The 72,089-nt window shown below is 53.9% G+C and overlaps 1 long non-coding RNA gene and 1 pseudogene across 1 annotated transcript; both read left to right on the forward strand.

The window, feature by feature from the left end:
- Positions 1–1,355: 1,355 nt before the first annotated feature.
- LOC119105509 (homeobox protein araucan-like) lies at positions 1,356–26,707 on the forward strand (annotated as a pseudogene).
- Positions 26,708–26,846: 139 nt separating this feature from the next.
- On the forward strand, positions 26,847–33,808 carry LOC119106023 (uncharacterized). The gene is made up of 3 exons (XR_005095088.1): positions 26,847–26,965; positions 31,529–31,646; positions 32,439–33,808. It is a non-coding gene; the product is annotated as an uncharacterized LOC119106023 (long non-coding RNA).
- Positions 33,809–72,089: the final 38,281 nt, after the last annotated feature.

Raw genomic sequence — 72,089 nt, forward strand, 5'->3', positions numbered from 1 at the left:
TAGAAGATCGCAGCAATGGTGCGTCGCTGTATAATAAGGTTTGCTGTCAGCGTTAGAAGATCGCAGCAATAATGCGTCGCTGTATAATAAGGTTTGCTGTTGCGTTAGAAGATGGCAGCAATGGTGCGTCGCTGAGCAACTAATACAGCTGTTGCGAACTCTTAGAAGCTACATCCTTTCGTCCAACTTCCAAGAATTATTATGCATCAACCCAATGTAGAATTCAACAGTACGTTGACTTAAAAAGGGAAGCACCTGAATGTTTTTTAAATGTGACTTCTGCCACATTTGATTTTACTTTGCGAAGTCGGATAGGCTACTTCACCGCGATGGTTGGTTGAACCTGTCTAGAAGGTTCAGTTTTCCACGGATTGGAACAGCAAGAAAGGAGATCAATTCCCCTCTCATCCTTCCCCATTGTCACACGGCAGTGACGCTCTATGCGCAGTCGTATTCTTATAAGCGCCGCTGGCACAACGATACGTAATTACCATGCGCGAAAATTTTGTTTCAGCTTTCCTTTTTGAACTAAGCTTGCATATGTCGTGTGTTCTTTTTATGTGACGTGGTAAGCAAGGTGAATAGTGATGCTCCTGATGAGCGATATTTAATGTTGAATTGACTTTTAGAAATGCAAACTGCTAGCACAATCTACGTCCATAAGATGTGCACAAGTGGGTGGATGCGCTATATGGCGCAATTATGGACAAGCTTTGCCATATATTCTCAGCCCCGGAGGCTTAGCTGAACTATGCTAAACATGAATCACGGTTTAATTAATGTGGCATAAGTGCAACTTCGGTTCTCGCCCTAGTCTGGTATCTACACGGGGTGATAACAATTACGTAGGCTGTAATGTGCACGTGTGTGCTCACTTCAAAGCTTCACCCCGATCCATCTACGCTAATTTTCCCAGTGGTTAACAGCATTCTCACAATTTGTGTCATTACGTCCTACATGATTCCTGGTTGGAAAACAGGATAAATCGCCCCCAAGCCCATATTTCTCTTGTTCACCACTAAACTAACGTCTGTAAAATTCCGCTTCAGATTCCTTGCTATTTTTCTTCGCCAAGTCGAGGTGTGGCCAGCAAGCCAGTCAGCAAATACCGTGGCTAATTCTCCCGTCGGCCACAATGGCTGTGGGCGGAGCCGGGGCCGGCGCGCCCGCTGATTGGTCGGCGGCTGGTGAGGCTCCGCCCACTGATGACGCTCGGCGCGCCGGCGGCCGGCGGCGGCCAGTTGCCGTGCTGCGCGGAGCGAGAGAGGGGCGCGTGCTGTGTGACCGAACGACCGGCGCCGCACCGCCGCGGCCGACCCGCGGCCTCGTCACGTGACCCGGCCACGGCGGCCTGACTTACTCTGACCTGAGGCGGCACGCCATCGGCGCCATGTCGGCCTACACCCAGTTCGGTTACCCCTACGTGACGGCTGCTTCGCAGGTGAGCCGGCTCGACACGCGTGCGGCGGGCTTCACGCGGCACTCGTGCCTGGCTAAGAGGCTCATCGTGTTCGCCGCTTATGCTGACAATATCGGCTTATAATCCGTATTAGCATCCCCTCCCTGCAAATAGAGTGCTTCATTACTTTTCGAGGATTGCCGCATCACACAAACATTGAAACTTAGACGAATCGAGCCGACGGAAGTGCCGGCCCACCCGGTCAACCGGCTGAAAAAGCATCGGCCAGACCGGACCAGATCGGCCAGCTAGCACGGTTTCCTTCGCTCGTACCGCAGTGTGACCACAGGCGCTTCCGTGATTGGCTGCAAATCATTCGAGTTTCAAGCGTGTGTACTCGCTAGCGGATCGGGCTTCTCGGCTGAGCCGCCGTCATAGGATTAATGAAGTGGCTCCTCATGTTCAACGCCTCCGGGAAATACCGTGCGGCGTCAATCCCTGCAAAGGATTAGCGCGTTTCCCTTTCAATATTTCTAGACAAAATGGAGGAAGGCACTCAAAATTCATTTCTGGGTATGGCGTGACGCGCAAAATTGGGTTGCTGCAAATGAACAACATTTCAGTTTGGGATACAGCGTTCCGCTCTTCGAACACAATAGCTGTAACAAACAAAACACTGATAATGTGAGAACACCGCAAAATCCAGGTTCAAGCCACTGTCTGTGCGATTGTTAAATGCGTTCGCCGTTCTCAGACCCAGCAATTATTTGTACAGTAGTACAGTTAATTAACCAGCATCGACGAGCTAAGGCGTTGCTATTTGTCAACGGCGCCTCACGTTCCGGATCTGACTATCACAGCAGCACCGGCACCAGCACCAGCACGTGAGGCAGCGCCTCACGGCTCGGCGCGAATACCGTCTGAGAGAACTTCCGGTGCCAACCACTGATCCCCAGAACACAGTGGTTGGCAACAGGCAGCGGAGATGTCTCCTCTAGCTCTAGAGAAATTCCCAGGCTCCACTGATTCACAAACCATAGGTCGTACACATGAATACAAATTGGTGTTAGTCGCACTGGTGTTAGTCGCACACGCGAATGCAGACTGGCGCTAGTCGCACACGTGAATGCAAACTGGCGCTAGTCGCACACGTGAATGCAAACTGGCGCTAGTCGCACACGTGAATGCAAACTGGCGCTAGCGATGTGCACAAACCAGCCAACATGTGCGAGTTCCACAGGCAGCCAGGCAAGCATAGTTGCCAAGTGTAGAACCCAGATCCGTACATACCAGCCCAAATAGACTACTTACTGGGAAATGCGAATAACACTACACTCCAGTTTCAGCTCTGAACCCAAAGAACGTAGGGGTGCCGGTAGTGTACGGTTAGCGCGTCTGCGTTAACCACTGCGCGTCTGGGAAACCAGAGGTACGGGGTTCGGCTCCCCGCGATGCCCGCCCTTCCTGCCAGGATGAGAGGCAGGCGACGCCTTATAGCCTCAGCAGCTGAGTGCGTCGTAGAAACCCAATGACACAAAACCCAACGAACGGACTATGCAAACATAAAAATATTGTCAGGTATGAAAACAAGCATTTATATTTTTCGTAATCACCTCAGCAAAGGGCAATGCAGGATGGCGAATGTCATGATCTGAGAATGGTATCAAAGCTCACCCAGATGAGGACAAACAACAGGACGGAGCACCACCCACACCCTCAGCCACCACTGGCAAAGCGAGTTGGGACTCTGAGCGCTATCCAATATGTACCTGCATTCATAAACAGAGTATGTCTCATGGGCATCACGGGCATCAGAATGTATCAACAAATTAGCTGATGGCATCGATGACCATGGATGAGTTGACCCTTATTGAGAGGTTATGATTTACGGTCACACACCAGGCCCATCGCAACGAGGGAAATTGTAGGGGAGGCGTGTGTTAGGAACCCGAAACTATCAGCATGCTGCAGATAACCGGTTCTACCCCCGGTTTTACCCACCAATGTGAAAGGAAAACGTGAGCTCTTGAACTGCCACAGGGAACAAAGATAATTGTGGAAACTGAAGCATCAAAACAAAGCTGCGAACGATCACTAAAGCGTGTATTTATTATCTTCCCATCAATTACGATGGCAATTGTGGCGCATTAGGTAATATGGAAGGCATTCACATCACGAATTATCTTTTCGATCATGTTTTGAGAAAATATGTTACTTTGGGACTGTTATTCAAGAGTCCTTTGGAATAAGAACGCATCAATTGAAGTCGAGAAGATACAATTACTTTAACGATGCATTCAAATAACATGATACAAGTTGTCCGATGCCGTTGGTGTCACTGGGAGACTTTGACCTCATGGATGCAAAGCAAAGGCCAGCACAACCCTGCCAGCTGATGCCGGTGTCGCTACTTTATTTATAGACATTCTAAGCATCGCGTGAGTAGGTGATCTAGTGTAGAAATGGCGCAAATTGTTACATGCCTTGATCAAGCGATTACTTCGAGCTCGAATGCCCCTGGAAATTGTCAACTTCGCATCGTTTCCCACCACGTGGGTGAAAAGTTTGGTACCAGACTGAGATCGTGAGTCAGAGCTTTTGCCGGGCCCAATGTTGAACTGAGGCTAAGTTACGAAGCTGAACGTGCCTCAGGGCTGTGGCCATATCGCCAAAGACGTCGGTGATACAGATGTTGTAATGGACAAGCTGTAAATGTCAGACTGTGTTATGCTTTTGATCGTGTCCAGGCATCGTTTCTGGCTCCAAAGCGCTGGAAGAACGATCAATATTGATGATGAAACTTTTACTTGCTTTGGGATGCATGCCATGCTTTTCACATTTCAGCGAGACCTCACATGGCTGACAGGATATCAAGTATACATGAATATTAGCATCCACGTTTTTACAATCGTTGTTCAAACATGTGGCTGGCTATTTTACAAACTAGAACATGTGGCACATTGTTGTGCGATCACAAACCGCTGACACGACACGTTACAACTGTGTCCGACTCACAACCTGGCTCGTATAGGCGCTGCTTAAAAATATGAGCTGTGGCCGCGATCAGAAAAAATTATAATAAACTTTCCAAAGCATTGCAATACCTGCCCAGCCGCTGTCGTCACACGTTGACTTCACGCATCACGTTAAGGTGACCGGACATCGCAAAGATAGGAACGGCTGGTCCTGACAGTTCGCCTACGGTGCCCCACACCCCATCCGCTCGCGTGCTTCCCATCCAGCAAGGCAACGGACCATTCACGACCGCAGTCATAGGCGTAGGCGGCGGATATCGGGTCAAGCTCCGACAAAACGTCATGTTGTGCTCGAAAACATGGCACCGATCGGCTGCAGCATAGCCGCGCCTTATCACGCGCCTACTTCAGCTTACAACTTCGTTTTTCATTAGGAATTGCATTCATTATTTACCTCGTCCTTGCAATCAAAACGACACAGGAAACCCGCCCGGCAGCGTTTGCATCGCCCTGCAATCCGCCAGCCGTGACCGCTGCAGTGGCGTTCCGGGGAACCGCACCGTATCTGCTTGCGGAAGCCGGGCTGCACGTTGTCACAACATTCCGCGTCAGATGCGATGCGAGCGCTTTGGCCTCATCCTGGGTGGACGGGCGAGCTGCGCACCGTGTCCGCGGGGACAACACCGGGCTGGCCGGACAACGGGCGAACAACGGCGGGGGGGGGGGGGCGGAGATGCGGTGCGTAGGCACGCTTGGAACAGAGGCCCGGACCGGAGCGCAGCAGGAAGCCCGCCTCCCAGCGGACCACCGCCAGGCGGGCGGCGCGAGGGGCGGGCGGGAGCCGCTGGTCACCGCTCGACCACCGGACCACCGCCAGGCGGGCGGCGCGAGGGGCGGGCGGGAGCCGCTGGCCACCGCTCGACCAGCGGACCACCGTCAGGCGGGCGGCGCGAGGGACGGGCGGGAGCCGCTTTGACCAGCGCTCTCCCACCCGACGTGCGCCCCTCGCTGGACGACGTCCGGCGCTGGCCCGTCGCCAGCTCAAGCGTAGCTTAGGTGGAGACGTTGTTCACAGCTGTAAAGAGCTTTCCACCCTCCGAGCCACGCACGCCTATCGCCGCATCCTTGCCTGGCTTCCGTTTGCATCCTCATCGCCATCTAAAGCTGGGTGGTCAGTATGATGACGTTGAGCTCATGGCAATGCAAGTTCATTTTGGTAAGTGCTTAACGCACCTGCTTCGTAGAAGTACAATACGGCAACCCTCCATTTGCGCAGTGTCCCTTTATCAACGTAGTGCGAGCCAATAAATGTCTGTACTGCATGCCAAATCAGTCTTCGGGTACAGTGACGAAGTGGGTGGCAGTTGCCAGTTGTAATGCAATCTGCGCATTGCATAATGTTCATTTGCAGCTGCTCGTCCGTCGTGCATCGATTAATACCGTGTGCAGCACAGGTAATAGGCATTTGTGTATTCAGTGGCCAGGGCAGTAACTCTGTGGTGCATTCCTTCGACTCGGATGGCTTACTCGTTTAGCTGCATGGGGCGAAGCTATCCCAGTGGTGTACCGGTGTGACATTTGGCGGGCTTGTTCGGGCATTTTGCGCGCGTCTTTGCCTTTTACCCTGCGTGGTTCCCCCAACCTTCCACGGCGCACTCCGGCGTCTGGTGACGACCAGATGTCTTTGGCGTGACCTCGATCTGACCCGACCAGATGACCCGTCTTGCCCTCGTTTAGCATGCTCAGTGCGCCGTTAGTTTACACGACCAGCGTGACATCAGCCGGACTGAAACGCATCAACACAGTAGACCAGTTGTCCCAGTGCATCACTATGACCTCAGTTGACCCACACGAGCCCTACCAACCTACATGCTCTAAGCTTACTCGTGTGACCTCCTCAGCTGATCTTTGTCACTTTATCTGGCACCGCGGCCTTGCGTGACCTCAGCCTTAGTTGACCTATTTAACATCAGATGACCTTTGTGACCTCTAGGGACCCAGTGTTGAAACATTCGGCCGCTTGGGAAGCAGACGTGCCAACATTTTTCATGCCATCGCCCCCCCCCCCCCCCCCCCCAGCTTGGGGCTCACTGCCTGCTGCCCCTAACCTTCCTCAAGATCGGCCAATCAGCATCGAACAGGGCGGCGGTCAACCCAGCATCTAGGCGCCTCGGGCTTGGCAAATAGACCGGGCAGGTCAAAGGTCGGCGTTTGGGATCAAACGGCGATAGATTGGCCGCCAACGAACTGCACGTGCCTCGGCGACCAGAGAGCAAGGATCTTGGTAGCATACAGTTATGTTTACCTCCTGAACACCTTCTTAGATCCATTTTGGAAAGCTACAGTGACTTCTGGACAACATCTGCTGACCTGAGCACTGCGACCTCTGGTGACCTGATTCCTGGGACCTCAACTGCCACCTGTGGCCCCAGCTGATTTCTGAGATCTCCTCTGACCTGCGTGGCATCACGTTACTCGTGCTCACGTGAGCCATGTGCCCCAAGCTAGCCTGAACCATGTGCCCCAGGTTAACCTGAATCATGTGCCCCAGTTTAACCTGAATCCGGTGCCACAAGCTAGCCTGAAACCTGTGCCCTAAGTTAACCTGAGCCATGTGCCCCAAGCTTACCTGAGCCATGTACCCCAAGCTAACATGAACCATGTGCCCCAAGTTAACCTGAATCATGTGCCCCAACCTAACATGAATCATGTGCTCAAAGCTAACCTAAATCATGTGCCCCACGTTAACTTGAACCCTGCGTCCCAAGCTAACACGAGCCATGCGCCCCAAACTTATATGAACCATGTGCCCCAAGTTAACCCGAATCATGTGTCACAAGGTAACCTAAACCATGTGCCCCAAGCTTACATGAACCATGTTCCCCAACCTAACCTAAACCATGTGCCCCAAGTTAGCCTGAACCCTGTGCTCCAAGCTGCCCTGTGCTCACCCGTGAGCCATACTGACCGGAGCGTGTCCTCCTCCGCCAGCTGCTGATGCCGGGCCAGCCGAGCACGCCGAGCACGGCCGGCACGTCGTGCTGCGAGACGGGCCGGGTGGTGGGCACCGACCCCGTGACCGGCCAGGCCGTCTGCTCGTGCCAGTACGACCCGAGCCGGCTGGCCGCGCTCAACTCCTACCCGCGCCTCAGCACCGGCTCGACGCTGCACTACAGCACCAGCTACCCCAGCGGCGAGCAGAACCCCTACCCCAGCATCGGCGTCGACTCCTCCTACTTCAGCACCTTCGTGAGTGCCGCTCTGTCCGGTGTGCCTGTCTCAGCACCTCGGGAGTACCGCTCTGTCCGGTTTGCCTACTTCAGCACCTCGTTAGTACTGTGTCCAGCTCCGTCCAGCGTTGCTTCTCAGCACCTTAATGGGTACCGCTCTGTCCGGTTTGCCTACTTCAGCGTCTCGTTAGTGCTGTGTCTGGGGTCCATCCATAATTCCTGTATGCATTACCACCTTTGTGACATGTTGTCCGCTGAGTGATGTCTTTTCGGCGTCTTCTTGAGCAACTGCTCCATCAAGGGCTCCTCACCTTACGAGTTGGGATTTTCCCCTCCCTTTGATGTCCAGAATGGACTTACCACAGTCTTCGCCTCTTCTACACCAGAAGTAGTGAAGTGAAGTGAAGTGAAACTGCCTGCCTTCAGTTCAGAAGTCTGAAGGCAGGGAATGCATGCCAAAAAGGAGGTTTGCTCTCCTGCGTTGTGATTATCGAAAAGTAGAACGGCCGTACACTGTTGACAAAGTAGCAACCCGCCATCACTGGCCAGGACCCCACCCATTACGTGAACTGAGATGCCACCCCACTAATGGGCCTGCTCACCCTGAAGGCGTCGCAGTTCGGTGCATGTTTTGCCAGAGACGTTTTTACAGATAAATTGTTTCGGCACCCACCGTCAGCAAAACCTTGGAAGACCAGCCCATTAGGCGTTTTCTCCAGAAAATGACTGATAAAGTATGGGCGTAATGCTCTCTCGACAAATGCTCTCTCGACACCATGTTGTTCCGTACTATTTGCCCCTTTCGATTTCAAATCTCTGCCTTGCTGCACTTCACCATTCTCCGGTGAAGCCTAGCCCATTCTGCAGTCCATTTGGCTTTGTACCACGTCTATCTATCCATTCCTATCAGTCTTCCGACCTCCTTATCTTCTCTCCCTTCGTATCCGCCTTCCTCTGTCCGTGTGCTCCGGGTCCGTCCCTCAGTCTTCATCCTTTTCTTCCTTTTCTTTCCTTGCCTTCCTCATTCACTCTGTATCCTCTCCACGCTCTCTCTCTTCGGCCTCCTCCTCGACCACTCCCCCTTCCGGGTGGGTCCCCCGCTTACCCCCCCCCCCCCAGAAGAGCCCCGCCAGCCCCCCTCCGGGAGTGCCCCCGGCTGTTCGGGCGGGACCAGTCGCGGCTACTGCCCGGACAGCGGCGGCGGCGGCGGCGGCGGCGGCGGCAGACGCCCGTCTGCCCGCCGCCGCTCGTCCGTCAGGGGTGCTGCCGCCGCCGCCGCCGCCGCCGCCGCCGCCGTCGCCGCCGCCGCCTGAGCGCGGGGCTGGCGCCTCCCGTCAGTCGCGGCGGCGGCGGCGGCGGCGGCGGCGGCGTGGGCGGGAGTCGCGGGGAGCAGGATTAAGTTCCTGTCAGTCAGAATGGTCCCGGGCCCGGTTCTGGGGGGGGGGGGGGACAGGGTGGAGTAGACCTTTAGCTGGACACGCCCAGCCGGGGTGGAACCCTGCAATGATGGGATCGCGCAACGGATAGGTCCGGGGGTGTTTATTATCAGATGCTTGTTGTTTATTGGTCCCTGGCTGCCAGCCGGTGGTATTCATCAATAAGCATTATTAGGCATTAACAGGCATTATAGTCATGGGTTCAAGAAACCGCACACTGAACAAATAAACGAGCTATTAAGATATACACCAAGAACAACTCATTGCAAGATTAGAGCATTCGACGTCAGTGTCAAAATTTACGACCATGTAGACGTGACACACGTTTCAACTTGATCTTGAAATGAGGAAATACTGAGGCCGAGGACATTCTTCCTGGGTGAAAGTGTAAATAAACATTCACTTCCGCTGGAACCCTGATAACTTCCAGTTCGAACTCGATTAATTAGACTTCGCAGCACGGTAGATCGGTCGAGGCGCAGGACTAGGTAGGAAGGCCATGACATGGTCGTTTCTATACTGATGCAGTCCCTGCTGTGTGTTCTGGTGTCCAGGGGTCCCGAGGGGCTCACTGGAAGGATCCGTCGGTACCGGATCTGATAATAATTGCCGGGCCGAATGGATGAGCTGTCAGTGCGCTTCCTTGGCGCCGCGCACAACAGGGCTTTTCCATTAGCGGTGGCACCCGTCGGACAGTGCACACCTCCTTACCGTCCCGAGGGGCGCGCCCCACCTGTCCGGAGACGTGGCCTGTCACGTCCGCGTGGTCCAGTTATGTCGCCGCGTGTCCGTCACGTGGCGAGTTCGTTTGATCGGGAACACTGGATGTGGTGGCGGCGCGCTCTGCCGATCCGGGACTGGGGAATCCTGGGATCGTGTCTCAGTGGTCCGAGAGCATTGGCTCCCCGCATCGTCTCCCACTGTGTGGGAGCTTGCCTGCCTTAGGGCAAACCCGCGTGAACGGGAATATGAACTATCCTGGAGCATGCTCCGTCCTTCCATATCGCGGATTATTCTGGAGTGTGTCCCATTTGTACGGCAGCATGGTCGCTCGGCAGCCCCGTGCCAGCTGTCTGGGAAAAATGAGCTGGGCTGCGATGAGCGAGGGCTGTCCTAGTGGGGAGAGTTGTATGCTTCGGTCATTGGTCACCCCACGTCACTCTCCCAGGACACGCATCTTCAAAGGCACACGACGCACGTCGTCTATCACCATTTTATGAAACAGCAGCGACTGTAGAGGCCGTATCAGCGCTCAAGTGTCATGGCACAGCCAGGGTTCAGACCCGGCACACAGCAGGGCATATCTGCTCTGTTGTGTGTCCTTCTACCCCCCCCCCCCCCCCGCCGCCGCATGTAAGCCTAAGGCGCTCACCGTTTGGCCACCACGTGCCCATCGGTCGCCCCTTGGGTAAGTCCTATTTCCGAAAAAATGCTTGTCCTGTGAAATGTGCCAGTTTTTAGCTGGCATCGCCAGTCCCCAAAATGCTTAAAAATCGAACCCAATTCTCGGCTGCCTTTGCCGTGCTAGACACGGCCAGTCCCTAGAAGGTCCAAGAATTCGACTTCTCAGCCCTCACTGATCCCCAACAAGTACGACGAAGACGGCCCGCGCACTGAGCGTCGTCGCCGATCCGGTCAACACGCCGCAGCCGCCCACACGGTGGCGTCACCGGGACGCGCGCACCGCCGTCGACCCCGACTCCACACCCCCAGCCGCCAGCGGCAGCCGGCGGCTGGCGAGTCCGCCGAAGCTGGCGGAAGCAAATCTCCCCGGCTCGTGGCCGGGTGCCCCCTCCCCTCCCCCTCCGCTGTCCGCCCCTCGCTCGGAGGCGGAATGAATTATGGCCCTTCCCCGGCCGTAACTTGAAACACAAACAATTCTCTCCAACAGAGCCGCTTTTATTGCAGATAAGTGATTCCGTTTAGCCAGCTGGGACACAGTGCATAAAACTCCCTGTCAATCTGTCCGACTAAAATAAGGGCCGTTTAACTGAAGCAGTGAGAGTGGTTAAAGACAACGAAGATTACTTATTAATATTTACGATCGGATTCCGGCTTGGGCCCCAAATGGCGCTGTAACGACAGCATTAAGTCACTGCGCCATTGTGACGGAGAACGGGGAGCTATCCATCTGCCTGCGCACCCCGCCGACTCCAGTCACAAAATGTCACGAGCCGACCGCCATTCCATGAATCATTTGTCAAAACGCGGCGTGCCTAACCACGCTCGACGGTGAAGAATCGCGCAACGTCGGCCATTTGTCTCTGTTGCGCCAGGACTGCCGCCGGCGCCGCGCTGCGTCAACACGGCCCCCTCCGAACGTGCCCACCGTGACCCGGCCCCGTCGACGTGACCTGTAGGGCAGACGGGCGCGAAAAGCCAGGTGAATGCTATTTACGGTTGAAGCCAGGCTGTAAATTACTTGCAGCGGGCCCTGTCCGCGGTGGCGCAGGGAGATGGTTTAACGGCCCACCGCCTTGGCTGCCGCGCCGCGACTTGACGCCTGCTGACGCTCCCCGACTCCCCGCTGATCGCAGGGGAAGATGATTCATAACACATGATATTGGATGCGCGTGTTACTTCGTTCTCCTTTTGACAAGAGTGGACTGCGTTGACGCATCTGACGCTTTCCCATGTACGAACCTGATAGGCAATGAATGGCCGTTTCTTCCGTGAGATAGCAGTGGGTATGTGCATCTGTCCACTCTGTTTAACGATGACAGCTGTCCATTGCACAAAACGCGCACCGCTAAAACCGATGCTTTTAAGCCCGGGCTTATCGTATATCGGAGGTTTCTTATGGAAATGTCCTGCATAATGGCTTGTGTCTATAAGCATTATTTAGCCGTTAGTGTTTCGAGTGAGGCGGAATAAAAAATTCGTGATAAATGAATGCTGTCTGAACAACGTGCTTTATGGTTGGAATGTGGCTATGCCCACCCTTAGCCAATAATTTGCGTTATGCCCTCCTACACTGAGCGTTATGTGCAGGCTGTACAAAATTTGTCTACTAAAACGATTGAATTTTATCCCAACGTGGGTTTATCGTTATAACTACCTCAGGCAAATGGAACGCGTTCACGAGTAGTCCGCGCCGATTCGGGTGTGGTCCTGTAGAACCTGATCATCCTGGTCGACTATCGCACATGCTTCAATTCAAGATCTAAGCTATTTGCTTGTCGGCCACTTCAGCGCCGATCCCAGTAGATAAAGTGCCATTGTTGGCGCCATTCACGTGTTGGCGACAGGTACGCCCCTAAATGTTATTGCTTCCAGCGGTCGACCGGTAGCAGTTATACTAATGATAAGGTAGCATACGTCAATCCTGGATAACATCTGCACGGATAAGATGGCGGTCGATATGACATTTAAGGGAGGTGTCGCAACTGAACAGCGCCCCCCGGTAGCCGTCTGGTGAGCAGGGGCTGTTGCTGGCACTGTCACGGTAGCGGGTGCTTGCAGTCACGTGGTCGACACTTGTGCAGGTGATCAGCTCACCTCACCAGGCTGGCGACTGACCTCGGTCGCCCACTGGACCACAGCCCAGCCCACTCACTCAGCCCACATCAGCCTATATCAGCCACAGTCTGGACCGCACTCGGGTGCCGATCTCTGCTTCAACTAAGGCTGCACTGGGACGACTGACAATGAGCGCATTACCTACTGGTGGGATGGCGTTCTCGGCCTCAACTTAGACTGCACTGGGGCGACTGACAATGAGCGCATTATCTACTGGTCGGGTGGCGTTCTCGGCTTCAACTAAGACTGCACTGGGGCGACTGACAATGAACGCATTATCTACTGGTCGGATGACGTTCTCGGCTTCAACGAAGACTGCACTAGGGCGACTGACAATGAACGCATTATCTACTGGTCGGATGACGTTCTCGGCTTCAACTAAGACTGCACTGGGGCGACTGACAAGCGCATTATCTACTGGTCGGATGCGGATCTCGACTTCAACTAAAACTGCACTAGGGCGGCTGACAATGAGCGCATTATCTACTGATCGGATGACGTTCTCGACTTTAACTAAAGCTGCACAAGGACGACTGACAATGAACGCATTACCTACTGGTCGGATGGCGTTCTCGACTTCAACTTAAGATGTCACCAAGACCTATGCCAATGGAAACGGCCGTTTTCGGACACATCGCAATGGTTCTAAGCCATGAATAAGAATGTTCCTATTTCGTGAATTAGGCAAGCGATGTAATGGCTGCACGATGGCCACGCGCAAATTCATAGCCCACATTGTTGTACTGGAGTATGGATGGCGGCACAGTAGTGATTGCAAAGGTCAATCAAAGGCTATCCCGCCAAAAACGCGACGGACTGAGCTGTGCCGCGCCTAGCCGCTGTGAGCCTACACAAACTATGACTATCTGGCGTCAGGACACGTTCAGCCTGCGGCCCCACTCCGATTAGATAAAGTTGTACTCCACGGCTCGGTGTGATTCCCAGCACCAAAAACATGTTGACCTATTTTATGTATTTATTTTGACGCAATGTTTTACATTTCGCTGACACCGCCAATTCAGCTCATATGTGGCGAAGATTAAAAGTACAGTTGTCGATGACTGAATTCGAATTTGCTGAGTTACCTCACTGTGTGCCATTTGTAAGCAACGAGTATCTTCAGATGATCGAAACAAGCTGTTCTTGCAGTTTTTCGTAGTCCCAACTCTTTGGCCCCGGAAAAAAACATTAAATCTCGCTAAGCGAGGTTAGCGCTCGTTTTAACAGATGGTCAGTGTGACCCCCGTTTACTTTTTCCGAGGATGTCACTCAGAAACGCACTAAAAGATTTTATTATGTGACATTTATTGCGCGTATTTTGACACAGGCGCCGTGCCTTCAGCGTTTCCTGTTTTTGAGCAGTGACTGTTTTTAGGAATGCCGCACGGGCGCGGGCGCCGGCCGGCAGCCGACAGGTCCGCCGACCGCGCGAGGCGGGCCGACACTGTCACACTAATACTGCCCCACATGTCAAGGCACATAAAAATGCATCGCAATGTGCACAGAATTCAGCGAGGAAAACGCATGTGGAAGTGGCATGTCGCTGCGTGGCTCTGAGGCGTAAGTATGAGCATAGCAATCTGAAAAGTGTGGTTTTCGAAAAAATGACGTTTTGTCTTTGCAATATAGGATCAGTTGTTGACTTAAAGACGTACGATGTATTACCAATCGAACGACCTCGTTGAGACCAGTCCACTGATCTTTTTTCCGTGAGGCTCTGTTGTTCTTAGTTTGGAAGCGGCACGGGAGGCCGGTCGCATCGACCCCTCCTCCTAACAGCTCACGTTATGGAAAGGGGCGAATCGGGGCGAGGGTTAAGGGAATTATGGTGAAGCGTGAAGAGGCGTTACTGCAGCGACGCGTGCCGCGTCTCTGCTCCCTCTCGCATTATGCCACATCCACCTGCCCCTGATGTGTGCTTATATGAGCTCCAGTTCTGACGTCCCCCCTTTCTCTGTCCCCCCCCCCTGATGTGCGCAACTCTGTCTCCAGTCTGATGCGTGCAACAACATGTGCTCAATCCCGTACATGGGCGACCGATCTGTGGCAACCACATCATGAGCCACAGGCCCGTTCCATCCCAGGAGTGCGCCACTTCTCCGCTAGGAGACGTGCGCCATTTGTGTTGCATAATAACTTCTCTGCCCCTCCCCCTTCCCCTCCCACCAACATGCCGTGTGTCACGTTTCCGCTCTGCCCGTGACGTGCGCCACGCCTGTCGTCCATCCGTGACATGCGTCATGTCTGTCGTCCACCCGTGACGTGCGCCACGTCTGTCGTCCACCCGTGACGTGCGCCACGTCTGTCGTCCATCCGTAACGTGTGCCACTATGGTCCACCCATGACGTGCGCCACGTCTGTGGTCCACCCGCGACGTGCGCCACGTCTGTCGTCCACCCGTGACGTGCGCCACGTCTGTCGTCCATCCGTAACGTGTGCCACTATGGTCCACCCATGACGTGCGCCACGTCTGTGGTCCACCCATGACGTGCGCCACGTCTGTCGTCCATCCGTGACATGTGCCACGTCTGTGGTCCACCCATGATGTGCGCCACGTCTGTCGTCCACCCATGACGTGTGCCACGTGTGTGGCCCATCCGTAACGTGTGCCACGTCTATGGTCCACCCATGACGTGCGCCACGCCTGTCGTCCACCCATGAAGTGTGGCACGTCTGTGGTCCACCCGTAACGAGCGCCACATCCGCTCTTTCTATTACGTGAGGCCACTGCTCTTCTCTGTGACATGCGCCACTTGTCGATTCCGCCCGCGCCATCGCTTCTGGTTTCATCCGTGACATCCGCGACTTATCCGGTCCATCTGTGACATGAGCCCCTTCTTCGCTTCTTTTTGTGACGTGCGCCACTTTCCTCCTAAAACGGTGACGTGCGCCACCTCTCAGCTCCACCCTTGACGTGCGCCACTTCTCTGCCCCATCCGTGACGCGTGCCGTCGCTCTGTCCCGCAGGGCACGCCGTACGGCCTGAAGGAGTCGAGCGGAGCAGACATGGGCGTCTATGGCGGCCTGGGCGGCACGGCCGGCTACGGCTACAGCCCCTACGACCCCTCGCTGTACGGGTGAGCACGCCAGGACGGCACGTGCGCGGTACGGTGGTGCCGCTGGAACGCCCTCAATGAGCGTGCGCTATGCGGACGAGGGCCTCGGTTTAACGTGTTTTTCACCACGTACCTCGCAATTGCGACATAGCCAAGTGCACCGACAAATCGTCAACACGGCTCAACACGGAGTTCCGGCCACATAACAGACACAACGACTCAACCCCGGGGGCCATTTTAGGACAGTGTGGTGGTATGTTTGGGGCGGATTGGACCCCGTGCGGGGACAGCGTCTGTGAGGTGGACCACGATAATTACGAGCACTGACCTGCAGCGGCAGAAGCTGGCTGCCTTCCTGGGCGACACTAATTGCAATCACTTATTCACTAATGGTTTTACGGCAGCACAATTAGCACACTTTTGCGGAGTGCACGAAGCCTGTGAATTATTCACAGCGGCTCAGTTCGATACGGGTGCTTGAAGCGGTCGAGCGCCGCTCTTCCTCGAGCCGCCTGACCTGGCCGTGTGCCGACGCCCGCACGACTGCATGAGCGACGCTCTAAACCGGCCCCTGGCCATCTCGGCTAATTCCGCCGATTGCACATCAAGCGTTTATTGGCGTATATTAGACCACTGTGCACCACTGCAGCGCCTCCGCCCATTCCGTGCTCCCCGCTCTCGTGGCACGAGCACATGACGGCTTCTCCCGCTGTGCAGGCGTGTGGGGGAGGGTGCACGACCCACGGGAGTCCAGGGAGGGTGGTGCTGGCCGCCATAGCGGCGCGCCGCCACCGCGCGAGCGCAGTAAATCTAATTTAGTACGTCATCAAGCCAAGCCCAAGCCACGGCCATTGCAACAATGACAAATTTACATTGCAAATGAGGCCGTGGCACGAACCTGGCTGGGGCGCCAGGCAAATGCTGAAGCAACGGGGCTGACTGAGCGGGGAATCTGACCCGGCGCAAAGGGGAGAGGGGGGGGGGGGCGGGGGAGCTGGGGCTGGGGCTGGGGCCCAGCCACACGGTCTTTGTCAGCTTTGGGTGTTGTTTCTTGCTGGCTGTTTCAGTTAATGCTAGAGACAAATTGGCGGCATTACCCACGTGTCCGAGAACAGCATGTGCTGCTACTGAGGCTGCAGCAAAACGACGTAAGTCAGGCACGGACCTGGCCACCGCTGTCGTCTGCGGCTGTAAGTCAGCAGGCACGGGCCTTGTGGCCCTGCTTTAGGTCCCACCCACCCCGTCCACCGTGGCTCGCAGTGCGCCGTTTCCAAAGCTAGTTAGTGATGCTGTAGTTTTGCTTATTTTAGCTTATCTCGGCTTTGATCGGGCCCCGTTCAGGGACGTTGCATGTTTGTGAAAAGGCTGCATTTGACAAACAGGCAGTGTTTTCGTTCTCTACTTGTGGATCAGAATGGTGTCGCCCTGTGAATGTGACGTCCTTTAAGGTTCCAATTATTATCCTATTAATTCTGATAAGTGCATGAGGTAGACTGGTTATTCACTTCTTTTTTCCAGTTGCTTGCTTCTTTCTTGTTTGAGAACGGCTCTCAAACTATTCGATCATTTCCATCCGTCTCTTTCTTGCTGCTTTTAACATCAACTATCCAATAAACCCTTTTCGTCTCTGTCTTCACCTTATCTTTCCACTCTCTTATTGCTCTCTTTCTTATGTCTCCCACTTTCCCGATCTCCATCTGTTCTCTCTTTCTCCCTTTCTCTTCGTTGCTCCATTTCTCTGTTCCTCCTTCCATCCCTATCGTGCAGAGAGAGGAGAGGAGAAGAGAGAGAGAGAGAGAGAGAGAGAGAGAGAGAGAGAGAGAGAGAGAGAGAGAGAGAGAGAGAGAGAGAGAGAGAGAGAGGGAATCGAGGGGGAGAGAGAGAGCCAGGAAGCCTCCATCATCCACTCTCCTTTCTCTCCTTCTCTCTCCCCTTTTCTCCTCCCCTCTCTCCCGCTCTCTCTTTCTCTCTCTCTCTCTTTGTCTCTATCCTATCTCCCTTCCTCTCTAACTTCCCCCCCACCCCTCTCCCCACACCTCTCGGAGAGGGTGAGAGTCCCCTCTCACCCTCTCCGACATCTGCCGAGAAACCCCTCTCACCCTCTCCGACATCTGCCGGGCCGCGCGGGCCCGCGTTGACGTTAATTAATTCCCGACGCGTCGGCCGCGACTGGCCGACGCCGAGGCGCTAATGAACCGGCGCCGGCGCCGACGCCGGCACCGGCGCGCGTGGGCATGCTCGGCAAGTGTTCGACGTCGAGCGACGACGCTCAGGTGAACTTACGACCCCGGGTGGCAGCCGCATCTGTGCCGCATTATCGGCGGCAGACGGGGCGTCGGCGCCGACCCCGCGCGAGCAATATCAGGGGTGGAGCCGACATCGAATCTGTGGGGTTCTGTTGCAAATTATACGCCAATGAACCGATAACCAGGCTTAGAGAGGAGGAAGCTCGTTTTTTACTACCTTTGGGAAGATGCTGTGGACAGCCGCCCAGCGTCAGTCAGTGACCATTGTCATACGGTTTAGTGATGGGAGAGACTGGACCTGTGTCGCGTGATACAGTGCATGTGACTGTGCGTTTACTGGTTGGATACTAGCTTGTTCTCTTGAGTTCGCCTTGAAGAGCTTACTGACGCTTCCATGAAGGTGTGGAGTCAGATACCTGCCGTCTGATAACGCGACATTCCTGCATTTATCCTTGAAAGGCCTATGACAACCGCCATGACTCCGGGCCGTTACGTGCCCATTTAACCAGTTAATTACTCGCCTCTGAGCGGCCGGCACGCGACACAACACCGCTAAGCCCTAGCCTGTCGTCCAGCGGGCGCCGTCTGTTCCACTCGCCCGGAGTCGACCCCGCCGCCGACCGGCCCGTCCGCCTGATTTGCTGCCATTCATCTTCACCTGCCCGTGAGGAGTCGGCCATGCCTTCGGCGGCGCCAGCATCGATTCACACGGGGCGGTGACGGCCGGCCGGCCCGCCGGAAGGGCCGCGGCGGGCGGCGTTTTTGTGGATGGCGGCGCCCGAGCGGCCGCCGTCGCCGCTTCGTAATCCACTCAGAGGCGCCGGCCGGCGGCGGCGGCGGCGCTCGCGCAGACCGGCGTAATCTGCGCCGGCGCCTCTCGGTTAATAAGTTGATTATGGACGGCCGCGGAGCTGCTGGGCGCTTCCGGCAGGTGCCGATGGGGCTGTCGCCACAAGGAAGCCGGGCGAACGCTGGAGCAGGGGCACGCCATACTGTTTCGAAATATGTCAATGTGAAAAATATCAAATGTTGTCTCCTTTTGCAAAATGAGCGCAGAACAAGTAGCAAGCGTCGTATCGTACGCGTATGAAGAATCCAATAAGCCCCAACTGAAGGCAAAAATTGTACTACTTTTTCATGAAATATTCGTTCGAACGAAGCTTCTTTCGTTCGGGCAGCTTTGCTACTCTAACCTATCTTACCTTCAATCGCTCGGGAGGTACGCTGTGTTCATGCTTTAAGCTGAGTGCGCACCACTCAACTATTATTTTCTAGCTGTCATTCGAAGCCAGGCCGCCCTGGAAGCGTGGCACGTCAAGAGAGCCATTTCCATTGACCACCGCTGGAAACAATGACAGCCAAACGACGGCGGACGGTGCGGGCCGAGCACGTCAAACATTCCGGTTATGCCGACCAATGCATCTAACGTTGCAATCACTGCGCTCTAAGCCACCAGCAGCGGAACTTTGAAGAAGGTATTACAGGGTCCATCCATCAACTCCAGCCGATCGTGCGGTGTTTACGGCATCGCCTTGAGCCCTGCAGCCGACCAGGGCAGGCCGATCGGGCACGCCCCCGACCAGAGCTTGTCTGTGTTGGCCGCCGCTGCAGCAGTGCGTGACGTAGGGTTTGGTTACCGAACGCCGCCGAGAAGCCCCGCCGGCCGCTGTGTATCCAATTTGTCGGCCGCGGCGTGGCAGACATTGCATTACGGCTTCTGCGCCACGCAACTCTCGGTCGCGGCGTCTGCCACAACAGCTGGAGGGTGTCGGACATGCGTTAGCTCGGAGGTGAAGATTTTGTGACGGACCCGCCCTAGCCTGAGCTGGGTAACGCTGGTTTACTTTAAGCAATGGAGACCTGTTAAGAAGGTTCGCAAATAACTGAAAGCCTGGTTAATTTACACACACACAATATATATATATATATATATATATATATATATATATATATATATATATATATATACAAGAGACCAGGCGTGCTCACCATAGCCCACCTCACTCTCCCCTTATGCCAAACTTTTCCACTGGTATTTCTCGAGGAGTTCCTGTCACCATCCATGTCCCAAATGGAAAGAGATGCGAGTATCTGGCTGGCCAATGCGTTGGAGTAAACCTGTCTCAGTCAAGAAAAGCTAAAATTGTGCCTTTTTGAGGAAAGTTTGCGTGGTCACTGCCCCGCATGTCATGCTGCATTTTTCGTCCGGCTCGCGCCATGCTCCCTCGTCCCCATCCCCCTCACATCTGCTTCCACACCGTCCAGGTCTCCATGCCTCACAAGCAACCTCCTCCCATCTTACCCCTCCGCCGCACCATGGACAACCACAGATACCCACTGATTTCCAAGCTCTGCGCTGTCCTGTTCCCCCCCCCCCGCCCCTTCCCCACTGCCCCTCCCTCCTGGTCGTCAGCTGTGAAGCCCTGCCCCGTTGCGCCCGACTGCCCCGCTCCGCTCGCTGCACGGTCAGCCCCAGGGCAAACAGCTATGGCGGCCGGGCCGGCCGGCGTTTTGTTCCGTCCGTCCGCAATGGCTGTTGAGCTATGTCGGCCAAATGGGACGTAATTGTGGTGCGGCACGCCAATGATCGCCGGACATGAAGCCGGCCCGAGGGCGGAGATGGAGAACTGCAGGGACTGCAGGGATGGGGACTGGGGACTGGGGACTGGGGACTAGGGACTAGGGACTGAGGACTGGGAGACTGGGGACTGGGAGACTGGGGACTGAAAGCTGGCGTTTGGGCAATGGGGGCTAAAGGCTGGATGATGGGACTGAGCGGCAGACTGAGGGGGCTCGGACTGAGGAAGGAGGGACCCGTGATGAGCGCGTCATGGATTGCAGGATTGCAAAGGCGGAGCGACCGGCAGACGGCCTGGTGCCCAATCGGCTGAATGATGAAGAAAACAGCCAACTGATGCTAATCTAATAAGCAGGGAACAGATGCACTCATCTCGCAAATAACCGAAACCCAAGAAGTCCGGAAAACAGCAGCGAACAAGTTGACATTTCCAAAACAAGACAACTGCTAATTGAACACAGCAGCAGCTCATGAAACGGCCAGCGGCGCTCCATCCAGAGCTCGATTGCCTGCCAGACGGCTGCCGACATTGCCAGCTCGCCGGCCACCGACCGTGCTGGCAGCGGTCGTGCCGGCCGCTGCTAACGTGCCAGCACGCTTAACGGCTCCTAATTACCTCAAAACTACACCGTCCGCTCTTTACGGCCGGTTTTATTGCAGTGTGATCACCGCACGTGAAGTGTTTGGCGCAGCCCCGACAAATTAGTATTACATTTATTACATAAAGTTGTTTGGCACATGGGGAGGCGGCGCGACCGACGCTGCATGCTGGCAGACATGCGGCGCCGGTCGTCACGCAGGGACGCATCAGTCGGCGGCAGGGTCGGCACGGCCGGTCATCGAGCGCCGATGCCGACGCTGCGTCGCCGCCGACGGAGCGACGGTCGATCTGCGATGGCGCGTCTTGATGGCGATGACCGTCATTGACGCGCTCGTGGTGCAGTTGACGGGCGAATAAATGTCATGGGCTGGTGGAGCGCGTGCTGATAATGTTGAGAGGTGCTTGAGGAGGCTTAGTGGTGAGCGAAATTCTCAGCGCCGCGACGGCCTGCTGGTGGTTGAAATGCAAACGGCATGCTTGCGGTCGCCTTATGCACGGCGTTTCCGGACAGGACGCTTCCTTTGCGGCGATTCCTGAAGCGATTTATTGATGGCATTACTTGCAAATGGTCGCAGGTAATGCGAGATACAAAAGCAATAATGTGCTGCCATTTTGTTTAAGCCTCGTTGACTGCAGACGGCCCTGCGAAACATGCTGGCTCGAATGCTGAACTGTGAGGGAGAATGCCCGGAGTTAAGTTTTCTGTGAGAGAGCGAAGATGCTAAAGGCAGATAAAATCCCGAGACGTGACAGTAGATCCCGCGCATACCGTCCTGTTCTCTTGTTTTCAACGGTTTTACAGTGGCTCGCTGAACCAAATGCGATAAGCTAACTCCATATCTACGACGTCAAGTACACTGCCAGCTGCCTTCTAGACGAGAACCCTCGCCAGCGTCCTGACTTCCACGCAACTGGCACCACACATGTCTGAGATCCGCCGGCCGGCGCCGGGCGGGTTCGCCAGTCAGGCGTCGGTCAGCGGCCGGCGGGCGCCCTCTCAGCGCCGCCGCTCTTCAGCCCCGACCCCGGTCCGGCCGTGGGCTCCAGCGTCGTTCCGTCCGCTCAGCACAGTTTTTACCCCGCCCCTGAGTGGACTGGACGGATCGCTCTTTTTCGCCGGTCGCCCCCGCCAGCCAGGCGCCAACCGTCAGACTAATTAGAACTAATAAAATCCAACTTATGTCACGGGAATGATATAACTGTCGACTTCTTGTGTGCGAGGATGAGCATGATTGACGAGGAGCGCGGTGGGAAGGAACCGGGCCATTCAATGCGGGTCAACTTGCCAGCGTCACGACCTGGTCCGGCTCTGAACACAGGGATCTCCTCGGTACAACGCCATCCCCTCCTGGTTGAAATGATAAGTAGAGGGCCAGTGACTTCTTTTTAAGCAGACTTCGTGGAGATCTCATACGTGTCTTTCTCTTCCCATTGGCCGATGGGCTCCATTTCGCGACTTGGCTTTTTTGCAACTATCCGCATGAATTTCCTTTCAAATTTCTGCCCACATTCCTCCGCACTGACTTGCAACTTGCAAAACAGGACGGACGGACTGTATCGACGTCGACGCATAGTTTACCACAAAGATCCACTCCTTTCTAATGGACCCGTGCGCTCTTACAGCGAAGTGGAACTATCAGTCCCCGCGACAGTGATGGATGTTCGACTCCGCCACCACCCCGTCTATGGAACTCGGTTCACGGCCGGGCACAGCTGATTGACAGAATCGACCGAACGGCTTCCGGGGCACAGCGCACGAGGGCGTCACCTTCGTCCTGCAACCGATATGAGTTCATGTACCGGCCGTGCCGAGGTGCAGACGCTTATCGTCTCGAGCGGCCCATCTGTAACTGTCTGAATGACAAAGCGTGGGGCTTATTTATAGACGCAATGAGGCCGCGCGAAGGAAAAAGCGTGCTGGGCCTAAAAGTGGTTGAGATGAGCTAGATACTGGAGGAGATCGGTCGTGGGATGGACGTCGGGAGAAGCGGCAGTTGACCAGCGGCAACTGTGGGGCGGATGATGTTTGTCCGTTATTAAGCACAGCCGGGTGATTGCGTCGTTTGCCTTCTGGCGGCATGAAGATGGTCATGCTTGATCTCCCGCCTCCATCGGACTGTGCTCCTCCAGAAAGTACACCGCTTGAAGAGGCTGGGCGGTTAGACATGCTGTGGATGAAATGTCCGACCGATATCCGGCAGAGGCCCCCAAATAGTGGTCCGCCGACCAGCGACTAGGCAGCAGTGATGAAGCACTCAGCTGTCGGCCAGCGGCGGCAGCCAGCCGGAAGTCTTTTAGCGGCAGTGAGCAAGCCAGAAAACCTCTACCCAGCTAGAGTTCCGGCAGCGTGTGACCAGCCAACGACGGCCACCCAGCCGCTAGCCAACCAGCAACGGCCGACTCAGCGGCGAGCTCGCTAGCGGCCAGGCCAACCAGCCAACAGCTGTCAGCCAGCAGTGGTCAGCCGGGCGGCCGGCCAGCCAGCGCCGGTCAGCGCGGGAGGGCCTGCCGAGCCACCAGCCGAGTGACAGCACCCAGCTGAGCGACGGGAGCGACGCTGCCTCCCGGCCTCCCGGCCTCCCGCCCGGGGGTGGCGGCCGGGGCCGGCCGTCACAGTTCCTCCCCGTCTGATTAACGCCAGCTCGTCGCCGGCCGGGCACGGTGGATTAGCTCCGCGATGGATCGCCGTGCAGGGATGGCCCGCTTCATTAGAGGCGACTCAGATCGCCAGACCCGCGCCGGGACAGCTCGGGAGGGTCACGGCCACCGGCGTCACCTCTGGTCTGGGAAACTTGGGTCACGGCGTCTCACGCGGCTTCACGCCAGAGGGGAGCGCAAGTCGGGCGGATCTGCCAAGACGCGAGCAGCATCTAAGGTCTGAAAGGTGTCGGGGTAAGAATGGTATGCAGCAGTGCGGCAGAAACTAGACTCATAACATGGATCATCGACATTCTAAAGTGAGTTGTGAGCATTCGAATGCATTTCTGAGTACTGCATTTGGAACAAACAGGCCCCCGGGCTGCTTCTCCTCGGATGCCAACTTCTAACGCACCCCGAATCCATTTCCGGCGGGCTGAAATCCGGTCTGGTCTCATCCTCACTGGACCGGGCCCGGCTAGGTCGGATTCTTGCCCTTGCCCGGACCCGCCGGGCTCCCGCCATGCATGACCTTAATCATGCGGACTTCGGACTGTCCGCCACTGCTTGGGTCGGATTCCCGTTCTGGCCCGGCTGGACTCGCCGGACAGCCCTGCCCAGCCCGGGCATCCGCCCTGCCCCGAACCTCCCCCGTCCGGACTCCGGACTCTCCGCTGTCCAGTGTCCGGGCCGGATTCCTGGTCGGATTCGGGACATGACGCACACCAGAGCTGCGCCAGCCGGTAGAGCTCGGATTTTACGGCCCATAATTGAGCCTGATCTCACGCGATATGTCGGCCTCGGCTGGCGCGGTGCATAAACCAAGCAGCGGGAGCTCCGTCGGCCAGATAAGCCGGCGGGTGACGAAACGGCTGAGGAGGGGTGGGCAAGCAGGCGTGCGCCTGATATACACCCCACCGGGCTTCAGTCAGAGGGCAGGGACTGGGTGGCTGGGAGGGGTGGGCAGCAGGCGTGCGCTGATCTACACCCCCACCGGGCTTCAGTCAGAGGGCAGGACTGGGGTGGCTGGGAGGGGTGGGCAGCAGCCGTTGCGCTGATCACACCCCACCAGGCTTCAGTCAGAGGGCTGGATGACTGGGTGACTGGACGGCCGGTGGTGAACGTTTGCCGAATTACGCTCAAACAGGCTTCATACATGTCAATTGAGAAAAAGAGAAGCCCACCCAATAGAGTTTCATAAGCAGTCAGCCTGACAACGGCAGCAGGCAAATGCACAACATGGTGTGTGATGCACACGATGATGAAGCTGACTGCTAAAAGACATTTAACTGTTTTTGCGGCAGACGCAATTGCAAGACGCTAATTACTGATTAGCATACAATGTATCTCGTCAACCGCAGCCAATTCAGCCTCGTCGTCCCGCCTGCAGTCACGAGAGGAACGTTGTAGGGCTGTGCAGTGTTATTCTCAGGGGAATCAACGTCTGGAATCGCGTTTCATTAGCTCACTTCACATCGTGAGAAGGGGCATTATGTACCGTAGATACGGTCCCGTCTTGATCGCCGCTGTTGTATGACCTGTTCACATAAGGCGCCCTCACGAAACACCTCACTAGTCTGTCCTCCCTGCCGCAGGTACGGTGCGCCCTACGATCTGGCGGCGAGAAGGAAGAACGCCACCCGCGAGTCCACGGGCACGCTGAAGGCGTGGCTGAACGAGCACAAGAAGAACCCGTACCCGACCAAGGGCGAGAAGATCATGCTGGCCATCATCACCAAGATGACGCTGACGCAGGTCTCCCACGTGGTTCGCCAACCGCCCGGCGAAGGACGTGAAGAAGGAGAACAAGATGACCTGGGAGCCGAAGAACAAGACGGGAGTCGGACGAGGAGGCGGACGACAATGCCGCGGAGAAGGACAAGACGGACAAGGACGAAACGGACGGTGAAAAAGGTCAGACCATGACAGGTTCGGTCCATCAATTAGGACCGGCCTTTTCGCCCAAATGAGACGGGCATGAGATTCCGCACGCCGCCAAGCTGATGCTGCCCTTCCTCGCATTCGCCAGCCGCCTCACATTGGGCCGTTAGTTTGCATGACTTTCGTGAAGGCGCTGTAAAATGCTTGGTTCTTGCGGTGCGCCAACTTTGCATTTCATTTCTTCTGTTGGATTTTTTCAATGCATCGTTGATCAATTATCTATCAATTCAGTTTATTCATTTGATGTCATGCGCTCGATGTTTGCATCCCAAATGTGTTTCGCTTAAGAGTATCATAACAACTTTGACATCATGCTATGTTTTCGATCCCCTCAGAAAAAGGCACGCTGTATTATCCAAGTAGCCCAAAACGTATCAGACTATAAGAAAACCCACCGTTTTGGTAACTAATAGAGCGCGCAGTCCACACACACATAAAATTCGCAATAGCTTGCAGCTAGTTGCTCAAAACTCGTAACTTATCTAATCGCGTAACTGATCGGGATATTCATGTCGCATCGTCACCATTCCAGAGTCGCCGCTGAGCAACGCCCGCGAGCGAAGGCTTGTCGCCGCTGGCCCGGGCCGAGGTCAAGTCGGAGACGCTCTCGCCGGGCGGCGACTGGAAGGACAAGCCGCTCGACGACTGCAGCGACCCGCAGAAGCCCAAGATCTGGTCGCTGGCCGATACGGCCGTCTGCAAGACGCCGCCGCCGCCGCCGGGCCACGGCTGGCCTGCCGAGCGGCTGCCGGCAACACACCGCAGCCACCACCTTCCCGCTGCCGCCCACCATCGCGCCCGGCGCCGCGCCCTTCTCCCGCTACTCGCACCAGGCGCAGGCGCAGGCGCAGGCGCAGGCGTCGCCGGTCGCCGCCGCCTCGGCCGCCTACCACCACAGCTAAGGCGGCGGCGGCGGCGGGCGGCGGAGGCGGAGGCGGAGGCTACGCCAGCGCGGCGGCCGGCGGCGGCGGCTACGGCGGCATGGTAGCGCCGCCGCCGCCCAGCCTGCCGGCCGCCGGCGGCTCGTACAGCGACGCGCCGACCGACACCCCGCCGCAGACGCCGCCCAGCCTCAGCTTGGCCAGATGAGCTCGCTGAGCAAGCTGGCGCACCTCAACAGCGGCGCCATGGGCTACGGCGGTTCCCTACCCGGGCTCGTCGCTGGGCTCGACCCGTCCGTCGACGCTGGAGCGGCGCCCGGACGTGTACCCAGACGCAGCTGTCGGCCCAGCAGCAGCACCACCTCCAGCAGCACCAGCAGCAGCAGCAGCACGTGCAGCAGAGTCAGCAGACGGCGCGACAACAGATGCCTGTGGAGATGGCCTCATACGCCGCCGCATACAAAGAGTGAGTGTCCCGCGATAGGGTAGGGAATCAGCTCTCTCGACATCAATCAGCGGCAGGTGGACAAATTGCACCAGTTTTTGCCCAGCTGGCAGGCGTTTCATCAAGGTGGCCAGATAGCGAACGAGCGGGCGCAGGGTGGTCCCTTGTACCGCTTGTCACGTCCCACTTGTTTTTGCCCAGCCTTTTCCACTACTTCTAATTGATCTGCCGCATTTTGCACGGCTACCCGAGCAGAAAACTTTGACCCACTGGCCCAGCCCACCTCAAAAAACCGCTCTCGAGTGGTTCGGTTGTGCACCAGACTGGACAGGTCTAATGTCTATATCAGTCGAGTCGCAAAAATGCCACCTTGTAATGCGCTCACATACATCATGTGCGCGATTTCCTCGGATTACGTCAGTACCGCGGCGGCGGTTCCCAAGGTAGGCCGGCTTCACTGCGAGGAAGTCAGGCCAGGTCTCACCCGTCCGGGACATTCCGCCCGGCTCCGGTGTCAACCGCAGCGACGGTCGCTGAGACAGCCTCAGCTCCGCCTGGGACGCCCCACACAGCACCTGGTACACTTCAGGCGCTGCAAAGGACGCGCTGTTACACGTGATCTCACGGCACCGCAAATTCAAGGCTAGTGTCACGACACCGCTCGGGCAGCGGAGCGAGGGACAAATCTGACGCAACCCCAGCGTGTCACCGGGCTCGGGGTGAAGACGGCCGCTTGACGAGCGGGCACGATAAGCAGCTACCGACCCAACACCGTCAAAACAGCGCCGCATCGCGTTGGCCATCGGGTGCAGAGCCCCAAATGGGGAAGCTGCATCGCAGTACCGGCAAAGGCGTCGCTCCTGCCGACGGATGCGCCCGCGTCCGTCCTCAGCGGCTCCGCATTCATCTGCGTGTCGCGGGGCGGGTGTGAGACGCCTAAGGCCTGCTCCTTTAGAGGATGTCCTGGTAGCCTGCCCACCGCCAGGCGTCCCCGCCTCGGCGCCTCCAGACCTGCTCGACCAGACCACCTCGACCTCGACCTGCCGCCACCAGACTTGCTTCAGATGTCATCTCTGCGTGCGTGCGTCCCGCTCTCGGCCTCCTCGGTGGGCGCACGACAGGCGCTCTATCTACCGCAAGAATGCTGTCCAGGGCGTCTCAGTCACGCCAGGACCACATTAGCATTCCGGCCGCCGGGTCCGCGGACACCTGTGTCGTCGCGCCGGGCGGGGGCGGCCACAGCGCGCGCAGTCGCAGGCCCTGACTCGGCGCGGGGGCGGAGCTCTCCACCGGGGGTCGGGTCATGGTATGCTGGGGGTCGCAACATGGTGTCAGACTGAAACACGACCTCGGGTCGTGTCAGGGTGTTAGGTTATGGTGGGTCGTTGAGTCGCAGGATGGGGTCAAATGAGACAAGACGTCGGACCCTGGCAGGTGTTGTGGAGGGCTGTCAGGTAATGATTGAGTGTCATGTTCTGGCACAACGTCACGGGCGCTGGCATCATGTCTCGGTACCAAATCACGATAGGATGGAAGGCAACGACAGGGTATTTGGCTACGATAAGACTTCCGATTTCATCGAGGTGTTGAGCTCTAGCCCGATTTCAGGCTGCAAGATGTCAGCCACTGGCTGGATATCGGGTCACGGTGCACTGTCAGCCACGGCGATGCTTCAGGTCATTGACGTGAGATGAGGTACCACCGCAGACCACATTTCACCCCATATCACCACACGTGACACAGGTCACGTGACACAGGTTACGGCAGTCACGTGACACAGGTCACGTGGGTCAACATGTCACGAAAGGTAACTGGCTATGGTGCAGCACAGATCAACACGGGCAACAGCTCACACAGGTTGTCATGCCCATCCCGGGCGCAAGTCGGTCCATGTCCCATGGGGTGGCTTGGGACTGACCTGGCACAGACCACAGCAACACGGCAGCACACGCCACTTCACTGCATCGTGATGCTGCGCCGCTGTGACAGGCCACGTCGGACGAAAGTGTCGAATCACGACCTTTTGACGTTGATTCTTGAGGCCATTCCCAAGCCTCGCAGATGGCAATTCGAGAAATCCTGATAACGTACACGTACATGCACACAGACACACACACAAACACACACACACACACACACACACACACACACACACACACACACACACACACCACACCACACACACACACACACACACACACACACACCCACACACACACACACACACACACACACACACACACACCACACACACACACACACACACACACACACACCACACACACACACACACACACACACACACGCACACACACACACACACACACACACACACACACACACACATATATATATATATATATATATATATATATATATATATATATATGTATGTGTGTGTGTGTGTGTGTGTGTGTGTGTGTGTGTGTGGCCATACCTACAGCAGTGGTCAAACAAACAATAGCAGCAGCCGCTTCAGATGCTGTGCATCGTTAGATTGTTCGTTTGCACGGTTCGTGTGCGGTAATTGTCACTCAGATCCCGTTGGGGGCAGCTGAGGTGCTAATTGGAGGACGGGGATAGCCAGCGCTGGCTGCAACAATCACTGCAATCTATGATACGCATTGCAGGTGCAGGTGGTGGTGGATAGGTGGGGAGATGTATACATATGTGGCGCGTGAACAAACCAAAATGAACGCTCAGAGGACGTTCGGTAGTGAAGGTAGGTCAAAATAGTGAGATACAAATGCATAGATGGCTGTGGGGCGAGGTCGTCAGTGATTCTATCCTTTCCCCTCCAAAAACTCTTACCTGCGTGCACCTTTGATCTCTCATGGGTTACGGCCGAAGCATCCAATGACTGCAGTACAGCGAGCTACAAAAGCAGGATAAAAAAGGTGTTGAACGTTAATATTCGGAGCTTTGCTTATTCACCCACTGCGCTCCTTTGACGGGCGTATGAGCTCTAATTCTGGCTCGCTCGCCGGTGTTGTTTTAAACCGTAAAAGGCTGGTTATTTATAGACACGTACCGCCAACCAGGCTATATCGCGCTATCTACTACACAACCTCGTGTCCAGGCAGCGCGTAGGCGAATATCTTACGAACGACTTTCGAATTCCATAATCTGCACCAGATATGCCGGGCTGCCGAAATAATTGAAATCATTATCGCGAAACGCGTCCCACGCGCGAACCAAACTTGGAGCTGGATGACATATTGCGTGCCGTTTACGACGTGCGTGACACGATGGCTGAGATAAGATGTCAACCCAGATTAGCTGACACCTGGATCGGTGCACTTTATTACTGCACATCTTGCGCAACGATGCATACTCGGCGGCATGGCGCCAGCACGCATACAAAGGCGTGAATGTTGGAAGGAAACGGCCGAGCGATACCCGCCCTTCGCTGATGCTATCCGACAGGCAGGCGACGTGCCATGCCAAACGACTCGGAGCAAGGGAGGCGGCGCCACGAGCGACAAATTCAGGTCAACACGGTAACACCTGTCTTCAGGGAACCGCTGGCCTTCCTCGGCCGCCGCGATGTGGAAGGGAAGTTTGCGATGTCCTTGCACGGCCTCTCCTGCTGGGTACGCGGATGGCAAGTTGTTCCTGCCATATGGAGCGCTGCGGTGCGCGTTTTTGTTCGTGGAAACAATGACCGAATTCTGCCAGGCGAGAGGGCAGCCTGATCAGCTGCTGCGTTCAGGGCCACTCGACCGATGACACAATGACTGATAACCCCCCAGCAACGTCCCTGGCTTCGTGCCTGGCATTCCACACGCTCTTCAGGTTCATGCAGAGGCCTGGGATATTCACGGCCTGCGCCCAGCCGATGTTCTCTCCACCACACGCCAGTTATTCTGTAGCCCGGTGCAGCAGACCGTTCTTGGTTGTCGCCCGGCTTCAATATGAGCAGCACTGCTGCGGCGTTCCAGCCATTCGTTGACAGCGGGAAAGCCTGAGACACGAGCCCGCAGCTGCATTTCAGTTCGATGTGGTTGAGAAACGAGAAAGGAAAGCGAATTAAAGGGCGAGAAGCGGCAAGAAGGCTCCCTCTGTCGTGCGTTTTCTTTCTCTTGTCTTTTCTTTCCGTTCTCCAAAAGTTTCTTCGCCTCAAAGTTTCCAAGCTCCTCTTCCTTTCCAAAAAAGAAGGACGCGCGCGGCTGCTGCCTGGCGTGCGGATGCAAACACTGCCTGCTGTGGAACGTTTATTGTGGGAAGTCTGGGAAGTTAACAGAGCCGCGATAGCGCGGCTCTCTTCAGTATTCACATACTATTTTGTTCTCCTGCAATCCCTGCCTCGAACCTAGCGAAAGTCAGTTCCTCAGTCAGCTCCCGTCTCTGTCCCATCTTTTCCCCCTGTTCTTTTCCTGTGCCTTTCCGCCCACTCTGTCGTGCCCCCCTGTTCCGTAGTCTTCTCTTTTCGTTCTCCAGACGTCTCTCCGTTTCCAAGCTGTACCTGAGGCCCTTCGCCACTGACATCTCTCCGTCCCCCAGGCGTATATCTCCGTTCCTCAGCCATGCTTTTCTGTTCACTAGTCGTGTATTTACATTCACTAGTCTCGTCTCTCGTTTCAGCGGTAGTTCCGGCTCCGTCCCGCCGGCCGAGTACGTGTCGCCCGTGTGAGGGCGTGACCTCCGGCCCGGCCGGCCGACCTCTGACCTGACTTCCGGTCGGGCGCTCCTGCCCACTGAGGTGAGCGGCCGTCTCTCTCCCGGGGACCGCCGGCCGGCCGACCGACACCGCCCGCCGGAGCTGGCCGGGTGGTTTGTCAGCTTAACACCCTTCCACGGCACGATGCTGCAGGAAATTAATCCTGCCAATTACTTGGCAAGATCGGCGCGCGATAGCGCCACCACTGTCACCTCGATGTAAGGCCGTACATCACTATCAGAGGCTTAACGACACCAACTTTGTCCAGTGTCACGGGACGCCTGTCCAAAACGACTGGCCTCCGCGTATGATACTTTTTAAGGCCGAGTCAGCATCAGGCTGCGCACTACAAATGACGTCTTCCCGTTTTGTCGACGCTGCCCGCCCGATGCGGTGCTGATACGCCGTCCCATTGTTTGGTCTACTTGTGCAGCAATCGGTGGGCGCGACGCTTATTCTCGACCAGAAATGCTCAACTCAGGTCCTGAGCTCGCGATTAGCATGGCGTGCTGCTCACCATTAACTCCATGATGGGCCTATGCGATCAACAGGAAGGCACATTGCGCAGTGTTTTTACGAGTGTTTCCTGCTTTGGCAGGCATGTTTGCAGGTCAGGGTTCGTTTTCTTATCGCTAGATGCGCGGTGGACGAGGAGTCAGCTATCGCCGGTCATGCGGTGCCAAAGTCATGTGACACACAACAAACTCACCGAGAGATGCCCGACGGCGAGATGCCCGACGGAGAGATGCCCGACGGCGAGATGCCCGACGGAAAGTGCCCGACTTTTTGCGGAGCTGCTTTCAACGCCACTAACAAAGGACACCCCTGTTGCAGAATGATCGCCGTCTGCCATAGTGCAATACGTCCCCTGCTGGCGACGACAACATTATTATCTGCAAGGGGGCCTGACCGGTGCAATGACCTTGAGCAAGGTCCTGCTTCGGCCGCCACCGCCGCTGATTGGAGCAGCGACGTCCAATCGGAGGAGCGGCGTTGTGCCGGGTGTGACCTGCAGCTGGAGAGCGCCGCGCTGCAGTGAAGACGACCCCGTGACCTGCTACGTGAAAGCTGTGATATCATACGTATTTGATGGACCGGTTAGTCCTATAGTGCATACGTAAATGTCGTGTAAAATAGAGGAGTAGACAGACGTGCTGACGCCGAATGTGTTGGCTCGGTACACGGTGATGTGTTTGCGTGCGTATTTGCCGTTTTCTCATCGTGTTAAGTTGATTGTGCCAAGGCAATACCGTGGCGTTACACTGTTGTTGACTAGCTTGTCTTCGTTTGCTCTGCTGTTCCCTCCCGCCCGCCCTTAGCACCCAAGCTATGGTTGTGGTCGGTGGAACTCTGTTCATAATTGGTGCCATCATTCGGGTTTCTTCGCCATGCCTGTGAAGCTCGCTGTGACATACGCTACCCTTGAGTCGCATTCTTGACCCATGCAATGTTAAGCCAGGGGCGTGCGAGTTAGTGCGTCTATTTGAACATGATGATGTGCTCGCTTTGTCCCCGCAGTTGTGGAAGCCATCAATCTCAACCGCTCTTTCGCCATTGCGATACGAATCCCACTGTGGCCATGATTTTAAGTACTTGACGAGCTGTCTTCCTCGGTCGAGCGCGCCCAGCACTGTCTCCGTCGCTGTTCATACTGAACCGCGTCCCCCCCTCCCCCCAACGACAAGCCACGGCTGACCTTGACCCTTGACCGTCGTGACCTGCGTGCGTCGATCGTCGGTGTCAACGCCAGGTCGAGGGTTCAGCCACGCTCGCGTTTCAGTCACACAAAGGCACTCAGTGCCGGTCGTTGTGCATGGCTTTCACAGGGTTGCTTCAGCGCCACCTCGCACACGTCGTTACGCGTCGTTGCCCACCCAGACAAGTGTGACAGACATCTTCCGCCACACAATGACAATTATATCTCACGCCAAGCTATCCTGCAGACTGGATCAGTCGCCCTTCGACAGCCTGCTACCACAGCCGCCTGACATTGACCTGACCTGTGGGGCCTGTGTATCCTGGTCGAAGATACGAGCCGCGCAACTAACGTGTTCCTGCCGAGTCCTCGTTACACATCCCGGTTCGGTACGTTTCTGTGAATGCTTGTTCCCATCCTAAGCTTGAGCGGCCGGTCTGCCCAGTCATAATGCTGCCATTGTTCAATGTACATACGTGTCGAATGGAAAAATATAACCTGGAATGGATATTGTGTGTGCATATGGTGAAGGGCGTGAAATGCTGCTGTCTGTATTGGAAAAGGCGGCGTCCGCAAGGGCTATGGAACACGTTGAACTCTGAATATGAAGTGATGATTGAAACATATCAGTTCGATAAGGACTTGTTATGTATATGGTGTGACAGTATAGCCCTAAAACCCCGTGCACCAATACAATTATTCCGGTTTCGAGCGCCTTCATACAATTCTTCACCGTTTTTATCATCGCCATTATTCTCTACGCCCTAAAACGGCTGCAAACAAATGTAGCAACCACATCACAGCGGCAGCCCACGCACACAGCGTGATCTCGGAGGTAGACAAAACGTCAATAAATGCCCAGCCTTTTCTGAATAGAGATGTTTTTCTGTCAGTCACCGCGTCCCCGGTGGGAATGGCGCCGTCACAGCCCCGCTCCCCGGAGCTTTTTTCAATTGGTCTGGGCTGAGCATCACTGGCCTGCTTTCAGCCGGGGAGCGCCGCGTCCCGCCCGTCCCTTCCCCTCATCCAAAGCCCGCCGTCCCCTCCGCGGCCGAGCACGAACACGGAAAAGGTGAGACGACCAAATGGAGCCGCGCGGAATAACAATGCGCCTAATGGAGATGAGTTGGCTTTGATTTAAGATCGGTCACCTCCCCCCGACCGATGCCCTCAGGGGATCCGCCGCGAGCCAGATGGGCGCAGATCGACTTCGGTGGGGGAGCTTGCCGAGGGGGGGGGGGGGGCTGGTCCCCTGACTCAGCTGCCAGCGAAGAGGGGGTATACCGTCGGACAGTGACGCTGGCCGACCACCGGGTGGTAATTAATTTATTCGGTTTGATGGCCGTTGACGTGGCGCCAGATGAGAGACCGATGGGTGTGCCGCGCGCTGCGGCCGAGGTATCCGGTGCTGTTTGGCCGGCTCCGAGGGTGAGCTGGCAGCGCGACCCGGCAGTAAGGTCAGTGCTCTCCACTTTTTAACGCTTTAAAAATGTTCTCCGAGCAGTTCACACGGGCAGCTTCCGAACATATCCCTGCCTTGAGGTGGTTGTGAGCTCCCTGAGCCTCACGAGAGGGACACGTCTGCGGAGCATCAGCGGAGGTTGCGGTTCTCGACGCCCATCTGCTTCCTCCTTCGCCCTTTTCTCCGTGAAGGGCTTAGCGTCGGACGTCGAAAGCAGACCGTCGTTCTTGCACGTTGCCAGGAAGCACACATGCACAGGTCGAGTCAAGCGATCGTACCATTCGGTGACCCGCCCTCAAACCTTCCCTAACTCGCGTCTCGGACCTGCGTCCCGCGTCGGCCACCTCAGTGCGAAGTCAGCAGCAGCATGCAGCGTGCAGCGTGCAGCATCCCGCGAGACACATGCGGGCGGTCCGGCGCATCACGGAGATCATTTGGCAACCACTGAGAGCTTTACGAGTGGATGTAGGCTCTGGACAGTCCATTCAGACCGCACAATCCTTTTTGCGAACGAAGAGCGGTTTTCTCTCGTTTCGTTCCCTTTGTTTTGCTCCGAGCTGCGCGAGCCGAGCGAGCCAACTGGAGGGTCATTTATCTGGGGGCGGACAATCCGTATTTGGCTCAGCCTCGCGGATGGACGTTGAGGGAGCTCCCAGCCTGGCGAAATTTGGTGCGGTCGCTTAAACAGACGTGACTGGCAAAAATCTCCAGGGATGTGTTGCGCCGTTCGGCAAAAACAGAAATGAAACAAAGGTAGAGGAATTGAGTTCTGTTCGCCGCGTTAATAACGTTTAACTTTATTCTCCTTGCATTGGCGAGGCAGAAGACAGTATAGCAGCACGTTAAATTCTGTTGACGGTTTTGTGTGTCCATGCAGAAGAGCTTGCAAATCTTGACGTCCACAAGAACTGCAAGGTGCATGCATGTTATTTGCCCGCAGCAAGAAACGGAGCAAATATGAAGCTAACAAGCAACAGTTCTTTAGGCCATGTTGTTTTAATCGCCCCGCAAACCGTGAAAATTGGGTGTTAGTTGGGTGCGTCAATTTTCCAACGCCTCGGCGATAGTGGGAGGGCAAATAAAACTTTGCATAACAAATGCGGATGGGTGCTAAAACAGCTGTAAAATGGACACGGTTGAAGCCCATGTGCAGATGATAACAGTGCGGTCGATGAGGTCATTCTCGCGCGGGCAATACCACCAGGCCCGGGTCGCGTCTGTTGATGGGCTAGCCATTGTGCCACAATGGGCGTGGAGCCGTGGTAACGCATACATCAGCATTGATTCACCACCAGCGCTGGTGATGAGTATAATGCGATGCTGGTGATTTCCACTTTAATGCAGTGTTGATAGTTGCCATCAGTTTGTACCATGTATCGCGATCCTGGTATTTGGACGTGATAAACGGGATGTAAACAGCTAGGCCCCGTCGGTATGATTGCAAGATTAAGCCATGACGCTTTATTGGCTCATAAACGATGGGTATTTGAGTGATATCAATCCATACATCCAGGAGCGGCGCAAAAGGGGAGAAAGGTGCAGTTGCACTCCTAGGGTGCAGGGTGCAGTTGGCAGTCAGGGGGAGCAAGGCGCATGTTTTTGCCCCCGGAAAGCACTGGGCTCAACCTTTGAATTTTTGGGAAATCTCTTCCAGGGAATTTTTGGGATACTCCTTTTGTACACTCACACTTGAGTGCCTCCTAGCTACAATATCTTGCCAAATTCAGGTCAACCAGGAGCCATTGCTGAGCTAGGTGGTTCGAAACAGTGAGATAGAATCGCTTTTGAACCAGGGTGGGAGTGAAAAATTACATCACAAAAAGACCGTGCAGGAATGGAAAAGTTAATTCAAAAAGTTGGAACTTATCAGTCAGTGAAAAATGCTCCAGCAAACAAAGACCTACATTTAAAGTTGGCATGAATGTAATATCATAAGCATGCCAAAACTGTTTTTGTTTTTTAATCTCCTAGGTTATATCACTGAAACAGAATGCATGACAGAATAGCAATTTCATAATAGTGTGATCAGCACCAAAAACTGTGTAACACCGATGAAGATGGGTCAGGAAACACAAATATTATGTTACTGTTTCTTGTAAAATAGTAATGTTTATTTCCATAAAGGTAATCAATTTGAGCATACACTAAAGAATCATTACCTCATCTCGTATTTGCATTACAGCACAGCAACCTATTTGTGTCACAGCAGCATTTGTGAGTCACTGATTCTTGCAAAATTCCTACTGCCACTTGTGATGCAATTAACCAACTTAACCCAGTTTAGAGTAGCCCATATATTTAACATCATCCCAACTCACCTCACCTTTTTCTTGACAGCGGCAGATGTGATTAAACATGATGGAACTTATGATTGGATGGTTTGAACTTTTTAAAATAAATTGTGTTCAATCTATTTGTGTCAGATTGTTGACACCGCATTACGTTGACAACACGCTACTCAAAACCGCTCAAATTACTTTGAATAACTTATTCTAATTGTCTTGGTTAGCCTGTCAACGACAATAATGGGTATGCTCCATGAAGCAGTTCCTCTCCTCCAAACGTAACATAACTTATAGATGGTCACAAAAGCAGTTTTGCTCCTTGCCTTTCCAGCTGCAGCAAAGACGTCTATTTAGGTTTGGCTATTCATATTAAATGACTTCAAATTTGAGATGTTCGCTTCGCATTTAAAATGGGACGGCCTGATTAGTTGCTAAAAACTAGTATCTACCTCAGATTGTAACTGCTATGCAGCTGAGAGTATTGCTGTGTTAAGGAATATTGTGCATAGTACATAACAATCATTTGCCAGTCAGCAAACAATGACAACTACAAACAACATTTTGTTAAAACGGGCATGGGGCTTCAGCAATTTTGAGGCAAATAATCAAAAGTATGGAACAAAATAGTTTAATTACATGTCTTGCGGCATCATAATTTGTTTCATCTTATGAACAAAACTCCATGGATCAAAACAGAAACGGCCAAATTTGGTAACATATCATGCGTTGAAGGCAGGTAAAGTTAGTAATTAGGTGGTCCATAGGAGAAATCTACTGTTTTTTTTTTTAAGAGCAGGTTTTTTTCTGCTCCCGCACACAAAAAGCCAGTATCTTTCGCATGGTTCGCTGACAGACAGAGTCATCCAACCCACCCACAAAATAAAAATATAACTAATATCCACCAGCCTACAAGATTAAAGTGCAAATAAGTAAGATGAGGCCTGCGTGATAAAACAGCTTCGAAATGCAGAATTTCTCTCCTAAACACTTCTGCATTAGCTACGCCAGGTCTGTCCCAAAGCTATGTACGGCAGGATAATGCAACATGGCGATTTAGTGGAACTGGAATGGGTTGGATTTGTCATTACTCACGTCATGTCAGTCACGTCACGAACCCAAAACGTCACGAACCCAAACGTGACGTTAGTCACGTTACGAACCCAAAAAAGGTAGCGGCTTACTAGAGGTTGAACAAGGCAAAGATGGCAGTAAAAAAAAGTTATGTGCTTCAAATTGTTCCTTCCATTCCCTATGAATTGTTCACTTTTCGGTGCACATCAAACATGCTTGGACGTCTGGCGAATTAATCCAACGTATGCATAAAATATGGGCAAGTTTGCAGTTAGAACATTTTGCAGAGAAATTGGTCAACATTTTAAGCCACAGATGGCATTTTAAAGGTTACGGGAAAGGAAGGGAAAATATAGCTACATCACATTCGCATGAGGTCAAGAAAATAAAAGTAATTAGGTAAATATAAAGACTTGAGTTCTTTGTCAAAGTGTGTAATCAACTCATTTGATTAAAACCATGTGAAATTGGCTGCTCAAATAGTGACATTTAGCTTTAAGATTTCATTAAGAAGGCATTTCTTGAATTTTTCACTCCTACATCTCAGGAGTGGTGCAATTTAGCGGTGAAGTTTCCTCGGGTAAAAGAAATACGCGGAATCAAATTCCCTGTCTATCTTTGCTCGTGTTTGTATCAGGCTTCGCTTTGATGGTGTGGTGCTTGCGTGGTGGTACCCAAAAATTGGCGAAGCGTGAAAACCTTGCATGCGGCACAAAGCTGTAGATTGTGTTGCACTTTGTAAACAAACCAAATCTGATGCGTGCAAGCGGTTGGAGTCGCAGGGGCTCTCGGGCTTGAGGGTACATGTGGCCCTTGGCCTGTGCGTACATAGGCGTGATTCAGATGTAGGTGAGGCAGGATACGGCCATAGGTGTCCAGGGTGCGGGTAGCCTTGTTTATTGTTGATTGTTTTGGGTGGGCTCGGTTTGGGATTAAATCCGACAACCTCTGAAAGGGAAATATGGGTTTGATGCGTGGTTAGACAATATCAGGTCGAAGTGAAAAATTCACATCAAATATGGGGAGAAGGAGTGAAAAATTATGTGCCATAGGGTGTTCGTTTACACCCAATGCCGGCAATTCTAGGATACTGGTCCCAAGTCCGGCTCAGAAAACCCTTTTCTGCATCAATAAGTTTGTTTTACGAATTAGGAGGCCCAATGTTGTTGTGAAAGATCCTTTGCTGGCTCAGGAAGCCCACCGTGCACTAAGAGTCTCCTGCTTTGTACTAGGAGGCACCATGAATGCATGAGGATAACATTGCTTTTGACCAAGAGGCCCACTTGAATGTGTTAAAATTTGCACTAAAAACGCACTTAGCCTCAGCAGCTGAGTGCGTCGTAAAGCTCCAATGACAGACAGAAGGTGTTAAAAGCCCACTGCTCCTTATCAGGGTACCCTGTTTTGTGGTGCCCTCTTTTGTGAGTCCCTTTGCCGGATTTGGGGACCCCTGTTTGAATCCGCGGTATCCTGTGGTGGATAAGGGACCCTGTCTTGAGGAAGGGAGGCCCTTTACTGTATCGGAAATACCACTGTGTTAGTCAGAATGCCCCAGTTCAGAACTTGTTATTTGTCGACCATTATTCCTATGAACATGATGTACATATAGAAAAGGGGGTAGGTTTCCCCCTCCCCTGGAGGGGGAAACCTACCCCCTTGCACAGGAGGCCTTCCTGGGTGGAGGAGGTCTTATTTTGTTCAGGGAGCCCCGCTGGAAAGTTTACCACTCCGAAGCAAAATCCGTGACGTCACCACTGCAAATATCAACATAACTCACAACACTTTGACAACACTCAACACCATGTTCTTAGGACAGTTTTTTTGCAAGTACATCAGAAATATGGTCAGAAGACCATGCTTGCAGTGAAAAACACGTAAAATGTCAAATGTTTTGTGTCATGGAGGTTCTCTTGTGGCGGCTTCCACATCAGCCCTACAGCATCAACTCTTACCGACAAGTGTCTACATTACTTCTATTGACGATACGTGAACCTAACGTAAGTGATGCACCGAAAGAAGTCATAATTGATAAACATTTACATGTCATCATTTCTAGAGCAATAATTTATGCAGTCTGCGTATTAGCGACACTTTTTGCTGCCAATACTTGGCCGTGGATTGCAAAATGCGTGGCCGCCTAACAGGGGTGTAGGAAGAATTTGCAGGCTAGGAGGAACCCCAACTGGGCAATGCAATACCCAAAGAAATAAATAACTCGTTGTGTTACGTTATTTTGTTGATTTGTTGCGCTTGTGGCCTGTGCAAGGGCTTTAATTTTGGCAGCAGAATCTTAAAAACGGATGTAGGTTTTTGAAGCAAGGTTTCCCAAGCAGTACTAAAACCTTATGTGTCAGAATCATATAAAGCCCCATATGCGTCGCAAATGAATAGAGCCTGCATAGACTTTTGCATCAGAAGTAATGGCGAACATGTGTTTCTGAATAAGTCGTGCAGCACTCATGATGTGATCCAAGACCTTGCAGTAGAAATAATATAACATATTAATAAAGCCTGGATAAGTCTTTGCAGTAGAATTAATATCCCGTGGAACTAAAGCCGCACCACTCTTGTCGACAGGAGCTGTTGCCGTAGCACCGATGTCAGGACATAGTTCTGACGTCCTGGTCCTCTTCAACACCAAACCGGCAAACAACCGGGCTTCTTCGGCTGTGTCGTTGTAAGTGTGACATTGGAATGAGCAGACATTCGGCGCATCCCTGCCAATCTTGAAGCAAATGCAACAGATACAGCTACAAAATAAAACACAGAATGCCTCTTAGGCGAGTTGCTTCAGGTAGCTGGTTAGACTTCGAGTAAATTTAGGAGAAAAAACTGTTTTTTACAAGACTCCTGGACAAATGCGTCTTACCAGAAATAAATGGCCACGTGGGTCAAGCTATTATTTCATTTTATTACGCCTTCGTGCATTTGTGTTGTTGAAATTAATCCACAGCTGTAGATGCTGGTGCGAGATCGAAAACGGTCGACGAGATTCAAAACGAGCACATGCTGTTGCTAAGCATAGAAGAAGACGGAATTCTGGGCTTTAAAAATAGTTTTGTCCAACGTATATTCAAGATAACTTTGGCCTCAGCCTAAGTCGGAGTCTAAAGTCAGTGTTTTCCGACCTGTTACTTATGAATACAAATCTGATTTTTTTTGGGCCCTGGGCCTGATTCTAAGCGGAACTCAAGTCTCTGCAGACTTGGTTCCTGGTTATCAAGCCTTGGCATGCGTTATCAAAAACTATTTTGTAATTCTAAGTCATCCATTCTCATTCAAGTGTAGGCTGTGATTACGGACCAATAACTTTGCTACCTAGTTTTGAGCCTGTAGCTGGAAGATATAGAAGCTGGATGGATGTTGAATGGCGTCTGAATGCATGAATCTAATTTTGGTTTGATTTTGAGCCCCAATTACTTCAGAGCATGTTCAGTCAGAGTCTAAGTCCAAGACGATTTTCTTTCATAGCTAGTCACTGGTCAGTGCGAGTCCGAGTCCGAGCTCAGCAAGGTCCGAGCCTAACCACGGCCGGCTCGGACCCATGTCTGCTTGGCTGACCATCATAGATCCAAATCCATCAAGCGCCCGACCCAAAGCCTTTGCGTATGGTCGTGTTTTCTCACCGCAGGACGATAAGTTTCTAAATGACAATGGCATATCTCACCTAAGCATTATTAGGCGGGGACCCACTTTGGTAGCAAATCTGACATGCGTTAACGCTATGATAAATAGCAGCGGAATTCGTCGTTTGCCGCCAGTGCTATGAAAGTGCATTGCCATCATGTGCTATTCTGCGTTTTACGGTTGCGATTTTGAGTCAGTGGGACACAGTTACGAAGCACCGCAAACGTTAAATTACAAATAATTCCATGATGACGACACAAAAATGCCCCTGGGACTTGACTTTTCGGTCAAATTATCCTCAGACAACGATTCATAACTTGGTTATAACTCTGAAAAGACTGTAGGTTTATCAATGGCAGATGTAGGAATGATACGTACAGGGGTCACTTTGCAAGAGTAGTAGTAATAATAAGGTGGCATGGCGTTTCCTGAATCTGCCTTTGGTCGTTAACACGCATTGCACATCACCTGGATAGGATCAGCCTTGATGCAATAGGTCGTGCTATATTCGCTTTAGTCCAACATCCTCCATGCATAGTCCAAGTACGTTAGTGCATTCGGTGCGGTGCATTCGGATCCAAGACGGTGCATTCGCGCCAAAACATCTCGATATTCACTCTAGCACACATCCCAAAAACCGTTCCTGGCTATGCCTTTAGATAATAACCGGCGCACAAAATTCGGCCACTCGCGTAAGATATATTTAGACAATTTCATCAAGTTGCAAAACGCTGACTCAAACTATTTGGACTGCAGCTCCCCCCCCCCCTAAAAAAGTACCGGGAGCGGGGAAACCGGACGGTGTGGTAAAACATATGGGATCATGACCGATGGAATTGATCGCATTTGGTTACACATATTTTCAAAATTTATCATTAAAATAACTTCGACCAGTTTCAAACATGCATTCTCATGATTCCTAGCTTCAGCAGTAAACCCCAGATTAAAAAACAAGAATCGTGCTTTCAGCAAGTCACTGTTGCATTGTTAGTCTTGCTGATGTTATGAAGACCAGAAAACTGATGTTTTCACGAGGAAAATTGTCAATGGTAACCAAAAAATCCGGAGCCACCGCCAACTTTTGGGAATCTCAGGAATTGGTAAAAACAAATTTAGCGATCTTATCATTGCTGATGAGGACGGGTTAGTACAAGCTTTGACAGTCGGCGAGACACTGGGAAAGAGTGACGACGATATTGCAAGGGTTTCGTTGTTTCTAGGTTATTAAAGTTATTAAGGTTATTAAGGCTTGTCATATTATTATTACAAATGTTGCCAGCAGTAAATATGAAAAAACTACAGCTTTTCTTGCTAGCTTTCAGTGGAAATATGTACTAACCGGTCTCACCGCACATCAGATGTGGGAAGTGTTAAAGGATATTTTAGAGGAAGGACGGAGAAGATTCATTCCCCTTAGAAAAATGCAAGAAAATGCTCTAAGGAGACCCATGGCCTCCTAGAGCAAATGTGAAATTTGACGGCGGTGAAGGAGAAGGCACATGACGGGCAAAACATGCAGGACACAGAAAGCACTAAAGCTGTGTATAGGATTACAACAAAAAAGCTAAAGCAGGAAATCAGGGCAACCAAAAGAGCATCAGAAACATGGCTAGCAGACCCGCTCCCGGGACGTTAACATGTTTTTATCTACTTACAAATTCAGATCCGAGGGATCCTCTGTCGATCCTTCAAGGAAAATGGAAAGCCATTAGTGGAGGACAGGGATATTGTAGTTACTCTTGGTGGGTAGTTTTGTTCAGTTTTTTTCAAAGGAGATCATGTGTGATTTCCTGGAAATAGGCAAAATCTTGCTGAAGGCGGTCTCGTTGATTTGACGGTGACCGAGTGTATGGTAAGGGATCGCTTGAAGCAAATCAAGGCTAGTAAGGCGACCAGACCAGACCAGATGTATGGTAGAGAGCTGAATGAATGTGCTAGTGCTTTAGCTTATCCTCTTATGTTGATATTTAGTTGATTATTGGGTTGCTTAGAAGTACCTGAAGACTGGCGCAATGCCAATGTGGCACTGATCTTTCAGAAGGGGACCAAAGCAAAAAAAAAATGTCAGCAACTAAAGGCCTGTTGGTCTAGCCCCACTAGTATGCAATGTTTTAGAGAAACTCAAGGCTAGCATTCAATCATACTAAGAAAGGTATCACTTGATAAATAGAGTTCAGATGGTTTTCTTCCTGGAAGATCCTGCTTGACAAATCTTCTAGAGTTGGTGGAGCATGTTACTAGTCAGGCAGATAAAGACAATAGTTAATATGCTGTCTATCTAGATTTTAGTTAGGAGTTTGATAAGGTGTCATACCAACGTCTGCAATGTCAGTTAAAATTGCATGGAATTGGGGGACAAATTCTTGGCTGCGTGAGGGTTTGGCTGCTAGACAGGACAACAAGTGGTGCCCAGTGGTATAAAATCTCAGTAGTAGAAAATGAAAGGTAATGTTCCACAGTGGTCGGTGTTGGTCTCTTTGCTCTTTATCATTTTGCGAGTATTATTCACAATAGGGAGTAAGGTGCTAAAATTTGCCGACTATTTTAAATTGGTAGGGTGTCTAAAAATACCGACCAGGTGAACTAAGTTTAACCTGACTTAAACAAATTAGCGAACTTGGCTTCTCTGTGGAAGAGGTCATGCAATGATATAAGTGTAAGATGATTCATTCGAGAAGTTTTTGCGATGAGGGCATTAGTTATTAAATCGGAGACCGAGAACAAGACCACATCAAGAAAGAAAAAGTCTAAGGGGTTATGATTTCTAGGGATTTAAAGGTTGAAAAAATGTGGGGCTGTTAGGAGCAATGCAGTTTGGATACTGGGGCTTATCAACAGGAATGTTCATAACGAAGGTAGGAATTTTGTCAAAAAATCGCACTTAGCTTATGTCAGACCACACCTAGAGTTCTGTGTGCAGCGTTAGTTCCCATGCTTCCAAAAACATACACATAAGCTGGAAAGAGTACAGCGAAAAACAAGCAGGTTGATAAATGGGACTGGCGGCTTCGAATCAAGAACAGGCTTAGAGCCTTGGATTTGTAGTCACTGAGATATCGTAGACTTAGAGAGGATCTGATAGAGGTGTTCAAGATTATGAAAGGGATAGACAAGATAGATCTATATGAAGCACTAAAGATTAGGCCGAGGCATAGAGAAAACGAGTTTCAGTTGTGAAAAGGTAGGAGCAGAACTATGAAGAAGCGCAGACGTTATTTAGTCAAGGAGTAGTGAACCATTGGAATGGGCTATCAAACTGAGAAATATGAAGCTTCTCGAGCGACATTTAAAAGCCGTTTGGACAAGTCCTACTGGTCTAAAGATCTCATTTGTCGCTGAATTCATGCAGATCAGGTGGCAAGACTAGTTTCAAGGATGTGTACGTCACCTGAGGAGGGCTAACTTTGATGGGCCCTTGTGGCTCTTTGTTATCCAAATGTCTCAATGCATTACGTCTTTAAAGTGTCTCTGACATTGCATATTTATGCCAATCAGATCTTGGGCACAGGGAGCGTATGTGGTCATGCCAGGCTCTGGGTGTTGTACGCTGCAGATGGATTAGAATATAAACTCCTGCCACTCGGCCAAATATCAATCCTGGGCGTTGTAAAAAACCTGTTAAGACATCCGAATGGCTTGTTGCTTCAGTTTCAATGGCAGTGTAACATAAGTAAGCATTTTTGTGTTAATTTTTAATACATTTTTCTACCTTTAACAGTACGACCAGCAGACTCATGCTCTGCAACGTGAGGATTCTTTCTTCGCCACATTTACGTTTAGCTTTTCGTGGATCACGAATAGCATTGCGGGCAGGATCAGCCCGCAGAGATGACACTTCTGTAGCAAAAGTCAAGGTGAGTAGCATACCCTATCTCTCACCTGTATAGAAAGTCTGCACCTCTGCAGGCTCCGCCCGACCATTAGCATTCTTCACTGATTGGGTTGAGAGGGGTTGACTGCAAGAGGCAGGTAACGCGCGAGCGGCCTGGCGTCGAACACACCCCCGGCAAGCGCGGCAACCAGTGCTAGCAATTAGCACCCCAGTCGACTTTTGACAGCTAAGCGTAGCACACACTTACTTTGTCTTGTAGCAGTCTTGTCAGCCGGACCATGGCAAGATGTTTGTTAAATTAAATATAATGCTTATTTGTTCCCTGATGACGATCGTTGTCCAAAAGTCATGGCCTCCGGCAAAACGTGGCATCGGGTTGTAACAAAGGTCGATGGTTCCTGACCAAACACAGTGGTGCAACTGATGTCTGAACGCACCCACAAGAGTACAGTTAGTGGCATTGTGCTTCGTGTAGGGCTCCGTAGAGTGTAAACATTCGTGGTCGCTGGTCGTAAACAGTGATTCAAAACGGACGGATTTGCATGTCGATGTTTTCTCAGTCCTCTGGTGGCATTCGAGCATCCCTGGTTGTCCCATCAGCTGTTGCTTACGACAATGCAATCTAAATAATGATTAAGACTGATAACAACATTAGCATGCTCTGACATCCGTGGCGGAGCAGGCTAACGTTACTTTAGGCGCTCGGTATTGGCCCTTGAGTGGCATGACCTGCTGAGGGTGGTGGCGGCCGCGCTTAAGATCAGGTGACGTCAGAGGGCGGGATGGACCGCGCCGGGCACGTTGAGCTGTCACCAAAAAGTTAGACCGTTGACCTGGAATTTCACGATCGGATGGTAGGAGTTTACCTGGAATTTCACGATCGGATGGTAGGAGTCAGGGCTCACGCAACAAACACTGTTAAGGGTGAGCTCTGATCCCAGAAATCCATCCATTCAAGTTTCGAACAGAATCTCTGAAAAATGGTAACATGGGTACAATTTCAGTCATTGGTAGTGCCACAGCCGCATAATGGTAGCATGAGCCGTAGAACATCTATGCTACCTATGTATGATTTGTGATGTAGCAACGAAAATGTCAAGTGTAAAAGCATCGAAGGAATGTAAATGTAGCAGCATTGAATGAATGCAAATGCAATAGCATCAAGGAACGTAGATGAAATAGCATCAACTTTCGTGTGATTGTCGGAAAGTTCCTGGATGCCGGGATGCAATTCACACCTTGTTCGGCTTGTAGCCGATGCTGTGAACCAGCTTTGAACCGCTTAGATATTGCCTTCACCAATGCACTGTTGACTGTAATCGTTGATCGCTGATCTGAGCGCGTAAGTGTCCGATTAGCACCCGACTTCCATTCAGAAAGAAACAGGTCATGCATGGGTTTCTTATTTTCAATACTTTAGTTTGCAGGAGTAAACTATGGACGAAATACTTATGATTTTGTTGCATTACCGAAATATTCTAAACATAACGGACCGCCAATCGACGTCTCCTTACCAAGAGTGTCTGTCCCGCCCGTCGTTCACGGAGACTGCAAACGACGACCAAGAGGCTAGCGCCAGCATAGTTCAGCGGTTTTCTCCTAGATGGCAGCACGCGGCTAGTTTCTACGACGGCCAGCAGAGTGCGTCGCCTGCCGTTGCGCCGCAAGTGGCAAATGCGCTGCTCGATATTGGGAGTGCAGCACCGCCCCAAAAGGTCCGGTTGCAGGTCTCCATCATGAAATTTTATCTCGAAGACGATTCGGTTGGCCCAACGGCGAAAGAAAACAATGGTCCAACGCAGGTAATGAGTGATCGCTTTGCCGCTGCTGGATTACACCACCAGCGCACATGCGTGGAGGTGCGGACACAGTGGGGGGCATTTTGTAAACTGGCAAAAGGGAGAGTTTCACATTTTATGAGTTTTGAGCTGAAATAGCAATCTTGAACACCTTTTCGTGCAGTTCACAGTCCTACCCTTCGACCGAAGACCAAAGCCCCTCTAGTTTCTGACCTACACGCCCGCAAAAATGGGGAGAGCGTTTCTGGGAGAATATTTCGAGGCCACCTTGGCATTCATGACGCAATAATTTCATTCGAATCCTGTTATTTCATGAGCCATGCGGCGATCAAGATTGAGAAAAACATAATGTTCGAGTCGTTCAAATCTTGCGTCCGTGGGCACGATTTCCAGATAAAACGGCCGTCAATTGGCTCTCAACCAATGTTATGACGATAGTGTAATCAAACAGTGAGGTCCTCAGGAGTATGCCAACTGAGCAGGGAAGCTGTGTTGTCTGGAACAGCCTTTCCACTCAAAAGTATGTCAGTTATGTTTAGTGAGTTTATTTCATCATACGTGCCTTGCTTTAATATTTTCAAAAGTGGAACATTACTTTTGAGCAGGGAGGGTACAATACCTCAAAGAATAGCTTAACTGCAACATTTCAGGAGCAAGCATGAATGCATCAAAAGTTGTCTGAAACGAAATGAAATGATCCACAGGCGTAAGAACGGGGGGGGGGGGGGGGCGTCGTGGGTTGCGTGGCACCCTCATTTTCCTGGTATCCTGAGCATCAACCCAATAGCGACGAAAGAAGTCGGAAAGAATAGACTTCAAAACTGGTCTTGGAATTCCACGATCTGAGACGTTCTTATGCGTATGAAACAGTCTATTTGGCGTAAACGTTTTAATCGTTTTGTCGTGCAATGTGTCGACATCCTCGTATGATAAAACGGTTGCAGTAATTGCAGCCTACTTAATGTTTTTTTCAGTTTGTGGTGCGTGGGAGCTAGATCTGAGCCTAAATCTTATTTGTGCACCCACACTGCGATCTGCTGTATGCCGTAGGTTCTGCTTGCTATTTGGCTGCGACGTGTTAGCCCTTGACACCCTTCAATCTCACCCCCTCTTAGTTATCTCTGCCTAGTACTTGGGGAGTTATGTCGAAAAACAAATTCATCTGTTTATGCTCTTACTAATAATCTTTCAGTCAATCCCTACTCTCCTAGTTTCTTCAAGTCAGGTATTGCCCTTCCCGTCAGTGACACACGCACCAGTATGTGTCCCAAAAGCGAGCAACGTCATTGCAACCGCATACTCTGTTTTCCCTCTGAATTTCCCTGTGAACCCAGCCCCGTTTAGCCCCGGGAGTACGACCGTTGTGCTCCAGCCCCAGGAAACACCGGCCCCTAATTTGGCAGCGGCCCTGTCGGCGGCTGACCGGGACAGCCGGCCGCCACTTGACCCCCGCTCCTGGCCCTGGAGCTCGGCCGCCTGAAAGGGCCGCCGCCCGCGCTGATCGGCCGCTTCCTCCGCGGTCCGGATAAGTCAGTGAACACGGGCGCATCTTGTCCTGCAGTCGGCATTACCGCAGGCAAATTGTGGGAATCGGAGGTGGGCGCGCATCCGCTCCGGACGCTGGGAATGCGCTTCCCGCCGGGCGAGCGGCTCGCTTTTGTTGTCGTTTGTTGTAGGGCGGTGGTAGGTGATCAGACTGTGATCAGACTGTAGGGCGGTGGTGGGTGATCAGACTGTGATCAGACTGTAGGGCGGTGGTGGGTGATCAGACTGTGATCAGACTGTAGGGCGGTGGTGGGTGATCAGACTGTGATCAGACTGTAGGGCGGTGGTGGGTGATCAGACTGTGATCAGACTGTAGGGCGGTGGTGGGTGATCAGACTGTGATCAGACTGTAGGGCGGTGGTGGGTGATCAGACTGTGATCGGGGGGGGGGGAGGGGTAGGGGGACAGGAGGGAAGCACGGGCGCATCCGTGCTCGACAGACAGGCGCCGTAGAGGGCTCGCGATTGTGGGGACAGCTGAGCTGTAATTTGAGAGGGCACCCGCTCCAGGGCGGAACCGGCCCGTCACGCCAACCCTGCAGTTGTCGCAAACACGCGGCATTATTCGTGCCTGATTTGGATTCATTTTGATAGCTAGAATACATCGTCGTGACAAAATCAGAAGAACCGAATGCATCGTCATTCCAAAACCAGAAGGCGTGACCCTGTCAAAGCGAAATCCCTGATCAATGTTATCCTCCGTCAAATTACTGAGACCACCGTCCCGCCTGTTATCAAAACCTAATCCCGGCCAATTTGCCTGGTCACACAGACTTGACACCGACGGCCCTCTCAGCATCGACCCGTGTAATTCACGTCAGATGTGACAATACACCCATCAATGCCTGCCGGATCTGTAAGTCCCCACGTCTTCTCCGATGACAGTCCTCACAATATCACGTGCCCGTGATGTCGTGATACACGACCCGCCTCGGCAGGGCGACGGAGCCTTCCCCTCGCCTGTGTCGCTGGCGCGCCTGGGGCGACCTTTTTTCGGCAGCCGGCGCCATGTTGGCCGTCGCTGCCCCGGCTGTCGGCCGGCCGGCTAATGATGACGTGTCCGGGCGTAGATTGGACGGACGGTGACAGGCGCCAGCACGAGACGGGACGGCCCCGGCACGCACGGGCCCCGCCCCGGCCGCTGGTCCCAGCTGATGGTCAGAGCAGAGGCACGGGCCGCACCCCGCCCCGGCCGCTGGTCCCAGCTGATGGTCAGAGCAGAGACACGGGCCGCACCCCAGCCCGGCTGCTGGTCTCAGCTGATGGCCAGAGCAGAGGTACGGGCCGCACCCCGCCCCAGCCGCTGGTCCCAGCTGATGGTCAGAGCAGAGGCACGGGCCGCACACCGGCCCGCTCATCCCAGCGGAGCTGATTTATTGCAACACAGGGGAATTGTGTGTTTCATTGGGATGAGACCGCAAGGAGCAGGCTAACTTTACTGGCAGCATTTAACCACCGACCTCGCTGAGGGGGCAGGTGAAGCGCGAAATCACAGGCCTTCCTGCACATGATTCGTCACTTTACGGAATGATGTGCACTTAGATGTAGAGGATTTGTAGTCCCGTGGGAACCGCCGCTAGCCTCGGCACAGTCACAAAGGCCAAAATTCCATCTAGCTTACATGATTTATTGTCCAAGCGCGCCTGAAACAAGTGTGGGCCACAGTGCACCGCGGGGTTGATCTTCTCGTGAAGAGGGTTCAACATGGCTCTGCCCATTCGCGGACGTTGTTAACGCGTGTTAACATATCCAACTGCGGTTTTTACCGCGTCGAGACCACTTCATGCGCGGCAGAGGGCAGCAGAGATGCATCGCCTCAGAGAGCACCTACGTCTGCCTCGCTGCCCGTCTACGAGACGCATGCGGTAATTGTAGATCTCCTAACGGGCGATCTGGACGTTTATAGGGCGTCGGGATAAGCGATAGACATCTTACGAGCGGTGCGCCCGACTCGCACGGTGAATGAAGTGGTCGACGTTATTTATTATTGAGCGCCAGATCTAAGTAAATGTACAGATGGTATCGGCTCGGTGCAGTGAATCATGGCCGCTATCACGAACCAGATGCAGGCAGTTGGACATGTAGTGCGCTTGGTGAGCCAAGGCTCCATGCATTGCAGTGTGGACGGGAAAAGACCCACCCCCATCCAGGCGGTGTGGGGCGAGATAGTGGTGAGAGAGGGGAGAAAGAGAGAGAGTGAGAGAGGGAGAGAGAGAGAGAGCGCGAGAGAGGATGGAGAGAAAGAGAGAGAGAGAAAGAGAGAAGAGGAGAGAGTAGAGAGAGAGAAAGAGAGAGCCAGAGGAGAGAGAGAGGAGAGAGAGAGAGAGAGAGAGAGCAGAGAGAGAGAGAGATGAGAGAGAGAGAGAGAGAGACGCAGAAGCATGGGATCTCCGTAGAATTTTGTTGAATCCACCTTGCAGGTAGATATTTTCAATATCGGTGTCATTGACAGCCATACCATCTCAGGACCGCTGATAACATTTCCGATGCACATCAGATAGTGTAATTCATCGGAATGCCAAACGTTGTTCTACGCATCGCAAACGAGATTCGTGCTGATGTGATTCGGTGAGACGTTGATGCGTGCTGATGCGATTCGGCGAGACGCTGATGCGTGCTGATGCGATTCGGCGAGACGGTGATGCGTGCTGATGCGATTCGGTGAGACGCTGATGAGTGCTGATGCAATTAGGCGAGACGCTGATGCGTGCTGATGCGATTCGGCGAGACGCTGATGCGTGCTGATGCGATTAGGCGAGACGCCGATGCGTGCTGATGCGATTCGGCGAGACGCTGATGCGTGCTGATGCGATTCGGCGAAACGGTGATGCGTGCTGATGCGATTCGCGTGCCGTAGAACCGGTCTCAGTGCCATTTTCTGCCTTGGTTGCCGGTTAACTGATAGTTGATACTGCACTTGCGGAAACCTTCACCGCTTTGTTTTTTTTTAACGTTTTCCTCGGCATGTGATCTGGAACAAACACAACTGCAGTTAGTTGCACATGAAGTTGCAAAGGTATAGTATCCGGGTGAATATTCGTGTTAGTTTGGCATACATAAAAAAGAGCTCGAGAATAAGCCTGTGGATGAGCTCTGTATGCTGCTGTCTTAACAAAAAATACCTTTTAAAAACAGAAAACCGTCATATTACCGTATTGCGGGCAATGTGTCCGAAAGCCCCTTTGATCAACGCGTAAGAAAGAATGCTAGCGGTTTAAGCCATTACTTTCATTGCATGCACGATATATGTACCGTATGCAGTGATGCAATTTCACATCGTTGTGCTTGATGTAAACCTAAGTGTACGTTTGAGGTCAGAGCAAACTGGAAAGCTGGAAGTCAGGGGGATCATGACGTGGAAGCACAGAACGGCTGATTAAAAATATGAGATGGCTTCTGGGAGTTGTATTGGAGATATGTCAAGTTCAGTCTGAAAGAGCAATCAAACCGACTTTATTTGAACCGATTGGAGCAAAAATATCGTTATGAAACGGCGGGATGCAAATTATTGGAGCAAAACTGTCTCTTGGAAACATTGCCCAATGCCCTAAATCTTTGGTCAGGGTAGGTGGCTACATTGCTAGATGAATAGCCGCCGGCGAGGTATTCAAATCAAGACGCGAGGCTTGTTTACATCGCCAATTACCCGTGATTTCTGTCGGCATTTCTGGTTGTGGCCAGCAATAAGTACGATGTATGTCAGACACATATCGAGCCATGGTGAACCAGTTCCAAATAAGGAAAACAACAGTTGTGTGTTGTCACTGGGTCATCAGAGCAGACCACAGCATTGCGGCAGTGTCCTCAGCTTCGCCACTGGGTGTCATGTATGTATAATAGGTACTAATCAGAAATACATTGTTTTGCTCAGTCCTACGACACGTCGTCGTGAAGCTGGGCAAATACGCTCTCCAGCTATTTCGCTAATGGTATTGTAAATACATTAGTGAAAAGTAAAGATACTGAGCAGGCAATATGTGCTGCATTCTCAGACATGGGTGAGTGCGAATTCGCATGATAGAAATGTACGAACGACAGCCTGCTATCACATGTCTCACAGATATGATAAACGTCTAATACCTCTCGCTGTTGCACCAGGCTGTGCGGTGTGCAGGCTGGTTTTTTATGGAGCCGCTGGTGCCATCTCCCGGCGCATCCACTAACTATCGATGCTGGTGGAAACAGTCACGTGACCGAGTGCCGGCGGTGTATTCGATGGCTCCTCCCGCTCCGCAGAGCCAGCAGGGGCGGCGGGAGCCAGCGAATGCTCCCGACTGGCGAGGAACCGGCCTGCGATCCTACGCGCGCACACCGACGCAACTGGATCTCCCCACCCAAAGCTGCGGCGGTGCGAGTCACGTGACGCCGTACGGCAGCGGCCGCTGACCGTCACGTGACGGCCGCCTCGGCCGGGCCCTGCCGCCACCCCGCAGGCACGCCATGCAGACTGTCGTCAGCTCCTTGTCATGGCGTTGCAGGAATGTTAAAAACGCACGCCAGGTGCGCACCGCGCGGCGAGCCGGCTGTCGCCTTGGTCGCAGCGCGAGCGGACCATGCTCTGCACGGCGCCAACCGGTCGCGGAGCAACGCGTCAAACATTTTCTCCCGTTACGGCTGGCGCGTCGGAGCCGTATTAATCACGAGCTGCATGTCACTCGCGACGGACTTTCCTCCACGCGGGCTGCTGCAAGCAGGCGGCGTGCCCGAGACAGGCCCGCGGCCACACTCGGCGCATCCGCCGCGAGCGCCGACTGCAAATCGGCTTTCTCCCATCGCTCAAAGTCCGGCCTGGTCGACCACCAGCGCCCCGCGTGAGACACTCTTCCGACCGGAAGCGTCGGTTGCCACTTCCGCCGCGCTCCGCCTCTGAAGTCGCCGCGGCGCCGACGGCTCGTTCCTCGGGCGCCGTCGCCGCGTGCCCGCGGGCGCTTCGAGACGACCGGCGCTTCGCTGAGGTCATAGACGGATCCGGCCGCGGCCCAGTACGGTAGACACGGCTGTCTGGTTTCACAACGGGTCTGGTGCGTCGCCGCCGCCGCCGCAAGGGTTGCTGTCACGCCATAATTTATGTCCCCAGATAAGGCCGGCCGGACAGGCTATTTTAATGGACAAGCCATGTCCGGATGGGGCAAAACAAAGAGGACACATCATTTAGAAGCCATCTCGCGGCGCAGCTCCGGAGGGACGACAGGTGACGAGGGCGGCGTCAGCCGAGTGAACGGCGAAGGAGGCGGGGGGGGGGGGCGCAGGAACGCCCCGGAACCGGAGCGGACGGCGCCGGTTTGACGGGCGAGTCGCCGCTGCGGACGGCAGGAGTGGGACAGGAGCGGCGGAGTGGGATCGGAGTGGTGGAGTGGGACCGGAGTGGCGGAGTGGGGCCGGAGTGGCGGAGTGGAGCCGGAGTGGCGGAGTGGAGGCCATGTCCGACACTCCCACCCGCTGGAATCCCATCCGGCACTCGGCGCTGACATACCAGTGAGTGTAGGGTGCGCCGATCCGGCTTTTCCGGTTGGCCGGGCGCTCCATTGTTGGAGCCGCGTTCGCCGACCCCGCTCTGTCATCTCTGGAACGCGTCACGCCGAACCTTGCCACCCTGTAACCTGCGTCCATGTGTCTGTACCAGTGACAGTCAAAACTGTGTGTTGGGACCTTGTTTCCCGTACCCTGTCACCCGGAGCCCTCGGAGACAGCGTTCCGTGTCCACTTGTCAATTTCCCACCGGTGTTCCCGTGTCGCGGCTTTCTCGGCCCCGTGCCCAGCCAACCACAGGGCGTGTGAAGGATGGGAACGGCAGCTGACGGACTTGCTGTGGTGAAGCAGAGCTTCTACATGAGAGGCAGAACCTCAAATCTGTTAGTAGAAGGTAAAGCCCAGTGTTGTGTCGTCATGTCCTTGTCACCACCTTCAATATTCAAGTTAGCTTATAGACACAGTTGGAGAGGTTCCTCTCATCACCGAGAGACGATGAAGCGAATTTTCTTTCATACAAATGTACAACACAGTTACATTTTGAGAACGTCATGATTTATTGGACGCCAAGTGTATTCGACAGCCAGTGCAATGGCCCGACAATGCACCATTACTATTTTCTGGACGGTGGCGAAAAACAAACAAGAAATCAGTAGTTTGCGACTGTCTTTAATCACGTTACGTCAAAATGGCCCGGTCGTCAGCATACCGATGTCTCATCAAGGCCACTTGCTTCGCTTGGGGTCGGCAGCGCGAACAACAGTGCCAAGTCCAATTCCAGACAAATGCTGCCTTCACGCCGATAAAAACACCCATCAACAACCGAGGCTGCTCAAGTCGATGTTCATCTCAAATTCAGTTTGAAACATTTGTTGGCATCACATTAAGTCCGTTTCAAAAGCTACAACGTCGCTCGGCGGTCTTGCCGGCGCGCCGTTTTGAATACCAAATTGAAAGCGCGCGCGTCGGCCGCGGTGTCGAGACTTTTATTTATCGCTGATGGTCCCAGTGTTTCAGGCCGATACGTCGCCGATAACCTGTGGTAAGGAGTGAACGGGCTGCCCGCCATGGGCTCTGCGTCGACTGCGTGGCACGCACAGTGCTGGCGTTGTGCGCGCGTCACGAGGCGTCCGTTCGCGGCCTGTGAGAACAGCGCTGTTGCTGGGTTTGGGGTATTGTGTCGGGCAAAACGGCCAAGCCCGGCAACAGACTAGACCCACCGATAGCTCGATTTGAATTTATAATTTGCTTGAGGTCCTTGTTAGCTTATGAGGCGATGCAAGGGGTGTTTGAGCTACGTGACACAAATCAGCAAACGCAAATTCATGCCGCTCTCTCGTGCGGTTGCTATGTTTTATGGTTTTGTTGAGCTGTGCGGTCGCAGACAGAAGGCTGCACGTTCCCTAGGTCCCAGCGTTGTTGAGAACGCATGATTTTGCCCCATTCATCGCCAAGCCGCCCTGATGTGCTAATTAAGAAGACGGCAACCCTATTACCTGTCTTCTAAGGAACTCGAGAAGTGTATACCAACATTCCAAGCTCACTAGTTTTTCATGTCACGCAGTTGAGTTGTAAGCGTACTTCTGCGTAGGTGTGAGCGGCTGTGAGCCTCGTTCAACGTCGGTCGGGTGAGCGGACAAATGTCAGCACTGCGTGGAGCCTACGAAATCCCAAAGAATTTTGTAAACCTACGTCGTTCACGCTTCCTATGGCAATTTCAGCTGTGATCTGCATTTTGTATGGTCATGTCACAAGGCATTTGTCCTGTCTAAGGAAGAGCGCGACAGAAACAATATAGCTTGTCACGCATTCTTTTCATACTATATGACAAGCAATAAGCTACCAGGCGCAACGTTAAATATGCAGGGAGAAGTAATCTGCTCGAACACCAGGGTGGACGAAAACAGGTCTGTAAAATTCATGCCTATTCATCTACACTTATAACTCATTCGTCAGCTTACGCAACCATGTGTGTAACAGGGACGCTTTAATCACCTTATGTGTTACCCGTTACCAACTCAGACTGTCCCGACAATATTTTGCGTACATTGATCTAGTACAAAGCAATCATTCCAGCCAACTTCTTAGTTTCGGCCGGCTTCTGAGCACGCCAACTAGCGTAAATGACATTGTCAGCACAGTCGTGGTTGTAAAAACATTTCTGGTCAAATAATGACCAGCATCTGAAATAAAGTATCGGACAGAATGCGCTCGCATAAGGAAAAGCACGTTTTAAAAATTCATTTACTTGAAGCTGGATTGAGAAACTACGCATCGCTACCAAGGAACGCAGTGTCCACCGTGATACACCCCTCTAAGCTTTCTCTTCACTGGCCTCGTCTAATTTAGCCGCGGCGTAGTTGGTCCGTGTGCGCTGGGCCGCTCGCCGCAACTCCCCGCCCCCCCCCCCCCCTCCTACCCCTACCCAGCCACATCCGTCATCCCGACCACTGTGGCCAGCGCCTCCGACACAATGACCCGGTCAGGCAGCCGCCGCGGTCAGCACTGTTCCTGTGTTCCCCTCCCGCGCCGGTGGCGCCTCGCACGCCGGAAGCGGCCGCTGCGGAGGATGTTTTTGATATCGCGGCCGGTGCCGCCGCATCGCACAGACGCGCCACGCCGGATAGGGTTGGAGGCGCCGCCGAAGAGTCGTCAAGGGGCGGTTTGAGGTTTTGCGGCCGGCCGCGGCGGTGCGATGCTCGATTTGAAATTGGTCTGTTGTCAATGGGCGCCGAGTTAGGGCAGTCAAGGCTGCGGGGCGCTATTCAGTGGTGGCGGGCTGTGTCGTGAACTAATGGTCAGCCAACCCTGGGACACGGTCTCACGCTCGCGCGAGTGTTTGGACAAGAGGTGTGTGTGTCGTGGCCAGTACTCGTTTTCCCATGTACGCTTTATACGGAGGCTTTTGCGGGATTCACGGGCGTCAAGGCCTCCGCAGAAAGCCAGCTGTTTTTGTTGTGTCTTTTACAAGGCGACCGCAGCTCGCTACACCTCTGTTTGTGTTCGTGTCCTGTTTTCATGTATGCAGCATGTTGAGGAGAATGCTCGTGCTTCAGACATATCAGGGAATGCGACCTTTTTAGTTATACAGACTACAAAAAGCCCCCAGCGGTACCAAAGCCATTTCCGTGTTCATTTCACCGTCGCTTTAGGAGCCCAAGAGAGGAATTCTCCCAGTTTTCAGGAACTCTCAGTGTGTTGAAGCGCGTCAAACGTGGCTGCATGCCGCTGGTCGTAGGCTTCCAATCCTTGCCGCGCTTCCAATCCAATCCAATCCTTCCAATCCTATCCTCGCTGCCACGCTGTAGGGTGCCAGCCGTCGCCACCGCACTGCATCTGCCTCGCCCACACCCGCGCATGGCCAGCTCCCGACGACAGACCCAGCCTGGGTCAGCACGCGGGCCGACCTGACCGCCGCCGACGTCTCGGTACCACGTGACCGGCCGCCGCCCGGCCAACCACCCAGCAGACCCAGCTTGCCCGACGCGCTTACTGTTCGCTTCTCGGCGCGACGAAGCGGCACTATTAGCGTTGGTCGCTCCGCTGTCGACGATGTCAACGTTGACACGTGTCAGAGCAACGTGAAGTGGACCTTGTTGACACATAAACGTGGGCAGAATTTCGCTAGGAGCCGGAAGAGGGGATGGCAAGCGTTAAAATTTCTCTCAGCTATTGCGAATTTGGGCTAAACTCCTGTGAAACTGTCCAGCATCCTTTTCACAACTTGTTTTCCCAAATCTACAAAAATGTGTCCTGGATAAGACAGCAGTAATAACTTTATTCCTCGGAGAAAACCCAGAAGAGTGGAGATATAGATGCATCAATATTCCGGTAGCATGTCTTTATCGAAACGAATAGCAGAAGAACCGGCGAAATAACATGGTCTCTTAGCTCAGTTATGTACCAGCGTGCCCTAAATATCTGTTTTTAAGATTTCAGCGCCTGCGTTTATTAGCAGTTCCTTGCGTGTGGGGACGTTTCGGATGATGATTCGTGATGCATCTAATGCTTCTGCTATTCGTTTCTATAACATGTTACCGAACTATCAACACATCTATATCTCCAACCTCCTGGTTTTTCACCGAGGAATAGGGCCATTACTACTGTCTTATCACGTGAACAGTGTTCCTCGCAAATGCACTTGACAGCTTACGTAAAAATGTGCCCCTTCTATCTGCCAAACGATGCCCTTCTGATGCGCGAGCGCCGGCCGGCGTCAGCATCGGACTGACGTCATTTTCTGTTGAGGATCGTTGCAAAGGTTGCATTCGTCACATGTGCCAAGCTCCCGGCAGTCGAGGCGTCCGCCTGTGCTCTGCGCCTGGCCGAAGAAATGCAAACAGGTGCGCGTAGGATCAAATAAATTAAAGGAGCGTGGCAATTCTGTTTTTTGTAAGCGATTCCAGACGAAATCATGCGTTTTATGTTAAAAAATCATGTGTCCATACCCGTGCCAGTGACTCCTCATATCCGTCTCACTTCATTAAACATCCACCTCGCGTCAAAACAACGAATACGAAAGGCGGAATACCACTTTCAGCTGACTGTATTTGTCGCAAATCACTCCAAATTTCAAGCATTACTGTGAGCACATACAATCATTCTCGCAGTCCTGTTGCTTCTCTTGGACTCATTTCTCGTGGGGAAATCACGAACACCCCCATAAACTCACAGTATCGTGTCATCACGTGTGGGTGGGGGCCCTTGAACATTCTCCAAGTCCCTGCCATCACTCTGCCGACTGCGCCCTGGCGCTATCCTTACCTGGCCAGCGCACTGTAGCCATCATGTTCCAGTGAAGAGTTCTCTTCAGCCGCTCTCCTCGCCGTCCCTTCCCAGTTGGCCAGGTCGGGAGCCACCCGCCGCCGGGGCTTAAACGGTGACTTCGAGCCCGGCTTATTGGCCCGTTTGCTATGGTCATGGTGCTGTTGGCAGTAGATGGTACGAAAAATAAGCTACGGAAGGAAGCAGAGGATGAACTGGTCCCCTATTAAGTTAATAATTTTGACACTTAGCCTATGGGTATTCTGTAGAAATAATGACTTTATGCCTTACATTGGAGAAATCCAAGCGCGCGTAGCCAAGAAGTAGTTAGGACGGAAATCTCATAAGGTTCTCAAACGATATCGGTAGGTATGTCATGCCTTATGGCTTGTGAGTATCCAAGTCAAGAAGCACATATGACCTGCGCATTACCTCCCGTACGCATATCTAGATGCCCCGTCCTAATACGCCAGGTAATGATTCTTGCAAAGCTTCTTCTGTGGAGAACTGTCTGTCCAACCTAATGATCACGAGCGCCGAAAATTGGTGCTCTTTTTTGTCTCGTCCTTAGATCCACAATACTATCACTGTGGTTGCGTTATGTTCTTTACGCTATGCAGGTAAAAAAACGATGCAGTATGCCTGCTTATTAAACCAAGCGATATGCATTTCAAGAAAGTCAAAATAGGAGGCCGGGTTTTCCGAATGAGAGACATCAGGTAGCTGGCGCAAATAATGATGCTTGCTGCATCTCGCATGAAACAATGGTCATTTATCAAGATAGCGGTAAACAACCAGACTGCGGAAAATAGAGTTAATTAACGAAAGATGCGAACTATAATATATCCAACAACTATCAGGACGGAACAACGCGTGAGGGAAGGAAATGTTTGTTTATACAGGGAAATAGTAATGCATGCATTTCAGTCTGCCATGGAATGAACTGCTGCTTGCTGGTACCCTCAAGCTCACTTAAAGCAGTTTATATCTACGAAATGCTTACGAGATGTCTCGCAAGCATATGTAACTTGGACACGCGGTATTTCACGTATATCTTGAAGTTTCTCTTTTCAGTTTGTGTCGTTTTTAAAAAACCTGAACGCCGATGGTTCCCAATCACTGTTAACTCTACGGATCTTATCTAGGTAGCAATTCTGTTCAATTCGTGGCTTTAATTCATAACTATTCACAGCAAGCTACAGCTCGAGGTCATGATTAGATCTGTTAAGCGGTGTGCCTGGGTGACAGAGTGCCGTACATTTTTGTAAAGAAATGCCCATCGAATTTAACCGAATCGCTTAAAATAGGAAACTGGAATCGAAGAAATTACAACAACATCGCGCGCCATCCGGGGCCAACCACCGCACGTCATCCAGGACCAATCACTGCACGCCATCCAGGACCAATCGCCGCACGCCATCCAGGACCAATCCTCAAATTCAGTTTTTTTTCATCGGAAAAGCAATCCTATCGGAATACACAATGACCGTTTTCGGGAAGATCACAACGCTGTTGGAAGCTCACGAATGGTGCACTGTATGATTCAGCTGCACCGATATTTGATCCCCGCTAACAGAACAATAAACTTCACCTCCTGTGCTGGAAAGCACTATTATTGTGTCTACCTGTTACCCCATCACTCACCATTGATAAAACCGCTCGTCCACATCACCCATTGATAAAACCTCTCGTCCCGCCGTCCCCTCCCAATTAGCTCCGTCGGAGACCACCTGCAGCGCTTCCAGACATCTTTGTCCCAGCCTTCCTCTGATATCTGACTCCGGGGACAAATCAGGGCGGGCGGCGGCCCCCGCCGCGCGCCGTCAGGGGGTGGGGCCCCTCCCAGGCGGCCCCTTTGTCAGGGCGCCCGATTATTCACGCCGCCTTCAATGGGGTGGGCTGACGTGCGCCGACGACCCGCTGCGACCATTTGTTTAGCGCCGGTTGGGCTGATGGATTCGCGCGGCGTCCCGGTGGTCTACACCTGAGCCCCCTGCCCTCCCCCTCATCACCCTCCCCCACCCACACACGCACACGCACAGGCGAACGTTCCCAGGCGGCGAAGATCTTACACGTAAGTCAGCGATCGCAAACAGGCACGTTGCGGTTTGCGCCCCCACCCCCACCCACACCACTCGTACCGCCAGACGAACGGTGGGACAAAGGCGCCCCTCCCCCCATTTGCCCTCCTCCCCCTCTGGACTGCTCTCTCGCCGGCCAATTCAGCGGCGGACACGTTTTAGGCGGAACCGGGCTTCATTCGGCGCATTGGGACGCGCTTGTCCCTATTGAGAAATCGACTTGTAGCTGGAGAAATATGAGCGGAAATTGCCCACGGCCAGACCGGTCGTCGCCAACCGCCGCAATTTGCTGGCTTGCTGGAAGCGCTGTCGGCCTGCTGCTGGCACCGCCCAAGCACTGCCGAGCAGCTTGTCACGCCGTCCTGCACCTGGTGACGCCCCGGGGCTGGCGCACCGCCCCGCACCCGGTGACACCCGGGGCTGGCGCGCCGCACCGCACCCGGTCACGCTGCGGGCTGGCGCACCACACCGCACCCGGTCACGCTGCGGGCTGGCGCACCACACTGCACCCGGTCACGCTGCGGGGCTGGCGCACCGCACCGCACCCGGTGACACCCGGGGCTGGCGCACCGCACCGCCGAGCCGGGCCATGGGAGAGATCTCTGGCACGCGTGTGGCAGCTTCGCGTGCAGCCGTGCGGCGCTGACGCGTGGTGGCCTGTAGAAGCTTTCCATGTAGCTGGTTCTAAATGGTTGGTCAACTCGCAGATAGAACAATAGGGCCTAAATGGCACCGGAAAGCGCAATAAATTTTACCTTGATGGCCTCGTCTTTGTATTTCAGCGGGCAGCGAATGCGCCGTGCGAAACCGCAATTCTGCGCTAAAGGCCGCCGATTTTCGTTTTTGCCGCTAAAATCCCCAGAACTGCACTTTTACAATAACTGTCGGCAGGTGATCCATAACATTTAATAAGGCCGTGCTGGCTGTAGGAGGGGTGCTAATTCGAGCGGCGGTCGGGCCCCGCGTGTGCGAGGCCCCAGCCTGGCATGTCACCCGCTAGTTACCGTCTCCTCCCATTATCGAGCTTGTTCAATAAAACACCTCCGTTATGGAGGGAAATGGCCGCCGCGCACGGAGCTCGCCCCCCCCCCCCCCCCCTCCCCCCTGCCCCGCCGCGCCACTGCCTGGCGAGTTTCCACCTGGACAGTACCCCCCCCCCCCCCGCTCTGCCAGGGGGACGGTGACCGGTGACCCAGCAGTGGTCTAACGAACAGCGATTTGGCGTAATTACCGCGCGGAGGTGCCTTTTGTTCGGGCGTAATTTGACAGGCGGCGACGGCGGCGGCGAGATCTGCATAACGCCGCGCGCAGAACGCCGTGAAAACAAGCCGGTATTGTCCGCGCCGCGCGGCTGCTCTATATAGCACGGCGCTGCGGCTCGCGGTCGGATCGGCCTAACCCGGCCGAGTTTGGGGTTTGAATGGGCGCCATTAGGCCATGGCGGCCCGCCGCCTGCGGTAGGATCGTGTCCGGCGGAGGTGATGGGCGCCGATACTCGGGCCCGCGCCCTGTTTTTCTCCCAATCTGGGCTCAGGTTTCGGCCGCTCATTAGGTATGTTAATGAGCGCAGACTGGGGCGATCGCGGCGCTGGCGGTGCGCCACGATCGGCGCCGCGTGACCGGCTGGCGCTGTCGGCGTGGTCCGAGCTTGTTGAGTGGCGTAGTGAACAGATCACTTACCGACGGCGAGCACTTTATCGTCCGTCTAATTTATAAGCGGCTGTAAACGGATTGGTGGCGCTTCGATGACCGGCACAATGAAATTTCTTTCTTCGCGCCGTGCAAGACTTTATAGTGTCATGAACAATGCACTCCACTTTATTGGTCCATTGTATTCTTTTAGCGCTATCGGTGCCGATACAGACGCGTGTGATAACCTCGGAGCACGACCTGGATAACAAGCTATCATGACACGGGTCACACATGACCCCCATGCACGACCGAGGATGTCGCGCCGGCGGCCAATGACGCAACGCGTCTGACACAACAGGTGGTGTAACCTGCGAGCTCTCCTATGCATTCCGGCGCTCGCTGGCCGTGAATGAGCCCAATGCTTCGACAGCGCGCGTTGTTTGCACAGAATGGGCGACCGACGGGATCGATACCAGGATGTTGCCGATTCAGCACTGGGTGATATGGGTGGCATGTTGACAAGAGAATGTCCTGCTTTTCTGGCGTGGTGTTGTTATGCCTGGCCGGTAACGTGAGGCCTGGCAAGGGTGATCAGATCAAGCAGGTGCCAGCTGATGAGGGGCTGTACACGAAACGCCCTCTCCAAACTGCCTGAAAAAGCGATGTCCGGTGAGAAAATGACGCCTTGTACGCCTATATAACGTACGCCTTGCAATGTACAACATACCCTGACGCAGTGCCATTCCTGATCCCGGGATGACACTTCCGTCAACGCTGTGGTAAGGGCTGCAATCCCAAACCGCATTCGGCATTGCTGCGGAATTTTTATCTATCTCATTACTCCAGCTCGCTGGAGTAATGAGACAGATAACGTTTAGATCATTTCGACGGAGCTGATCGTAGACGTATACACGGGGAGCAGAACCATCTCACCTTTCGTGAAAGCTTAGCGTACACCTGCGAACGGTGAGTGAAGTAATAGAAAAGTAGGCACGACATCCAACATTCTGGGACGCTCCCTCACCTGTTACAATGGCTTCTGAAAGAAACGCTCGTGGACCTCCTTTTCTACGCACCCAACGTAGGAGCAAAGCCTTTGACACCTAAGCAGAGCGGCCATGGCGCCGACCACATTTCTTCACAGTCAACACCGCCCATTAGACCGTCGGCATCGCAAGGACCGCCTCCGCACCAACATCCCACCAGGACCGCCCACCCGGCCCCTTCCCCGCTTCAACGAGAGCGAGCGGCCCACGCCACACCCCGTCCCGTGACCTCGAGAGGTCACCCCTCCCAGGTCAGGCCGGTCCCACCAGTTGACGCATGGACGTCGTCGCCCGGCGCCGCCGCCCGTCCGCCGTCGATTTATTAATTAAATCGGTGTAAACATGGGAGCCGCGGCGCGCCGACGCCGCCGGCCGGGTCGCGAGGTCAGGGGTCACCTGCGGTCGCCCGCGGCCGCCGGCGGTCGCCATTACTAGGCTCGGAGGCTGACAGAGCGGTAGCCTGCGGCGGCGGCGCCTTTGCCGCGGCTTTCTGTTTGTGCGCCGCCTGTCGGCGCATCATTAGACGTGTCGGCGACGCCGGCGGCGCCGCGCCGGCATTGTCTCGGCCGCGTCGTTTTTGTGCGCCGCCGGCGGTGGGCTCGGGTTGCGCGGCGCCATGCTTGCCGCTCGGACGCCACTTTCGCCGCGCGGGAAAGGGCAGGGGCGGCCAGGCCCCGTGCGTGGGGTCGTTTGTCTTGCTTTGTGCTGGTCGTGCTCGACTGTGAAGGGAGGCGGTCACATGCGTAGCGACGTCTTTGTTCGGGAAAGGCGGCTCGCTGGCGGTCGTGTTGGATGAGTTAGATGGTGTGGTGAAGTTACGGCGTGGTCTGGACAGCATGGTCTGCTGCTTCGCGGTCGTTTCTGGGCACTTGGTGAACCTTATAATGAGGACGAAGGGCCCAGCTCTTGCATTACCTCTGACCCAAGCCTTGCTTAGTACCTAAATACATCAGCTATATTGCAGCTGCTGGATATACAAGAATTCTAATTTTCCTGCACCTATCGGTCAGCTCAAAACACGCTTGATGGCATTAATACCAGGTGACCTGTCTCAGAGCCGATACTCCCTGGAGAACGAACAGCATCAAATGGCTAGGCTTTTTCAGTGTAGGTTGCAGCCGAGCCGCTGCGGTCTTTGCTGTCCGTCGCTTGTTTTTAAGACCTATCTTTAGTAAGTAAGGCAAAGGAAAACAGGGCACAGCGATTTATTATGATAAGCGACGGATATCACATTTGTGCCTCGGACAAATGCATGTTTTAAATCACAGCATGTCTGGCATCCGCTGCCTCACGTTGGGTGCACCACAGCATTAAACAGATCAGCCCAGAAGTGGGGCGCCTCTGATTGGCTGTGTTCCATGAGGCCCATGAGGCACCGCTCTTGCTGCGTACATGACACCATCTTGGGTGTCTGCCTGTTTTCCTTTGCTTTGGTTCCATTTTTAGTTGATTTCTGCCGATACCCGGCGGCCTGTTTTAATTCAAGGCTGCTGCGTTCCACGGATGCATACTTCATTGAATGAAAAGTGATGTGTGCGAGAACATGAAAAATTAAGGTCAACGTAAGCAACGTTGGTTAAAACGACACGAGCTACTTTTTTACGCGGCAAGCCTAGTTTCAGCGACAAACCCACGTGCTGTCGGTGCCAGCGTACGTGATGTTCGGCTCCAGACCAGCTCGGCACTGACACGACATCTATACACGACAATCCACAACCTATCGCCCAGTAAGGTCTCGACCTGTGACGTCACGCTCAGCTGTAGCGCCACGAGGTCGGCCGGGCTCCCCGGTCCGCGCCGTCGGTCAGGTCCCGCACAACGCCAATGGCCGCCGCAGCAGCGAAAGCGACGATTCAGTGGTCTCTAATTATGGCCCTTTAACGTCGTGATATGTCCCGTAAATCAAGCCATAACACAAGCCATAATAAGCGGTTTCCGTGCTGGGACCCTATGAAGCATGTGCAACATAACTTAGTCGTGTACAAGCTAATTTGTAATAATCGCCGCGGCCATGTACAGTGGTCAGGTGGCATGCTTGCACCGCTTTTTACGGGCAAAGTCTCAGGCGAGGGAAATTATTCGGTACACTTCCCGGCCACATTAAGGTTCCTGTAAGGCCGGCGCACTGACCGTTAATACCTGCTGTTTACAACGCTGAGTGCACAGCGACACGGTTTCTGTTATGGAACAGCGGTGCGGGGCGCGTAAACACCCATTTAAGACCGAGCAAAGAAGGCTCCATTACAGCGCGGAGCAAAAAGCGACAGAAATGACCAGTGACCGCGACATCGCTGCTGCTAAAAGCCAATGCATGTAATATATCGGCAGCTATCTTAACGACAATCTGTCCGACAAGCAGCCGTTTAGCAGCGCGGCTGAGTTTAATGGCTGTTCGCGGCGACCGACGGCCCGCCGCTCGCAGCGCCGTCAGCAGCTGCTCCGCGCGGGCGTCGCCCGGCAGCTGTCGATCAAACGCCGAAGATCGCGACGAGCCCCGGTGCCGCGCGCCGCGGCTCGCCGCCCGACTATCGAGCGCCGCATTTACCGTACCTCGCCGCCCGGCGAGCGCCAGATTTACCGCAGTCGTGACTCGCGCGCCGTCGGCGGCACGCATCTACCTCACGACCACCACGAAGTGAATAATGGGCGCTCTCGGCGCCGTCGGCCGCTCCTCGCCGGCCTCGGGCCGTCCGACGCTGACGGAACATGGCGGCCCACCGCCGCAGGGCACGGCGCAACAAACAAAAACCGAACACGCTCGGCGATTAGAGACGGCCCCGGCCGCCGGCACCGGCCGTGTTCGGATTTGCTTACACGAATATTTTCCGCCAATTATGGACAATTATCATTAAGTTCGTTTGGAGGGCGGCGAGAAAAACGCTGGCGCTACGCTGTCGGTGACCCTGGGCAGGCGGGGCTGTGCCAGAAGAGGGGTGTCGGCCCGGGCAGGGACGGTACGGCGCGCTGCTGGACGCTGCTTCGGAGTCGTCGTGATGGCATGGGGTCGGGCTGGGGCGTTGGTGCTCACCTAGCTACGGGTGTCCACTAAATCGCATGCAGAGAGAGAAACGCTTTCCATTTTATCATGCTAATGAAATCAGCACTATTGGACCCTCGTCGCTGTGATCGCGGACACATCGAACTCCTGACGTCATTACCGATGCAACTTGTTCCACAAGGTGGCAGGTGAAATATGCTATCAAATTCCGAATCCCATGTCACAAAACCGTGAAGCAACGAGTACCAGCACGCTGCCCTGTCCAAACCGTTCCGACATGCCGCCTCAGAGCGAGCCGTGGTGTATATCCCGGTCCGATCGCCCCCGGACCGCCGCGACACCCACTCCGGTGCTCCCGGCCCCCTCCCCGGCGCGCCTCGGCCGCTGCTGCAGCCAGCAGGAGCCGTCCGTTCGGTACATCGGCGTGGTCACGCGCCGAGAAACACCGCTTCGCCGCGCGGTGTTCCGTGCGATGGCTGGGGACGCTCGCCTCAGTCGACCGCGCGCTGTCAGGAGAGGTGACGGTGTCACCGACGGACCCCCTGACCTATCGCGGATATATCAGATGAGTCGGGCGGTTTCGACAGGCTGCGGTCACGGGAGACTGCGTGACCCCGCTGACCCCGGCGCACCCTGGACGGGTCACGGGGCGTCTTCCTCGGCCGGGCGGTCCGGGGGTACTGGTCAGGCACCTGCCGCGGCTGCGAACGCTTACGGTTGTCGGATGAACATACGAACATTTAAACAGTCGACACTCAGACAGAAGGACAAACAGACAAACAGACAGACAGACGTACACACAAACAAACAGACAGGCAGACAGACAGACAGACAAAGGGATAGACAGTTCGTCAAATGATGACGAAACCTTGTGTGGCTGCGGTAGCAGCATAAATAATTCGGTTCCGAGAGCCAGCAAAATATTTGGTGTTTCATAACTCTTATGTTCAAGGTCTTAGCGCTGGACCTGAAGTGTCCCAGCGGAGCTGACGACCCCACTCACGTCCCACAGGTTTGGCGGGTTCCGCAGATGCACATTTTCGTACTCTGCGGGTGCCATACGCTCTGCTGTCCGCTTTGTCTCGGCGTGGTTCCCTAGGTGATGAGAGCAGAGGCTCATTGACGTGAGTGTCAGAACCGCCCTGCGGAAACACGACACTGCTTACGGGCCCATAGGAGGCGGCTGTGTTGGTGGGAGAAGATTCGGCGTCCCATGCGATCGATGGATGATCATTTTCGTGGAGCTTAGTGGGCCTATGAGAGCCTCTTCATATTTGGTCATTGTGGGTCGCTCAAACACTCCTGACAGGGATGCCCACAGACCTTCGTCAACCTCACCGCCCTCCCTAACAGCCCACCGGCTTCCCTGTCTCCGTGCACCTCCATCGACGCCGCTCGCCTGTGCCGCCCCCCCCCCCCCCCCCAGCAAAGTCACGAGCCATCTTTGCACGCAGCCTCCACATTCTCCCCCGACACCTCCAGCGCCGTCGCCATCCGCGTCCCATCCCCGGCCTATCTCACACCATCTCATGCATATGCAGCCGGGGCTGGTCTCCCCGGCATACGGGCCGACGCGCGGCGGCCGAGGGAATACTGTTTTGATTGGGACCGGCCGGCGATGCGGCGCCGATCGGCCGGCCGACCATCTGCATACAATGCCGCCCGACCCGGCCCGTTGCAGCGGCCAGGCGCCGGCAAGAACAGGGACAAACAACACGGCGGACGCGCCTGGAGCCCGGCCGACCGATGGCAGCTCGGACGACGGTCGACGGCCGCGGCGTGCTGATGGCAGGTGGCCGGCTCCGCTGCTGGTGCTGCCGGCGGTGGCTGATGGTGCTGGTCCACCGGTGGCGATTGGTGGGGGTGGTCCACCGGTGGTGGTCCAACGTTGTTGGGGTGTCAAGGTAGTAGTGGTGGTTGACGGTGACGATGAGCTCCTGGTCCGTCTTTTCCGTCGGCTCAGAGAGAAGAGGTTCGTGATGACGGCTGAGCATGACGGTTCGTGATGACGGTCACTTCACACCGTTCAAAGTGCCGATTAGCACTTTCCATGGCGTGCAGAAGTGACTTCAACTTTGGTTCGCATAACCGAGCAGAGGCTATCGTGCCATACAATATGTAAAGCAACGAGCACGTGTGAGCGCGTCAGGTGTGTGTCCCCCTCTCATCACCCGACCCTAGCTGCTCTTGTGCGGCGTTAACTGAAACCGATTCGTGGACTCAAAATGCTGCTTTTTGCTGCCGGCTACGGGCTGAGTAATCCCTGATTTCACTTTAACCGACCGGTGTTCCTTCCGATACTGTTTCCGAATGAACCCGCTTCCACTGGCTCCGTTCTCGACGACCCCCTCCCCTCCACCCAACCACCTATCATATCGTATTCATCGAAGGTCAAGGTCATCCACAGAATGTCCACTCCACACAGACGCACTCAAACACGCACACAGACACTGGCGTACCTGTCAGCGCTGTTTGCGCCCGCAAAACCAATGCCTAAAAGGTTGTTATCTGGTGGGCGGCGGCCGACGCGCGCCGCCGGCCAGCTCCGTTTCACCGGCTATTACTCGCCGTGTTTAATCTGGTAATGCGTTGTTGCCGACCCATAAAGAAAACACCGTGTCAACCGGACCAGAGTCAACACAATTTCACCCATGGTCAGCGAGCAAACACGACCCGCAGCCGCAAAACGTGGCTTGTCTTGAGGAGCGCGCGGCGGCGCCGGCCGCAGCTATCGACCTGCCGCGGCTATCTGCGCTGTTTGCCGGCCGCGCGCGGCGCATTGTGCACACGGAGGGACACGGCGGCGCCGAGTGGGCCGCGCTGTTTGCACAGTAACCCGTCCGGAATTGGACCAAACAGTCCACCGGCGCACTATTTGCGTGCGCGCGCGCCGGCCGAACAAGAGCGTGAAACGTGATCCGGCGGCAGACAGCGGGGAAAAGACACAGTGTGCCCGAGCGCGCGGCACATGGCCCGGCCCGGCGGGGGAATGTCAGACGGCCTGGCGGAGGTGGATCGGACAGCCGGGTGCGTGTCCGCGTAGCAGGCTGACACAGCTGCGGGTCTGGTACTCCTGTGTCGGACACTGTATGGTCGCGTGGCAGGATGACGCGGTCATGGGTCTGGTACTCCTGTGTCAGACGGTGTATGGCCGCGTAGCAGGATGGCACGGCTGCGGGTCTGGTACTCCTGTGTCGGACAGTGTATGGTCGCGTGGCAGGATGACGCGGTCATGGGTCTGGTATTCCTGTGTCAGACGGTGTATGGCCGCGTAGCAGGCTGACACGGCCGCGGGTCTGGTACTCCTGTGTCGGACAGTGTATGGTCGCGTGGCAGGATGACGCGGTCATGGGTCTGGTATTCCTGTGTCAGACGGTGTATGGCCGCGTAGCAGGCTGACACGGCTGCGGGTCTGGTACTCCTGTGTCGGACAGTGTATGGTCGCGTGGCAGGATGACGCGGTCATGGGTCTGGTATTCCTGTGTCAGACGATGTATGGCCGCGTAGCAGGCTGACACGGCCGCGGGTCTGGTACTCCTGTGTCGGACCCTGAACATAATTCAACACCTGACCTGCGGGAGCCGACGATCATGTGTCGCCGATGTGTCTACGTAGGCGACGGAGGCAACGCAGTTTCCACTGCTGGCTACCTTAATTGTGAACGCTCTAGCCAAGGAAGGCGGATGACATGACCATTCGGTGCCGGTGGCTCAGGTCTTCCCACCAGAAGCCGAGCAGGCAAGCATGGCTTCATTGGCCGGCTCCGCAGCCGCTCCCCGTAGCGGCGGCCACGTCAAAACACCACTGACAGCGCGCTGCGACCGACTGTCGACACCAGCCACCACGCGGCGGCGAGAGCGCGCTGCCAAACAGCCGGGCAGCTGGCGCGCCACGGTGCCTGACAGCTGTCGGCCACGACAGCTGCCCGCCGTGTGACAGACAGCGTGCAGCAGCCACAGCGCGGCGAATCTGTCAACGGAACACCGCAGACAAGGTGCAGGGATCGGCCGTAAGTGACAACGCTGACGCACGCAAATGACGTCACGCGGGAGCAGGGAACCAGAGGCGCTGCAGAGGCTGCCTAGAGAGGCACTGCAGAAGCTGCCTGGAGTGGCGCTACAGAGACTGCCTGGAGAGGTGCTACAGAGGCTGCCTGGAGAGGCGCTACAGGGGCTGCCTGGAGAGGCGCTACAGGGGCTGCCTGGAGAGGTGTTACAGAGGCTGTCTGGAGGCACTGCAGAAGCCGCCTGGAGAGGTGCTACAGGGGCTGCCTGGAGAGGTGCTACAGAGGCCGCCTGGAGAGGCGCTACAGAGGCTACCTGGATATGCGCTACAAAGGCTGCCTGGAGGTGCGACAGAGGCTGCCTGGAGAGGCGCTACAGAGGCTGCCTGGAGAGGCGCTACGGAGGCTACCTGGATATACGCTACAGAGGCTACCTGGAGAGGCGCTACAGAGGCCACCTGGAGAGGTGCTACAGAGGCTACCTGGATACACGCTACAGAGGCTACCTGGAGAGCGCACTTACAGCCGCGCCTCATGCTAGATGTTTTTCTTCCCACGACAAGCCTACGAGCATGTACGTGAGGAACTTCACGGCCCTTGTTCGTATCTTTGATCACGAGCGTGCAGTGGTTTGGGACCTGGCAAAGTGTGAGGCCACGCTTCGCAACGAATGGCAACGAGAGATACCACACTTCACTCGCCCCATCTAATGCGCGGATACTGTGAGTATCTCAACAAATCCATGTGGCTCTGATTGCAAAGAAATTTGGGGCACAAAACATTGCTAAAATATCATTGGATGGGCAATCAAGATATCCACAAATCAGAGTTTGTTTGAACGTTTCACCCTCACCCGTGTTTGCAGTCACGTAGCCTTTTCTAGTGAGTCGAAACTCTTCAAATATTATCTTATGCCGGGTTAACTCCATCTAGGTCACCAAACAAGGCACCAGGACCTTGAGACGCTGGGTTCTTTTGAGGTACACTGAAAACGAAGCTCAATTGCCAAACAGAGAAAGACAAATATTGTTTCTGTCCATCTTTAACCAGCTGGCCTCATCGATTTATTAGAGTATGATAGTTCACATATAGCTTAATGCAGCAGTTCCCACACACCACCGTTAGTTCGCTTGTGAATGGCAAATCGGTTAACATCGACAGCTATATTGCATTTGT

This window comes from Pollicipes pollicipes, unplaced genomic scaffold (genome assembly GCF_011947565.3).
Source record: "Pollicipes pollicipes isolate AB1234 unplaced genomic scaffold, Ppol_2.1 Scaffold_6138;HRSCAF=7277_pilon_pilon_pilon, whole genome shotgun sequence".
Classification (NCBI taxonomy): domain Eukaryota; kingdom Metazoa; phylum Arthropoda; class Thecostraca; order Pollicipedomorpha; family Pollicipedidae; genus Pollicipes; species Pollicipes pollicipes.